Source organism: Musa acuminata, chromosome BXJ3-9 (assembly GCF_036884655.1).
Source record: "Musa acuminata AAA Group cultivar baxijiao chromosome BXJ3-9, Cavendish_Baxijiao_AAA, whole genome shotgun sequence".
In the NCBI taxonomy this organism is placed as follows: domain Eukaryota; kingdom Viridiplantae; phylum Streptophyta; class Magnoliopsida; order Zingiberales; family Musaceae; genus Musa; species Musa acuminata.
Genome location: NC_088357.1, coordinates 13,173,730 through 13,245,112, shown reverse-complemented (window position 1 = coordinate 13,245,112; position 71,383 = coordinate 13,173,730). Strand labels below are relative to the sequence as shown.

Genomic DNA, 71,383 nt, shown 5'->3' with positions numbered 1-71,383 from the left:
TCACCTGTAGTTCATGATAATCATGGGGGAGATGAACAAGAAGATTGTGGTCAGAATGTAAGTGATGATACTCCTACCGTTGATGATGTTGAACCAATTAAACAAGTACCTCCACCACCAGTTGAGATTCTATTGAGAAGATCTACTAGAGAGCGACAACCATCTACCATATATCCTCCACATGAGTATGTTATGCTTATTGATAGAAGAGAGCTAGAAACTTACTAAGAAGCTATTCTACATGAGCATAAGAATGAGTGGGTTAAAGCCATGCAAGAAGAGATGAGATCCTTGCTTGAGAACCACACCTATGACTCAGTAAAGTTGCCTAAAGAGAAGAAAGCTCTCAAGAATAAATGGGTTTACAAATTAAAGACTGAAAATAATAGCTCACAATAAAGATACAAGGCACGACTAGTTGTGAAAGGATTCAGTCAGAAGAAAGGTATCGACTTTGAAGAAATATTTTCTCCTATTGTGAAAATGTCCTATATCCGAGTTGTTCTTGGTTTGGCTGCCCGCTTGAATTTAGAAGTTGAGTAACTTGATGTGAAAATAGCATTTCTTCTTGGTGACTTAGAAGAAGAAATTTACATGGAGCAACCAGAAGGTTTCAAAGTCAAGGGAAAAGAAAATCTAGTGTGTAAGTTTAGGAAAAGCTTATATGGACTCAAACATGCACCTAGACAATGGTACAAGAAGTTTGATTCCTTTATGATGAGCCAAGGGTATGATAGAACCACGTCTGATCATTGTGTGTTTATGAAGAAATTTTCAGATGATGATTTCATTATTCTCTTGTTATATGTTGATGATATACTGATTGTTGGTCATGATGCTGGTAAAATAGAAAAGCTTAAAAGAGAGTTAATTAAGTCTTTTGCCATGAAAGACTTGGGATCGGTGAAACAAATACTTGACATAAAGATTCTTCGTGATAGAAAGAAAATGAAGATTTAGTTAACTTAGGAGACTTACATTGAAAAGGTTATTGAAAGATTCAACATGAGTAAAGCCAAAGCAGTTTGTTCTCCACTTGTAAGTCATTTCAAGCTTAGTTCGAAATAATATCCTATAAGTGAGAAAGAAAAAGAAGAAATGTCCAGAGTGCCTTACTCATCTGTAGTAGGCAGTTTGATGTATGTTATGGTTTGTACTAGGCCAAATATAACTCATGTAGTTGGAGTTGTCGGTTGATTTCTCTCTAATCCTAGAAAGGAACATTAGGCAGTAGTGAAATAAATATTAAGATATCTAATAGATACTTTGTAGGTTGTGTTTATGTTTTGGCAATGATGAACCTATGTTAGAAGGGTACATAAATGCAGACATAGCAGGTAATACTGATTCCAGGAAGTCCACTTCGGGATTCTTAATTACATTTGTAGGGGGAGCAGCCTCTTGGCAATCTAAGTTATAGAATTGTGTTGCTCTATCAACCATAGTAGCAAAATACATAACAATTACTAAAGCCTGTAAGGAAACTTTATGGATGAAAAAGTTTCTATAGGAATTGGGCGTAAAATAAGAAGGATATACTATTTACTGTGACAGTCAAAGTGTCATTCACCTCTCTAAGAATTCAACACACCATTCCAGATCCAAACATATTGATGTGAGATATCACTGGATTCGTGATGTGCTTGAGTTGAAAGAATTACAATTGGAAAAAGTGCATACCAATGAGAATGGATCAGATATGTTAACAAAGTCTTTGCCTAAGGAAAAGCTTGAAGTATGTAGGCGAAGAGTGGGCTTAGTACAGCCCACCATATGAGCTGGAGGGGGAGAATTGTTAGGTCCAGCTCATATGTGGGCTTGGATAATTGGACATTTTAAGCCCAAATCAATTATTAAAAGAAAAAAGAGAATACGTGAGGGCAACCGGTGCAGCAAGAGCGCGCAGCGAACAGTGGTGATGCACGGTGAGAGAAAGGAACACAGAGAGGAGGAGAGAGAAAATTAGGATCTTAAGTTTTCTACTTGACGATCAGTGGCCAAACCTTATCAGTTTTGGCCTAAATTTTATGCAGAGAATCCTTACAACAAGCTCTATAGTCCTACTGGTGTTGATCTACATTTTACCCTCTTTGAGGTAATTTTCTGTTATACCCACTTTATGAGACCTAGAATTCTCTTTTGATGAGATCTATCTATATGATGATGATATGCTATTTTTGAGTCAAGATCTATGTTCTTGATGTTATTGTGATCCTCTAGTTATTTTAGAGAAGATTTACTAAAAATCTGTTATCATTACTATTGACAGTGGAAGTTTAAGGTGGATTACAGTCCCGTGGTTTTCTCACATTGGGTTTTTTACGTTAAAAATTTAGTCTCATTATGTGATTGATTTATTGTTCTATTATTTATGTTGTTCTGGTTGATATTTCTATTTTGATATCAAGTTAGTATTTTGATAAGGAACCCATTTTGATACATAAAGAGGGAAAATAATTATTCTGTTTTGACATGTTTTTCTCGACGTGTGATTATCTAAGCTCAATAATAATAATTTACTCAAAAGAAAATATTCTACCCATACCGTACCATATACCATTGGGCCTAGCCTATTATAATGACATACTAATTTATTATTACGGAGGTTAGTTACTATTCACCATTAACTCTACCTTTCCCGTTTGTCCTAATTTGAGCATTAGCGAAGCCGGACACCCCACCCTGCCCTACATTAGTCTTCATGTAGGTTGGCTCATTAGTGAACACATAGCTTCTTGTAGGTTGCACATACGGTTAAACCAATGAGTCACTGATAATCAGACCAATAGGAATAGGAATAGGAATGTATCATGCTTTCCGTTTCACTTTTTAAGTTTTCTCTTTCCTCCTTAGATCTTATGATTTCAAGAAATTTGATTCAACCCATTAATTTGTGCCCTTTTTTTCTCGATAAATGTTGTCTTTATGCAAAAGATCTTCCAATCTTTCATTTTTGACTTGCATTTTGTCTACTTAAATTAGATAATCATGCCAGCGGATACCTAATTTGGATTGTTAGGATACCAACTCTTCTCAATTGTATCCGAGCGATGGGAATTTGGGAAGTTATTGAAGTCTTTAGGTAAAAAGACACCCTTTTATTACTTTATTTCTTTGCAAGAACCTTGCTTTTGTCTTAGGGATGATGATGATGCAGTTGTTTTGTTGGTGAGTGGATGTTTTGACTAGTCAATATTACAATACACTGTCTATTAATGAACAGTTACTTTTTTTTGGGTGTTATATATATAATTCCCCAATGATCCATAACACAGTCATAGAGTACTTCAAGATTTCATGGAGGAGATGAATTTGCAGTTACACATCATTTTGGAGGTTCATCCAGATCACTTCTATTTTTATTATGCTGTATTTTTAAATTTCATAACTAGTGATATTTGCTTTTTAAGATCCACATTCTTGCAATAGGAAAATAAAGGATCGGAAAGAAAAGATCAACACTAAGACACTTAATACTCCAGTATCATGAACCCTCGAAACCATATCAGCTGCTTGAGCAAATGATTTATGCTGCCTTCGTAGCATCAATTGATATCCTTAATCAAAACATATATGATGGTTTAAACCTTTCAATTGATATCCTTAATCAAAAGATTAGTTTAGCATTAACTTTACATCCTTGTCAAGTATGTCGTTTGATAACCAAGACGAAGAGTTGAGTCCAGCCCGTTTGGTATATTTATAATTGACTATTTATTCTATATCCTTGGATCATGAGACTCAACTAAAAAAAATTATTTCTCTATTTTTTTTTTTTTGTGAAACTCCACAATGTATATCTATTAATGTGTCCTAGTCATAGGTGTTGTGAAAGCCAATCACATGAGTGATAACACGTGTGATATGATACGTATTTTTTTTGTTTATTATATTTTAGTATTTTATCACTTAATATTGCTTGTTATATATATATATATATATATATATATATATATATATATATATATATATATATATATATATATATATATATATATATATATATATATATCTGTGCAATGAGAATCGGATCATGATGGGATCACGATAATGAGACTGGTTCACCTTTAAACACAGACCCCAAATAATCCTAGTCATAGGTTATTCGAAAGGGACATCGAGATAACCGAACAGACTGGTGTGCTGTATACTTGTCTATATGATAGAGGTAGCTTGTCTCATAGTTGCTCGTGTGGGGACACTAGAGCTACGATGTAGGTGTTCATTGGAGAATAAGTTCACTAATTGATATGCTCACGGAATGTTGGATGGTTAATGATACCTCATTATCAGACAATAATTCCATTGTCCCAATAATGTACCTGGTCCTTAGACTTAAGATATTAAGGCTATCCTGTATAAGTATTCCACTCTTTGATACAGGATTTATAGGCTTGAAAGTTTCAAATCTAGCACAACCGGTTATTGGGAGTGGCAGCCAACCTTACAAGGACTATTGAGTGTCGATAGAAGATCATCCACTCTCGGTGTCATGAGAAAAATATCTCATATGTTCTTACTCTAACAAATCCCTGACTAGGATCATTCGGATTGAGAGAGAAAGAATTCCATGAGAAAATTCGATTAAAGTGAGATTCGAATAGAAATCGTATGAGCTTGATAACATCATGCTCGGTATATGGTCTCTAGGATATTAGATGAATGAGAGACTATATGTATACATTAATTAAGAACAGATAGGTCTAAAAGATTAGATTCCCTTGTATCATGTAGGGACTGTGGCGTAGTGGCCTAATACATTCGTAGTCGATATGTTGAGTGAATTATTATAGAGATAATAATTCATTGAGCTATAATGAGTTTTGACAGGTATGACTCATGGCCAGCTCGATATTGGGCCTAGATATGAGATATCCGTCGAAGCCCCTATCTTATTAGATATCCAATAAGCCCTTGAATTATTGAATCCTATGGATGAGATCTAATAAGTATCAATGAGATAGTATTAGATAGAGATCCACTAATATAAGAGGCTTGGGTAGTTAGATGGAGATCCAATACCCAATAGGATATGATCCATTAGGGTTAAGTTGACAAGGGACCTCTATAAGTATGAGGGAACTAAACACCCATAGGTCAGAGGTTTTTGGTGCCACCTCTTATTCTCCTCTCCCCTTCTCCTTCTCGGATAACAGGTATAAAATTTTGGGCAACGAGATATATGATCTCCCTATGTAAAACATAATCTTTCATATATACAATTTTCAGTTTTGTGGATTTTACGTATCAATCTTCGAATGACAACAAACACCTTTTTGGGAAATTTAAGATTTTTATTTTATCCTTTCATTGTATGTGATGTCGCCCCTAGTTTTTCTACAATGTGAACCCTCAAATTTCTAAGGTCCATAGCTAATGGAATCGACAAATCCTTATTCATGGATAAACCTTATTGTTCACTATCCTTTTGTACTCTGGTATTTGTGGGATAAATGTGAACCTTCGTTAGAAATTGTAAAGGGAGTTATACTTAGAGCCCGTGATGCTCTGCTAGCCCCCTATGACTTCACTCAAACGTTGGTGGATGGAGCTCCCAAACATGGGAGACTTATATTTGGTGGTCATTCAGAAATGGATGGACTATATTATGTTATGATCCCACTTCATCTTCTATATGTTTGACATGATATCCAAGGCTTTGGCTATGTTTTTATGTATGCTTTGGATAAGAATGAAATGAATGCAACGTCATGTGACATTTGAGCTTCTATTCATGTTTTGTTCTTTGATATATTTCTAAAATGTTTATGTCTTTGTTATGTCTTGAAATATATCATATGCCATGGATATGCTTCTTATGCCAATGATATGCTCCAATTACCTTTCCTCGATTATATAAACAAATCATGCTTCATACGAAACGACATCGTAATTCTGCATTCAAACAAAACATGCTTTTGTTTCATCTTGTATCTCTACTTTGTATTTTGATACCTTATTTATTTGAAAACTATCCTCTTTACTATGAATATGTTAATCACTTGCTGAGCTTTATATGCTCACCTCGTTGCTATATAAAATTTTCATGATAGCTTATCGCTCGCTAAAATATATAAATTAGGTTGAGGCAGTGGAAAGCTAGAAGATTTTGGGGCAAATATTTCATACTTGATAGATTATTGTTATATAAGTTCCTTTTGAGTGTAATGAAATATCAATGATAAATCTAGATTGATGTATCTTGTAAATATTTGGAAAGTACCTCTCATGTCGAGATTTTGGAAATGTTAAGTTTAAGCTATGTAATGATATAAACTTGTGGTATATATTGGTTCTACGATTATATAGATTGGCACACTTATGGATTTATTATATGGTTATGGTTTAGTTAAGTTAGCTTTGGATTTTATGAATCATTAAGTGATACGATGGTATGATTATAAACTACATAGGTTTTATGAATTGTGGATTATATAAGTGAATTTTGACTTGAGTGTTTCCTTAGTGGCCTCAAATGTGTGATTGGATCCTGGATTGTTTGTTGAATTATAATATTATTAATTTTGAGTTAGGTTCACACCTCTTAGATAAGAATTAAATTCACGGAGTGTGACAGCTGATCTCATAGTTGCTCATGTGGGGACACTAGGGTTACGATGTAGGTGCTTATTGGAGAATAAGTTCACTAATTTATCTACTCACGGAATATTAGATGGTTAATGATACATTATTGTCAGACAATAATTCCATTGTCCCAATAGTGTCCCTGGTCTTTAGACTTAAGATATTAAAGATGTCTGTATGAATACTCCACTCTTTGATATTAGATTTATAAGCTTAAAAGTTTTAAATCTAGCACAGCCGGTTATTGGGAGTGGCAGCCAACCTTACAAGGACTATTGAGTATCAATAGAGGATCATCCACTCTCGGTGTCATGAGAGGAATATCTCATATGTTCTTACTCTAACAAATCCCTAGCCGGGGTCATTCGGATTGAGAGAGAAATAGTTCTCTAGGGAAATTTGATTAAAGCGAGATTCGAGTAGAAACCGTATGAGCTTGACAACATTGTGCTCGGTATACGGTCTTTAGGATATTAGATTAATGAGAAACTATAGGTACACAGTAATTGAGGACAGATAGGTCTAAAGGATTGGATTTCCTTGTATCGTCTAGGGACTATGGCATAGTGGCCTAGTACATTCGTAGTCGATATGTTGAGTGAATTATTATAGAGTTAATAATTCATTAAGCTAAAATGAGTTTTGATAGGTATAACTCATGACCAGCTCGATATTGAGCCTAGAGGGTCACACACATATAGTAGGCGTTGCGACAAGTAGAGATTTAGATATGAGATATCCGTCGAAACCCCTATCTTATTATATATCCAATAAGCCCTTGAATTATTGAATCATATGGATGAGATCCAATAAGTGTCAATGAGATAGTATTGGATAGAGATCCACTAATATAAGAGGCTTGGGTAGTTTGATAGAGATTCAATATCCAATATGGTATGATCCATTATGGTGAAATTGACAAGGGGTCTCTATAAATAGGAGGGAACTAAACACCTATAGGTCAGAGGTTTTTAGTTGCCACCTCCTATTCTCTTCTCGCCTTCTCCTTCTCGGATAACAGATGTGAAATTTTAGGCAACGATTTGAGGAGTATTGTCGCAGTTTTGTTGTGTGGATTACTACTAGATAGGAGAACGCTTGATCTCCTTTATCCTCTCCTACAGATCTGTAGGGGTTCTGAGATATATGATCTCTCTATGTAAAACACAATCTTTCATATATACAATTTTTAATTTTGTGGATTTTGCGCACTAATCTTCGAATGACGATAAACATGTTTTTGGGAAATCTAAGATTTTTATTTTATCCTTCCGCTATGCATGTGATGTCGCCCTTAGATTTCTCTACAATGTTAACCCTCAAATTTCTAAGGTTCATAGCTAATGGAATCGACAAATCCTTATTCATGGATAAACCTATTAGCAAAAGAGAATGGATTGGATTTGCTAAAGTTTATTCTAAAATTTCAGTACGTTAAATGATAAGTATGACTACACTATTAAGGTTGAGTATAACCGGAAGCCTATGCTCTTCATATAATATATTTAGTCATGCAATCAGGAACTGCCCAAAAGTTTTATGAAAATTTGATGAGTTTCAAAACAACATCCTTAAAACATGGCTGACCCTATTGAATCCAATGAAAAAGGCAAGCCTAGGATGAAAAATGAGCAATCAGACATGTGTTAAATTGACCTATCTAGAAACTCTTCTAACTCGATACCTAGAAAAATCACTCTTGCCCCCGCCGCCCTTGAAACCAAAGTTGACCTTTTGTGTCCCCCATTTTTGCTAAAGAAGAGATTAAGGTGGATTTAATACTCAAGAGCTCTTGATGGATTTAATACTCACTTTTCTTTCTCTTGCTATCATTTTGCAAAGCAAGATGCTATAACTGCAATTAACAATTGCTTCATCTCAGGGAAGCTGCTCAAAGAGGTAAATATGTCACCTTTCTCACTCTTGTCCCTAAGAAAAAGAATCCTCGATCCTCAATCATTTATCGTTTCAAATCTAAGATCATTTCTAATAGGCTGGTTCGAGTACTTGAAGATATCATTGATACAAACTAGCATACTTTCTTGAAAAGATGATTAATTTATAAAAACATAGATTTGTGTCACGAGATCATGTATAATTATCACCTCAACAAAGGCTCTCCTAGAATGAGTTTGAAATTTGGTTCATTGGGACTTCCTCTTACACCTTCTAAAGCTTCATGACTTTTCTGTCAATTCAGAAATTTACTATTATGTTAAATGAAGAAATGTAAGATTCTATAAAAGAAGCTGCCCTATGGCCTCGTAATTTTTCTTGATTGTCATGTAGAACTTATCTTAACATTTAAATCATGCTGCTATTCATGAAAGTATTCAACTACACTAGCATTGTCGGAGATCCTTAGTTGCTCATCTTATGTTGGAAGATGATCTCTTTATCTTCTCGATTATAAATTTGATTTCGGCTATCTTCATCAGGGACATCTTACTTCAGTTTAAAGATGATTTGGGTTGGGCCAATGTTGAATAATCTTTTATTTTTTGTTAGGTGCTATGGAGGAACACAACAAGATATTTTAGCGCTTCTAACAGTTTTCTTGGGGATCTCACTTATCAGTAAAAGATTATATTTCTTATGTTGTATTATATATAGCTCATCGTAGAGGGTGACTCATCGACTTTGAACAAATGATAGCTTGATTCTTACAAAAACAGAATGACATTAAAGGCTTCCATAAAGTTGCTTGGCATAATTTTATGTTCTAAACATTACAAGGAGGGGAACTTGTTATTCAAAATCTTTATATTCTAAACTAAATATATTTTATTGAATTTATTTAGACGATAGCCATTCCCTTTAGGTCAAATGAATTATGAAAAGATATCTGATTTGAAACTCAATATGGACTATCCCAACTCCCAGTGTATGCTTGTGGAGCTTTAGGAATATGCTGCAAACAAGGGTACATGCTAAATCCTTGATTTCTTAGATAAATAGGGAAGATACTTTTCTTTAGCTTACCTAAGAGATGTTCTAAAACTTATCGTCAAAGACCATATTAAATATGAGATCTCAATAAGCCCTTTAATTAGAGTATTTAAAATCTGTAAGGATAGAGCATGGGTTGTTGGTCTCCTCTACTCACCAGCTTTAATCCCTATTTAGAATGCCCTTCTTAACATTACTACTTTCCCTCGTTCTCGGAATGACTATGTAGTTTGGGAGCCTTCTACATTTGATACTCTAGAATCAGCGTACACAGCTATGGATAAGCCTTCAAATATGGTTGTGTGGAGCAATATTATTTGGTTTAAGGGCTATATACTATGGTATTCCTTTATCTCTTAGCTTATTTGTTTGAATATGTTAAGCACTTTGGATAGGTCGATAAAGTGGAGAATATGTATCAATTCTTCTTGCTACTTATGCGGTCAAGGAGATAAAATTGTTCTTCATCTTTTCTTTGATTGCACTCATCACGTGTATGGGAAGCCATTTTGTCATTTTGAGTAGATGCAATATATCTCAGTTATTCCCGGGGTGGAACGTAGAATTAGTATAGGTATGCGGCCATTGGAACAACAAGAGTTTCATAAGTCAAATAAAAAAAATTATCTTTCACGACTTCATATATCATATATTGGCTAAAGAGAATCACAAATTTAAGTTAAATACCCAAAAATGTTCATATGTCATTATCTCAATTATTGTACAAGACATGAATAGAAAAATCTAGAATGAATCCACAACTATAATAGACACTACATCAGCTCGAGCCATTATTATTAATTGGAATGTATATCAAAACTTTGTAACTTCTAATTCTACATGGCACCATCGGACCCCTGCTATAGAGGGAATTATTATTTTACATATTGACGTTTTCCTTTTCACTTCCATGATTGGGTTGAGATGTGTTTTTGAGATTATTTTGGAAGTCTCTTTTGTGCTATAGTAGAAGATTGATCGAACGAATGACTCATTCTTCTACATAAATTATAGGCTATCCTCCTCAACCATTTTGAAGAGAAGAAAAAAAAATTACTCCATCCATCTTTGATTTGATTCACAAGTCATGGTAGATATCCTTAACCATCAAGATAGTATCCCATGGAGTTGTTGGATTACTTTAGAGCACATTCATACTATTCGAGAGTGCTTTGAGATTTTAAAATTCTCTTTCGTTCATCAATAAATCAACAAACCGACTGGCTTTCTCACTCACCTGTATAAGTCCAACGAAAAGATATTGTTGTCTTCTTTAGAATTTCCGAAAGACTTATGAAGTTTAATTGAAAATGATGCAAAAACAGAGAATACATGGCATGATTCTCATGAATCTCTTGCATGTTTTAGTTATGTTTTTAAATATAAGAATAGTATCTCTTGAGAGATGTCTGTGATGCTTCGTATACTAAAGTGTGGTGAAGATTGATAATTTGCATATTATAATCATCTTTATTTTTAATATAATTTTTCTTATATTCTGGTAAAAAATGAAGAAAAAAAAAATGTTGACTCTTATGTTAAATAATTGCCTTTGACTTGATTTGTTCATGTTGCCTTACACAATTATATTTTACTTGACTGCTGTAATTTAATCTTTAATTTTAGTTTCCATATGAATCGGTAATCTATTCTTCTCCAGCGCTATTATATATTCTGAACTTCTTCTTACGTGTAAAACGAAGATGTAATATGATAGGACCAACTTAGTCTCATATCGGTTGAGGAGTAGGGGAGCCAATGGCTCATAAGCCAGTCATACCTCTATTATCCTTAGAGACGTCTTTTGGAGCTTTGTGGTTCCGAAAGGGCAAAACCGTGTGAGTTTGATCGCACTCACCTAAAGCGGACAATCCCTCGCACCCCAAGGTGCACCGAGAACTACTAATGTGTTGGATGACCCGTAGAAAGCTTTTCTTGCAATTGCACAGAAACCCACATTTCTGTTGCAGAAGCTCTTATCGAGTAATAGTCACAGGCTTGCAGCTCGTTGATCAGGTGAACTGAATGCATCAATGAGTTCATATAATTATCCTTTCTAATCTAAACTATTTTAAAGACTCATATAGAATACATGATGACAATCTTCATTTTTCCAGCAAATCTTCTGCCCGACGAGGCTGAACTGATAGGTGGGTTACGACCTCTCTTTGTGGTGTATTCTCGAGCACATAGATATAAGCTATTAATTCTTTCAGCTGCAGGACATTAGATGCTCACATTTTTCTTCCTGGAGCTGACTATTTCGACTTTAATCTTCCCAAAATGAGTGCCACTTGAGCGAGCATTTATTATGATCAGGTGCTTTATCATTCACATTTTACATGCTGAAATAACATGTGTAATCTCTCAACTTGCATGGTGACGAGCTTAGCGTATTGCAAGCATTTTCTATTACCTTGGTGTCTTTCTTGGACTAATGCTGCAATGGCTGAGCCTGCTGGGTGGCTGATAAGCTGGCAGAATGCCTGATCTTGAGTTGTCTGCCAAATGATATCCTGTTGGTTGTGTTAAAGCTTTTGAAGAGGATTGGCACGAGTCATTCACTGTGAGGAAGCCATAGCATCAACATCGAATTTGGTGGAAGTATCTGCAAACCATGAACTGTTGCACCAACAGTGTCGTTTTCAGCTTCTCTTGTGCTTCGTTTCAAGCCAAATTTTGTCCCATGAGACAAGCTGACTTCAAGGTCCATTCAATGGTTTATGTTTCAAGGTCATTGACTAAGTGTGTCTACTTCTTGAAATTTTCCTAGGTTTATACTATCTAATAATACAAGATATTGCCATCTTCTCATATCCTTTTTTGATTTGGAGAACAGCATTTTGACTTTTTATACGCTTTTGACTTTCATAATGACGCGACACGATGCTAGATGATATTTAATCTCATATTGATAGAAGACTTTCACGTTAGAATGGATAATTGTTTAATGGCCGATGAGATCTTATTAGCATATAACACCCATAGTAAATTGTATAAATCTTTTCTATAATCGGTGATAGTGTCAAATCATTTGTCCAGTGAACATCTAATAATATTTTATCAAACATAGATCAAGTTTTTTTTATAATCAAACAAACAATTTGGGATCCATAAATATTTTCTCACCAAGGGATCATTTGTGCTATAGTGGGTCAAGCATTAGTTACCCTTAATTCCTCATATTACTTTATTAACTGAAAATTAATAATGATTAGACAAGTCTCGACGTTTTGATATAATTATTCCTTTACGACTTGAGTGATCAATCACTATTTATAGAAATACATTCTTAATTTAAAGAAATGATGTAAATTAATTTTTGTAAGAGTCTCTTCTTCACATTGGAGAATAATGAATTAATTCTTCTGAGAGAAAATATGGAAGCATATTTTGAGATCAAAATCAATTTTGATTTGTCATCTAATAGAGACACAGACAGGAGGGCTACCAATCAAATAAATTTTAGGCTGACCTAAACTCCACCTTTCTCTTCTCTCTCACAAAATAGAATCTAATACTTTATTGGAAATAGAGATCATTAGATAAATTAGCAAACTCTATTGCATCAAACATCAGCTCCCCCCCTATTGTCACTCCCAATAAATTAGAGTTGTGTGTAGGGGAGGTGATGGCAATGCCACTTCTGGGATCTTGAAGGAACTTGTTTCTGCCCATTCTAAAGCTCTATTTGGTACACCATTTCTCATTTGTTTGAGTGCTTAAGAGGGAGGAGAAAGGAAGGTAAACCAACCACAAGCTGCAGCATAAGTTCCCTTCATTTTTGGTGTTGGTGGCGAAGTTTCTTCTCGCATCTCATCGTGCCTAAAACATGTTGCATTTGTCCTTTGCCTCTCTCTCTCTCTCTCTCAGAGGCTGTCGGTGGGTTCGCTTTAACTTACAATCTCAGCTCATATAGAAAAGAGAATGGCCCATTTGGTGCACTTTCTTTCCTCAAGTCCTTGTTTTCGGAGACAAAGAAAAAGTCAAACAATGATGCAGAATGCTTTTGCTTGATTCTCTCTTATTTTTATTATTTGATTCTTCTTGTTTGTTAAAAATAACTTTTGAAATTAATAATAAAAAATTTTATCTTCTATTATTTCATAGAATAAAATTTGGATGGATAAAATAAAGAGAGACGTTTGTTAGTTCAGATGCATTCGACTCTTAAATGGTCAAATTAAAATATATAAAGAGTTTCTATAATTGAAATAAGAATGAATTCGGTGATGTATTAGGTCAATTTATTAAGAAAATACATATAATTACTTAAAAAGATTAAAAATATATATTTTTATTTATAAATAATTAAGTATAGTCTTAATTGACGATAAAAGAAATATCGAAGATGAAACAAACATGCTAAAGAACGTATATATGCTATAAATAAAATGTGTGAGACAATTAGTATCAATGATACAAGAAAAAATAATAATAAAAATGTTTCAGATGACTTCACTAGAGATTATAAATAACGATTAAAATAATTCAAATCATGTTATTTAGTTGAAAATATATTAGCACAATATAACTCTATTAATATTATACAGTGACTCGATTCAAAATATTATTTTAATCTCGTTGGACGTGAAATATTTATTCTCCATTCTTTTCTCCCACCCAAGCTTGATCTAATCTTGTCTTTTAATGTCGTTTATTTTAACCTTTGTAATTTTGATCATAGATTATTGAAATTTTTATGATTTATTCGTATCTAAAATAATTTTTATATTTTTAAAAATATAGTATATAACAAATATTAGAATATGTGACTTGCTGACTTATAATAAATTATTAATATAATAACATATATAATTTAAGTTTTAAAAAATCTATTTTAGCTTATGTGATTTTTTGTTATGAAGCACTTAAACCCTTATTATTTTGTTTATATTTAAAATAACTCTTATATTTTTAAAAATATAACATATAAGTTCCTCTCATCAAGTTTGAGTTAATAGACATTACATTCTGCTTATACGATATCCTGACTCATAATAAATCATTAATATAATGATATATATAATTTAAGTTTAAAAATTAAGTATGTCTTATCGAGGAAGAGGAAGCGACGGAGACTGTAGTGACGAACGAAGGTGAAGAGACAGAAGTATGAGAGACCAGAGCTAAATGTGAGAGAGAGCTGGACCACCACATCATAAGTGCGATAGGTAGAGGCATGGGAGAGGACGAGGTGAGAGGCGATGGAGATAAAAATGCCCAAGAGGAGGAAGAGAGACCAAAAGATCATTGTATATCTAGCATTAGACTAGTTGACGCACGTCCACCTAAGATAGGATCGAAAGCTCCCGAACTTATCATCGGCACAAGAGAGACTTAACTCATCGATTAATCTCCTTTTGAAAGCTGGCACAGTGCTTAAGAATGGAAACAACTTGGATGCTTACGGGCAAAAAGTTTTAGGAGTTGCAATTAACCTCACAAAAACTTGTGTTCCTTGAGAAGGTGCATGAAAGTACGATATTTTTCATGAGTCTACCCAAATAAGCCAATCAGATGCTTTGGGTCGGTTGAGATCTCCCAACCCTAATATAAACTTAAGTTCCATAATATCGAATCGATCAAGTTTCGGTCGAACCCAACCCGTTCACAAGGTTCTTTTATTTTTAAGAATTTTATATATTATATCGATTATATTCTTATTTATAGAAACAATTATAAATAATAATATTTGTCCTCACTAGTTTTTATATATGCATATTATTTTTATAGAAACTAAAAAATTAAAATTTCCTCTTAATTTCATAGGAGGATATATAAACACCATAAAAAAAACACTCATATTTTAGGTATTTTTCAAAAGGTATGCCCTCTATTTTTTTTCCAAAATGATACCTTTAATTTGAGAAATAACCAAAATACCCTTCAAAAGTTTTTTTGTTAATTTTTTCATTCATTTTTGTTTTATCAATTTTCAACTATTACAATATTTTTATTTAACTCGTTTATAGTGTTTTTCAATAGCATTTACAGTATTTTATTGATGTACTAAAAATATTATGAATATTATTAAAAAATACTATAAGTCACATTATATCGTATCTCTTTGGTTGTTATTGCTATTACAATATCATTTTGTTGAGCTTATAGTTAATTTGGTGGAGACTATGAGTCTATTTAGTTTATTTATATTTTTTTCAGATAAGTTTTACAGTATTTTTATTGTGGTGAGCAAAATACTATAACAGACTAAAAATACTGTAATAGGCAAAAACACTATAAAATTTTGAGAGATAGTTTAGGTATTTTTTAAATTAAAAGTTCTATTTGAAAAATAAAATAAAATAGAGGTACCGATTAAAAAAATCTAAAATATAAGTATTTTTTAAAAATATCGTCGCCCCAAAAAAAAATGCATTCATTCCTATCTATCGCCCGAAAAAAATTGAATGAAGCTAGTTATTAAGAATTTTATATATTGTATCGATCATATTTTTATTTATAGAAATAATTCTAAACAACATTATTTGTCATAAAAAAATAAATAGATAAATAAACAGATATGTTGAGTTATGATTGTCACGAGCATATGCATGTAGGAGTTTTTATACATGTAAAATTATTTTCATTCTAAAACTATAAAGTTCAAAATTTATTCTTATCATTGTAGGAGGATATCACAAGGAGAAGATTAATTATTTATTCTTTCATTCGATATTTATTAATAATTTCTCTCTTTAATATGACTGAAATATCATGATATATCCACACATAATGAGCATTTTTTTTTTCCTTATCATAGAAATATTCCATTCACTATTTTCAATGAGTAGAAGTCTTTCCATTAATTATTCTTTTATATCTGAACCATTTCTCTGCTCTTTAACTTGAACATCTCACAGACCTACGTATCGAAGTGGTCTTACCAAACACACCTGCAGTATTAGTTTTACATGTAGCATATATTATACGAAGGAAACAACACATCAACAGATGAGATAATCTTCGGGCAGTGGATTATTTCGTTGTACATTATTAATAACAATTGTATCAGCAATTCAAACATAGAAAGCATGATATTTTAAACATAACTTAATTAAGACATAATGTTTGCTTGATGCTAATTGCTGACCTCAAAGTACTTTTTGCACTTGCTTGACAGGTTGATGAATCGCTCGTGAATAACTCATGAAAGAAGATGAATGAATGAATGATCACAAGATTCTCTTACGTATTCCTCGTCGCATCATCTCAAGAAGCTATAAATCACAAGAGCATGTCTTGGGTTCTCAAAAAAAATAGTTCTATCACATTATGTCCTATATATATCAAGTCCTAATGGCTAAATCTTCCATAATTATTAGCCAAAACTAAGATTTGTAGAGTGTCATATCTTTATTATCATCCTAAGCTAATAATCGAGTGCATGGAGAGAGTTGTGTCCGAGTCGAACATTCGGGAGGACAAAGGAAGAGAGCATAGTACGAAATGCCAAATCCCTTTCTCTTCCACACTCAACCCATCATCACTGGTTCAAAAAAAATACCTCCATGGTGTTTACACACTCGATAGCTTTTCTTTATTTATGGATGGGGACGGTACCCCTACCTCCATTTTCCCTGCACTTGGGGTGGGTCCCCTGAGAAGGAAGGACACATCTCCTCCTCTCATCATTCAGAAGAAGAAAAGTAGGTGAAGTTCTTTTATATTGTAATTTGATCTCTTATTTTTTTTCTAAAATTTAAAAACTTTATATATTAGTTTAATATCGATTTGGATAATTTACGGGACTCATAAGATATTAAGATTCCAATATGTACCATCAAATATAAGACATAATGATTTATGGGTCTAATAAATTTGTATGTATGTATGTTTAATCGTGCTTCAAAATAATACCTCATTTTTCTTCACTAAATTTTGAATACATCATATTCCATTCACTAGATTTTTCTGTCTTTTTTTTCTTTGTTTATAGCACTTTCGTCTCTTTAAAGCACCTATAAAGTTATATAGAGGTCTTTAGAGCCAAAAGTAAAACCCCATTGGCCAAAATGATCTTTATTGTGATTATAAACAATTATCAGTGAGTATTACTACTCTTGTCACAGTATATATAGCCTAACAAAAATCTAATCATAATTTTCATATCCCTCATTATTAGTTAGATAATTTATGGGGAAAAAAATCTTCACTATTGTTTTTTTTTACCAAATAGCGCCTCTATTTATTTTTTACTTGAAGATGTTAATTTTTTTATAAATATTTTAAAATATTTATGAACCAAACACAATTCAACTTGTGATTTTTGAAGGAGGAGGTTTAATTGAATTGGTTCAAAACAATCCAATTTTGAACCCTTGAGATGTCACTAATGTAATTAGATTTAGCTCATAATTTTTTTATCATTTATAAAAAAAAATATTGCCAAGTGAAAACGAATAGGGGACCAAAATGCCCTAATGAGTGTTCACTTTCCTACCATTTAGAGATTATATATATTTTAATAATGTAATTTTTCATTTAGGCTAAAAGTGCAAGTAGGCCAAACTTTATGAGTTTGCCATACTCAAAATTCAGCTAAACTTGGATCTTCTCACCTGTATTTAAGATATAGACTCGATTGCAACCTAAGGAGTCAAGATTGTGAGAAATAGGATTATAGCTAATAAATTAATATATAAAATTATTATAATAAAGTCCCTCTTAATTTTTATGAATAAGTAAGTATATAGGATTGTGTTAAACCATTGATACCGACGTAAAATCTTGTCAAATGTTAATTAAGAATATTATTTTATAAATATTTTAATGATGAAAATAACTATACACTCGATGTCAAATAATTGGATATATATATATATATATATATATATATATATATATATATATATATATATATATATATATATATATATATGAATGATTGACTATAAATTTTAATTCGTATTAATATTCCTTAAAAACTATGCTAAAAATCTTACAGGCACTCTATAATTTTTTCTATTTTTAATCCAAATACTCTAATGTTGATTATGGTTAGAAGTGATTAGCCCAGATTTTATATTGTTAAATTATGTTGATTCAAGTAATCATGCTAATTTCAGTCTTTTAAATCTCACCTATTATATATATATATATATATATATATATATATATATATATATATATATATATATATATATATATATATATATATATATATATATATATATATATATGCTATGAAGTTGCTTACAGAAACTCCGGAAAACAAACACTCGAAGAAAAGTGGATCTCACTTCACGTCCCCACGGTGGGGGCCACCGTCTCTCTCTCTCTCTGTCTCTCTATTTCTCTGCTTGTGTGTGTCGAAACCTTCCCCTTTAGACGTCCCATCCCAACCCACCTTGCGTCTTCGTCCCTCCCTCCCCTCCCGTTCGCTGAATCACACGCCCTCTTTGCTCAACCCATCCCAACCACAGGAGATCACAGGGAGAAATCCAGCAGTAGCAACAAAACCCCCACCTTCCTTCTCTCCAACTCGGTAGCAACAGTATCGATCATTCACAGAGAGCAACCAAGAAGAGAAAGAAGCAGTAGCTCAACCTCGCCCGGCATGGAACCAGCTGCCACGCACACGCCTGGAGGGGCCGACGAAGGCCCTTCCTCCTCTTCTGCCACTGCCGACCCCACTCCTCCCCCTCCTCCTCCCCCTCAATCTCCACAACCACCACCTCCTCCTCTGGAACAGCAGCAACCATTAAGTAGGTACGAGTCGCAGAAGAGGCGAGACTGGAACACCTTCCTCCAGTATCTGAGGAACCACGAGCCCCCGCTGACTCTCCCCATGTGCGGCGGAGCGCACGTGATCGAGTTCCTCAAGTACCTGGACCAGTTCGGGAAGACGAAGGTGCACTCCGCCGGGTGCACCTTCTTCGGCCGGCCGAACCCTCCGGCCTCCTGCGCGTGCCCCCTCAAGCAAGCCTGGGGCTCCCTCGACGCGCTCATCGGCCGCCTCCGGGCAGCCTACGAGGAGAGCGGTGGGCGCCAGGAGTCCAACCCCTTCGCCGCCCGGCCGGTCAGAATCTACCTCCGGGAGGTGAAGGAGAGCCAGGCGAAGGCTCGCGGCATCCCTTATGAGAAGAAGAAGCGAAAGCGAGCCCGTTCCGCTGCCGCCGCCGCTGCGGTGGAGGGGAGTTCGGGTGGCGGAGGGGAATCTTCGGCTTCAGCTCCGGCTGCGAGCGGAAGCAGTAGCGGCGGCGGTGGCGCTATCAGTTCGGTGGTGAGGGAGAGATCAAGCGACACGCCCGGTGGCTCATCATCCCTTTCATGACTATAGATGCCTCTCTCATATCCAACCACTTCATTCGAATGAGATCCAATGCATTAAATGCTGGTATGATCACATCTAACAAGAAGAATTAGGGAAGACAAACAGCACATATTAACAACACCGGGAGTTGCTGCAAGAATCGGAGAACTTGGATCTGCCTTTTAGGTTTCTTTCTCTGAACAGAATTGCCAACCAAGTTCTTCCTCGATTGCTCAATTCCTTGATGACGATCCTTATGATTCTTCCTCATCTTCTTTTGCTTGCTTTCGATTGAAAGCTGCTACAGTTCTTCTTTGTTGGACCTACTCGTGGTTAGAAGTGCATATATTGAGAGTTCAATGTGAACAACTATTTCTTGATGACTCTCATCCAACCCTGACATTACTGACTACTCTCTCTCTCTCTCTCTCTCTCTCTCTCTCTAACTTTTTCTTTAGAAGGGGAAAACATCATCTTCTTCCTCAGGTTTGGAAGAATGCAATGCAGTAGTCACATTCCACCGGATAGAAATCGTCTGTGATGAATCATCGAGCACATTGCGAGGCTTCCTCTTTGAAGAAAAGAGAACTGAGGGCCGGGAAGCACTGACATCAGATTCCCATCTTGTTACTGTTCATGGTACGAAAGCTTTTCTTAGTATACATCCATTGCTCATAGATTAGTCACAGACGACGAGTCACTGACCTCGGTCCCGATTCCCTCTGCCTTACTACTCCCTTTTCCCTCTTGTCTTCATGCTTCTGGTTTAGATTGCTTTAATGAGAGACACCGTTGGTGGCAACGAGACTGAAGCACACAACATGGAAGGATTCCCCGCACGAGCGGCACACTGCTGCTTCCCCTCACTCCATTAGTTCTTGCAGATTTGAGCACTGCTTGTGCTACTCATTCTTCCCAAATACAATTCTGTCAAAGATTTGGGATCTGCGTGCAGTGCTGCTTCAGAACTTGGTAGAGATAGCCATCATCAAGCCATCAGCCAAAAATGCCACTAGCTTCCTTGGTTTTATCTTCCACTGGGCTCTTACAGTTCATGAGAGATTCTTGCATGTATATATGTTCCTCCAAGATAGTATTAGGTGGGGAAGTAAGCTGGATCAATTGAGCAATGGACTAGGGTTTGCCAAGTCATGTTTGATTTATCTGCGCATAGTTGCAGATACATAGTCTTTAACCTAAATGGAGGAGACCAGCGTATAGAGTATCAATTTACTGATGCTACTTCACTTGGGAATTCTTCACTGTTAGTTAACACACTTAGATACAGATTTCTTTGATCTCTCATTCACCAAAGCCATCCTCTTGGCTTTAAAGCAATTGCTGTTATTATTACCACCTAAAATGTTAGCACAGTACATACATGACTCACATATCTTAGGTAAAAAGTTGAAACTTCACCCCATCAATTTTGAGGAGGAGCCTATTAGTTTAAATAGTAAAGATTTTGTCAGTCTTAATGCAAGCAAATCCCACCTTCATCATTTACTTTTTTTTTTTTTTACTTTTTCTTGCACCCAAATTATTTTCTATCCATCTTTTAGGATTGATTGGTTACAAGTGAAGACATGACTAGCACACTTATTTTTCTTGAACTTATATTAAATTTGATTAATATCAATCTCATCTCAACAAGTATATAATCGAATCGAGGAACATCTTAAGATTCAGAGATATAACTAGTAAATATGTTCATCCTCATGTAGACAAGTTATGTGTTTTGCTATAGTGTGTGTATATATATATATATCTATGTTACAGTAATCCTGAAAGGAAAACCAAACAGCTTATGGAAACAAAAGCAGCTGGGCAACATCATCATGGAGGTCATCCATCTCAAAGGAATATTTTAGCTTTAGAAGAGCAATAATCTTGCCTCACACCATCATGCTAAGCTTTGTTTGATATGGTAAAACGCTTTGTTCTCACCATTTCACCATGAGCTGATCCATCGTTTTCATTCCTTTCCCAAGTATTCTTCCTGTCTGTGAAGACCTAATTATTTCCATACCATACCATGGATATATTCTTTATAATCCAACCACATTTGTGAACATTAGTGCTGATTGAATGAAGGGGATTTCAGAATTATTTGCGTGTCACGAGGTCCACCAAGAAATAAATTATTCATAAAGTGGTCATGTCGATGATGTGGTTATGTCTTGACTTGATCTTTGATTGTTTTATTATATACACCAATAAGTCGAGTGCGCTTTGAGTTATTCCAATATCACACTTCACTTTACTTCTCTTCCCCCAATCGAACTAAATGAATTTACAGATGCAAATATGTGAGGCAATTAGAGGTAGTGCCGAATCCACTGATTTGTCTTGCACTAACCTCTCCAATCACCTACCTTAACCTTAGATAATTAAGGGAAAATTATATTAAAAAAAGCAACCAAAATCTTTTTTATCTGACAAAATATCTTTGCTAATATTGAAAAACTATCTCTCTAATTATTATTATTATAAAAAAAAAGTTGAAGTGATTGTTTTTATTTTCTTTCAAATTTGTAGGTACTTGATTAACCTCTTTCTTTATAATTTTAAATTTTATTGCAAATTTTTTTTACTAGAGTCAAAGGCATCATTTATAAGCTTGCTACTTCAACGAGCTTCTAGATTTTATGTGATGTAGACAAGGCTATTATATTCATCTGAAATATTTCAATACTCTTTTAAGAGTGTTTTGACTTTTGTTGAGGTTATTCATCATATTCTTCAGTAGATATTAAACCATCATGCATAGGTTTGGGTAATTCTTTGGACGCTAGAAACCAAGCTTCTTACACATCATAACAACTGTACATTGTTATGATGTCTATCGAGCATCAATATGGCCCATGTCATCTCTATTGATGACCTTGAAGTGTATCCAACCAATATCTTTGTGTACTTGCATTTCATTGTACATCTATTCCACATTCAAAAGCTTCATCATGAAAGGAATTGATTCTTTTGTAAACCTCTTCTCCTCCCTACTTCCATAATTGTTTTCCTGGAAGAGAGCTTCGAGAGTGCTCACCCTTCCATTCTCTTTGGTCATAGTGAGCTGAACTATTGATGACCGTCATAACCCTTGTCCGGCATCAACATTGGAAGCATTAAAAGATTTCTACAACTGTTTCGAGTGTAAACAAACATTGCCTGTGGTGTCTAATACATTAAGCTTTCAAGATTTAAAAGTGATTTAAGGTAAAAAGATCTTTAACTATTTAATTGTTGTGATAAATAGATAGGGCCATGCATAATCCTCCCATGTAATTTATTTCAATGGGTCAAGGATGTATATCTTGTTTAGATAGATAGAGACTCAGAGCATTTTGTTCAACACCTAACCTCGACATCCATAATGTGGCAGATAAGATGGACACCAGTATGATCCAAGCGGTCACTAAGTTTAATGATGCTGTATTCCAACATGTCACCTCAACTCACACTATGATTCTTCCACCATCCAATTGCTTTTGGAGTAAGCATATAGTACAAAGTCGTGTTTATGGTGTGCTGCCAGTTTGTAGAGTGACGCGCCCTGGTTTAGGGGCTTGAGCACAGAAAAGTAAGTCTCTCATTTTTCCTCAAGTCTCTTTCTTACTGTAGGCACAGTCTTGAGTTCCATCCAAATCTATTCATATCTGAAATATTTAAATATCTAAATGAGACACTAGATATTTAAATATCTCATGAAGTAGTGTCTCATTAAGGCACTACTTAATGAGACATCCTACATTCCAAGCTGCAATTGCCTCTAAATGGACCCATAGAAAGAAATATGTACATTCTTCAAGTAACTATTTTCATATATTTTATTATTTTAAATTTAACAATTATTACTAGATGGCTTGGAAATAACAGAGATATGGTTGGCACAATTTACTTTCATTTCAGAAAAAATAGTAAGAGAATCACTGATACACAAGCAGTTCAAAGGTAACTAAAAGAAGAAATTTCTCGGCATAGAACAGTAACAGTTTTATTATGTCAAATAGTCATACAGAAATTTGGGCTGATAAAGTCTTCTATCACCTTCCTTCATAAAATTTTAAGACTTCCAAATGACTTGCAACAAATTCATATGATGAGGATTTAAACCTTCAAATATAAACTCTCAACTCCTAATTGGTATACTTACTGAAATTGATCAAGATATGATAACAACGAAAGCATTTTCTACCATGTTCCATGATGGATTAGAGCATTAGTACAAGAAAAATAAGGGAGTCAATGTTAATGATGTTGATGATGATGAAGAAGATGGTAATTAATTAATCAAGCAGCAAAATAGCATTTTTAATATAAAAGGCAGCTAATACTACTCCCATATGTTTTTACACTCTAACAAGATAAGGTTGGGGGTATTCCACAGCATCATACCCCAACCTTACCAAAAAAAAAAAAAGGGCAGATCTTTTCACATATATACACGAAATTTCTTCCTAATGGAAGGAAAAAAGGATCATTATTGAACCACTTAATAAGACCAACAGATGATTAGAAAGAACAACTCATAGATAGGAAATTTATATTACCATTTTTATCTTCATCTCATCATTTTCTACAACCGTCGAGGGTCTTATCATCTCACCAGCATAACAGGCGTGACCATTTGATTCCTTCACCTGGTTGGTTATGACGGTCAATCCGGAGCAGGCATTTGGAGACTCTCCACTATAAGCTTTGCAAATGTAAGCTTCAAAGTTCTCATAATCCTGTAATGGGAAATGCAGTTGGCACATATGGCTGTCAGAATATACAGGGGCATGGATATATAGGAGTATATTAACTGACATCATATATGTCAAGAACCAAGACATTGACTTGATGCATCAATCACATTTTGCTGAATGAAGAGAAATGGCATAGAACAGAATGAAATGGAATATTGATATACAAACTTGGATATTTTACACCAAAACAAGTTCATGCAAGGAATGACAGTGAACAACCTATTCTTGTAAGCCCCAGATATAAATGTACTCAAAATCAGCATAGGCTTACTCCACTAAGAACATAACTTAATATTAATTCTCTAGTTTTTAACATTCCCAACATTAGAAACCTGTCTTCATGTCCAAAAAACAAAAAGGATGAAAAGATCAAGAATCAGATACTTGCATACCCAAAATAATAGAGGTACCCAATTTGATCACAACCACTTTGTCCCAGATTTTTCGTAGATGGCTTATTCAGGTATATCTCTACTCTTTTCATTTTCTTAAACATACATGTTCCCAGATTACAATTGGATGTACAAATGCCAAGAAGACTTTGAAGCACAAGAAGACTCAATTTTGAAAAGATTTAAAAAGCAAAGTCACAAACTTTATCAATATGACATACTTCACTATTCGATGGTACTTTGTTTCGAGTTAGTTGTCTCCCAAAAAATGATGACATACTTCACTATCAGATGGTATTTTGTTTCGAGTTAGTTGTCTCCCAAAAAATGATGACATTCTTCACTATTAGATGGTAATTTAATCCAGAATGATATCATAATTTTCCTTTCATATTTTCTTTATCAACTCCTAATTTATGTTACGTATTCTTTTTTTTTATAATTTCAACTGAAACATCTCAATAATAGACATGACTGCAAAAACCACAAAATTTCTAAACTCGGATCTTCAAACTGAAATCAAGAAAAAAAATGTGATCTTTAAAGAGTTGCAACATAATTCATAATACTTGGGCACAAAGGATAAAGAAGAATATTATATTATATCAAGGAAGTAGTGAAGCATTTGAGGTGGTTCAACTCTAACCATGGAGGTGACGAGTTAGGGGGCGCAAATAATTAGAACTAAACATATGCACAGCAACAAGTTACATGGTTTACTATGCTTGATCAATTTTAGGGGGCAACTACGGAGGGTCAGTTTTTTCTTCTTCTTTTTTTTTTTTCTACGTGAAGAGTCCAGTAACACAATCTCCAATATCATATGCATCAATTTGAATGCAATGAAGATGAACCTCTTCATTGCAAATCTAAAGTGCACAAAACAACCAGGATAATTGGATCCAGAGTTATTTAAGAAACAGTCAAGACCGCAAATTAAGTCAGCCACGTACATTGCTTGTGTAACTAATTTGGAACCCCAAAAAAGTATTAAATCATATTCCCTCTGAGAATTAAAATAACAATGGATCATGAACAATCTTTTTTTTTGTATTCAGTGTTACACAGATACTTCACCACAGATCAGGAAGGTCAACCTTTGAATGATCTAACCTCATATCAATAAACTAATTGGTAAATTTGACCTGTGCATCTGCAATTCCAGGAGAACACAATATTCTATGTGCTAATGTTTACTTTTCTTTGGAACATTTTGAAAAAGGGTCATGCATGCTTCTTTGAATCAATTCAAAATGATGTAAATCACAGTTAGGGTTATGACCTCAAACACTAAAGATAATGTTTACATAATGTTATAGGAATTCCTATATCATCACACAACACACCTCGTATAGTGGCTGTCCATCCACCACCACCCAAGGAACGTATCTGTGAGGGGGCTCCAAAGAATCTGTTTGTGCTGCATACTTTAATTCAAGCTGCAAAAGTTTAACATGGAAAAGTTCAGTGATTTGAGTAGTCAAAATAAAACCTGTTATGGATGTACCACGGAATTACAAACTTTAAATATGCATGAAAATTAGATAAAGTGCAAGAAGTATCAGGATAATTTGAATCATAAATAAGCTTATAAACAGAAGTATTGCCTATCCCTAAGAAAAGTAGAAATGTATTGATCAGGCTACATCCCCCTTTTTTGTTTCAGCATTGTGGAAAACAAAATCACATTAATATAACTGAGAAAATTGTGAACTTAGTTGAACATCATTAATTGATAATAAAAATGTTACTTTTAAGTGAGAATAGAGAATCAATAGAATCAGAAGATAAATTTGCTAGAAACAGCATTGAAACTCACCTGAATCCAGGCATACAAGAAGTATTCTAAGAGGCATATATTACAAATTATTACAGCATATCCTGCATATGATGTAGTTGGGTCATACCTCTTGCCCATGTCCATTATCATAACATTCCGAGACAGCATGTGAACCAAGCCCGGTTTCTGAAAAGCACGATTCCCACTCAAGGTACTTATGTTTCAAAACCAGGCTCTCAACACAATAAATGAAGCTGAAATGTTGATTCTGCAAAAGTTGAAATGAAATTAGTATATGCAAAGAGATGGAGCAGAAGATCATTATAATGGTGGTTTGCACCGTAAGATGGACACAGAAAAGCCTATACAGTTTAAACCAGAGGTATCCTAATCTTGCATGTCTGAATCCCTCGATTTAGCCATTACCTTAAGCATGCTAAAAGGGTAAATTATGATATGCTCCCACCATTATGGGGCCTGGGAGATCAAGATAAATTGAATTATTCCTTGCTAGTGAGGATCCTTGATGCTGCCACAAAATCTGGCAATCTTACTGCGGCACCAAGGGTGTCATCCACTAAATCATGGCAAAAGCATAACGTTGATACAATAGTAAATACTCGAGGAATGTTCTAAAAGGTGTGTGTATTACGGGGTCAACCAACTACTGCATATGTTGCATGCAAGATATGATTGGATATGAGTTTATAAAAAATATTAGGAATTTAAGCAGGAGTCTCAGAGAAAGCAGAGAATACTCTGCATAGGCAAGTTCACCTCACATGGCAAAGCATATTTCGTGAATGCAGGGACACCTCACATGTGAGCACCAAGGTACTCTCTGACCACATATCACAACCAATCATGTAAAGATAATGTATAGGGCTTATGAGAGATGCTCATATCACCTCCTCATCTCTGCTTTTCCTACCATTGTGGCATGAACATTATAGTGTTTAGTAGCCAAAGGAACCATATAGATAATAGTGTCATAATACTGCAGATAGTATCTCCTGACATGTAAACAATAGCATGCTTTTGCTAAATCTCGTGCAAAATTAAATAACATCACACATAGCATCCATTTGCTAGAGTTCATGCATCACTAAGTTATATCAAGCAACTCATCTATAAGTATAAAACACCCAAATTTATGAACACACGTCTCTAAGTTTTCATTCTCTTATCAATAGATCATATTATACATTATACTCTGTTGTTACAGACTAGAGAATTTTTGGGATACCACCACGCAGATAAAGAGTTGAAAATTTTTTTGTTCAAATGTCATTCCAATAATGCCAAAAATATCAACCTGAGTACACCGATAACTAGAGACACCAAACAGCTAAGCTTGTAAGAGCATAAATAGGTATAATCATAATGAAATAAACGCCGTAGAGAGCGTGTTACCAAATCAGGCCAAGCATCGATGGCGCATGCCTCGACGGTGTTTAGTAGGCATTCATAGGGGCCGTGCTGCAAGAGAATAAGACCCATTAGCTTGAAAGGAGCTCTTCTTTTACATTCTACACCCATCAAAGGCAGATAAGGTCGTATTTCTATGTGCAAGCACAAAATTGAGTATTTCTTTAGGACAAACACTTGGAATCGGTCGGAGAAGAGGGCGTAGGGGACCTGGCAGGAGATGGTGCCGTTGTGGATCCTAGCGTTGCCGTAGGGGACGAGATCGACGTCGACGATGGAGATGAGGCCGTCGTCGAAGATCTTGGCGAGGTAATTGACGATGAAGTTGGCGCTGTAGGGGCACAGGGTTTCGTAGTACAGGGCCAGCGAGACCTTAGGAGAGGAGGAGGAGGAGGCGAAGCGCTGCGAGACGGCGAGGTGGAGGAGGAAGACTAGCAGAAGAAGGCGACTAGAAGCCATCGGAACAAGAGGGATGACGGGATCGCGATCGAGAGAAGGCTCTCCCTCCCTCCCTCTAATGGCGTTCGCACCACCGACGACCAATGAGAGGACGACGTGGACGGACGAGGTTACGCCAAATCATTACTAGCCTGGCAAATGGCGAGCACAGGGAAGTAAGCCATTCATAGGCCTTTCGTTGGGCCTAATACTGGGCCTTAATTTGAGTCTTATGTGTGCTTTGAGCTCAAAACATCGTCCTTTCCCAACCTCAACTGCAATTTTCCGGTTGTCGTGTTGGTTTATTAACTTTTATGACAAAACAAAAAAAAAGGGATAAATTTCTTTAAAAACACTTTGGTTTTTGTTTTTGTTTTTGCCTGGAAAGCATCCCTTTTTCTTTTCAACTTTTCAATTTTATTCTTCTCTTCTTTCTTTTATCTTTTTGTCTTTTCTTGGTTTGACCCATAGATTTGGCTCCAAATTTAGCAATTTATTAATTTTTATAAATAATAAAAATCAATTTTTTAGCATAAAAATTAAAATTTTAAAATAATTTAGAATATATATATATATATATATATATGTAAACTTATTTTTTAAATATTGATATTTTAAAATAATATTCTCGGGTTTCTACAGAAGAGAAAATATATATACAACCTGAGAAATGAATCAGTAAGTCAAAAAAAGACTCTCAAAAAAGAAAGGATAAAACTTGCTCTCACACAACCTGTTTAAGCTTTCCCTATATAAGTATTTTTCATATACATACATGTTAGGCTTTGGCATTGATATAGACATACACCCACAAACCTCAGGAATCAAACATTTAAAATGCTGTGGATGAATTCATCCAAAAGGAATCTCCAAACGAGGACTGCATTAATTGTTGCATTGGTGGTCGCATGATTTCTTCGTCTCTAAGCAAGAGAAAGATGTCTGTTGCTCTCTTTTGCTCAGATTGAGGTCTCTTCTCCCTAGTGCTTAGAGCTGAAATAAAAGAACACAGATTTGGGAGCAAGTCATTTATGCAGCAACACCATGTTCATAATATTTTAGTGCAAGGGTTGATGGCAGGGGGGAGAACATGACAAGGAGCAGATGAGGAAGAAGTGTGTTGTTGAAGGCTGTCATGTGAGAGCATTTATTGCATGGATTGTGGGCATGGGACTTGGGTTACAGTAACTTGTGATTTCAACTTTGAACAGGTGTGTTTGTGTGTAATATAATATGTGCTTTATCTGGATGTTGGATCTCAATATGGTGATCTCATCTGACTCTGTTTAATCCACACGTAGGACATTCACATCAGCATTTTGAGTTGCTTCTCTTCTAATCTATATGTTTATACATAATTTTTATGTACATATATAGGGAAAAAAAAACAAGTTTACAAATGCAAACTCACAATTCATTAGTACTAAAAGATCCAGAAATAAATAGAATATTGATCATCAATATACACTAGTAAAATGATTAGCTTTTGTTTGCGTTGAAAGCATGGAGTTTGAACATGCAAATCCTAACATGATCTGCTGCTCAGCTAACATGAAAGTTTTTGCTTGAAACTTGTGCTTTAATCTTTCGGCTGAGAGATTATAGAAGTTTCATACAGAGAAAAAACTGAAGTTATCTTCATAGTAGCGTAGGTTTTGGCTCAATAGTATCATGAGCTTAGGGTGCACATGCTCATGATCTGCTCAGATCTTAGATCCTTGAGGTCAACTCACCTGCTGCTCATTTGGTGTTTCCTTAATCCAGGTGATCATTCACGAGATGCACAATGGCCTTCTCACAGTACACTAACTCCACTCTCAGTCCTTGAACTGGATCATACGTACTAAAGTAAGAATCACCAGTTGTAGTGGTGAAGATTAAGGCATTGACTTGCAGCGAGAGGAGAAGACTTTGGGCATGTGACTGTCTGCCAACAAACATTCACGTCGAGCCATCTCTCTCCTCTAGGGTTAGGGTTTTTTGGATGCTGTCATTAATGGAGATTCCCATCTCTCAATCTACGTGAGAATAGATAACAGAAAACAATGTGATTGCTGCATGGAGAGGAAAGGTAAATGTTAGGGTTGTCGCCGCCTCGATATAACACCTCTTCTTCTCATGTTTCATGTATTTGTGGGGATAGTTCGCTCTTTTTCTTCTACGTTAAGGTTGCAATAAACCCATGAACTGAAACATGATAATGACTCCAAATTCTTAGATCCAAAAGGACACATATTCTGCACGTCTTCCTTCAATCTTTTACATTTCAAACTAATTATATCAAACTAGATCACTGTTTTCTTCTTCTTCTTCTTCTTCTTCTTCTTCTTCTTCTTCTTCTTCTTAAATATATATATTTTTTATTTATTCCACAGGTTACTGTATTAATGTATATCTATCTAAAGCCATTTATATATATAGCATGTAAAGTCATCACATGCTCACGTGTTTTGAGGACAGGCACAGTCACTGCTGCACAATACTTAAATGTGGTTGATGATCCTTGAATCCATGGTTGAGTCGGAACTAAGATTCCTAATGATGAACTCTATGTTCTTCCCAACAAAAACTGGTTGTTTCCTGTCTCTGTGACTACAAATCCAGCACAGTAACGGTCTCAGCAACAAAGCTTGGTTGCTTCTGCTATATATACCCACACTCACTTCCTTTCGTCCTCATTTCACCTTGCCTAGGGTTCTCGATCTGGTTCCTCGCAGAAAACATAGCCTGGGAGCAGCAGCAAGATGGGTGGCAACTCCCCTTGCGCCTCATGCAAGCTGCTACGGAGACGCTGCACCAAAGACTGCATCTTTGCTCCCTACTTCCCTTCCGACGACCCACACAAATTCGCCATCGTCCACAAGATCTTTGGTGCCAGCAACGTTAGCAAGATGCTGCAGGTCGCTCTCCTCCGCCCCCCAGTTTCAACATGCTCCATGCATTAGCTGATGATTTTGTCCTCTCCCCCTTGCGTTGAATGAGTGCAGGAGCTCCCGGTTCATCAGCGAGCGGACGCCGTCGGCAGCCTGGTCTATGAAGCCACAGCGAGGATGAGAGATCCAGTGTATGGATGTGTTGGGGCGATCTCTTACCTGCAGAACCAAGTGTCTCAGCTCCAGATGCAGCTCGCTGTGGCCCAGACCGAGATCCTTTGCATCCAGATGCAGCAGGAACCCCCCTTGGCCGAGCAGAAGATGGAGGCTGATGACAAGTCCTTTGTGATCAACAACAACCTCACTGCCATGCCTCAGCTGCTGAACTATGCCTCCTCTAGTAATGTAGCTCAGGATCCTCTCAAGAGAGAGTTTCTCTGGACCTGATCCTTGTTTCTGGTTTTGTTTTCTTCCATGTCACTTTTCTTCTTTTTTTTTTTGTTTTGCCATGAAAGAGACTCAGATAGGAACATCTTGACTTGACAGATTAGGTCTAAGATGACTTCTTTTGCATGCCTATAATTTTAGTAGGTTAAACTCGATTCGATGCTACTCATCCTCACAAGTCTTAGCAAATAAAGCATAGGGCAGTAAACTAAGAAGGGAAGCCAATGTTGTTCTTTAGCTTCTTTTAGGATGGCCAATAACTAAAACATCTTGCCATGATCTCCAAATCTTTTATATAGGTAAGATGATAAATGCATTTTCCTTTTTATCAGTATCATTTTTCTTTCTTGCCATTATTTTTCTGGCATAATTAATCATCTTTGCTGCACGGTAGTGAAGATATGTTGGTGCATCACATGCAATGAAGAGATACAACTGGCCCAAAGAAATATTTAATCTTGAGATTAGACAAAAGCATGGCCTGAGAAGATCCATCCTTAAATCAAATATTTTGCAAAGGGGTTAGTGGATGGAAACAAAGCCCATATTTGGATCATGATATCTAAAAGACAAAGACTTGATGAGCATTGAAGATTGATTGAGAAAGAATCCAGATACTTCAAATAAACTTCCATGAACCTCTCCTATGTTGGCCTTTTTCTCCCCTCTCATTCCCAAGATGCTGACAATGAAGATAACTTGTTTTGACTTTTTTTGAGATGAGGTTGTGAAGAGTTATGGCAAACTGTGATGTTCTTATGGTTCATTCCCAAGATGTTGACATGAAGATAACTTGTTTTGACTTTTTTTTTTTGTAAGTAGTGAAATATGTTGATAAAAAGAAAGATTGTTTAGGACCAAAAAAAAAAACCTGAAGTGTTCTTTCTTAGCATTCCACACTCAAAAGCTATCATTGCTGTTCATATACCCAAAACATAATGGAACAAAGAAATGCAACATAATAATAACAAATGGTCTGACATTATGATCACATATACAGCAATCTGTGGGAAAATTAATCCATTGGTTGGTCATTGTAATCCAAGGTGCAAAATTAACCTGTTTGGAGTATCATCATTTGCAGCACATGGTGACTTGTTCTCAGTATCATCCTTTGGAACTTCTCTCTGTAGCTCTTTTTCTGCTTTTTTGGAGTTAAGAAAAGTTTATATGTGAATTGATATATGTTCAAAATGTCAGGAATTCTTGATGGGATAACTGATACATTAAAATGATATACTGTTCCGATGGGATGACTACTCAAGTTACCATAGCCAATCGAGCAAGTAACCTGCATGAAACTACAATTTAAGTTAATTGGAGATAAATATTAAGAGATAATTTGCTAATATACATACATAAGGGAGATTTTATGAATGTATCTATGAGCTAATGATATATACTACTAGTTCTATGTTAAAATTAACGTTGAACTATCTATACGCACGGACTTATATAATTAGACCTTATAGACCTTTCAACAATCGTAACATTATTTAATATTTTTATTACTTCTAAAAAATCATTTTATTTTTTCTTGTATAAGTAAATTAAAAAGATACATAACAATACAAGTGGTTGTCGTTTGAACATATGCTCATATATATTTTTTTATGATTTTTCCCCCTTTTTATTTTACTGCTATGCTTTTAAATTCATTTTTCTACTAATGCACTTGCAGTCATGGCAATCACACCCCTGACAAGTTCCGGGGCTGATGTGTTCGTCCGAGCATGACACGTGGTATTATCCGAGAAATCGGTCACGGGGAAGAAATGCGTAATTTCACAGGTCGCAGGTGTCTTTTCTCATCTCATCCCTCAGACCGTCGGATTTTGGAGTGTGCCACGTGTACACATCTTGGGGTTCTTGCCCTTCCCTTTAAAAGACTGGACCGTGACGTCCGACAGATCGAACCCATCCCCGGACTCTGCTCTCCATCGCGTTTTCTTCGCCATCCTCCGACCTCGACGACGAGCTCCAATCCCTCTCGTCTCCTTCGGATCCAACAAGAGAGGCCGAGAACCACCATGTCGAGATCAAGAGGCAGACGCGGGGAATTGCCCCCGTCGCAAGAGGTTAGACAGATCGTTTTTTTCGTTTTCTTTCCCCTGTTTTTCCTGCCTCGGAAGAGCATCTGAGAAGTTCTCTTTTCTTCACCTTCTGATGCTTTTGGTATTAAAAGATGAAACTTATAATGTGATTGTTTTGGCGCAAGGCTTCTAATTTCTTGACTAAGGATCCTCGGAATTCAGCTGAGCATGATAATGTGAGATCTAAAAAGAAAAAGAACCAAATTTGATTCAAAAGATTGGAAGTTCGAGGTACAGATAGAACATTATAGTTTGACGTAAAAGATTATAGATTTGAGGTACAAGTAGAAAATCTTCTCCTCTTTATGCCCTGAATAACCGACGATTGCAGGAGGTTCTTGATCTTGAACTTCCTTAATGGTTTCATGTTTTAACTTTTCAATCGTCCTCAATTTTTTTGGTTGAGGTGGAGCTCGAACATAATATTCATTATGAGGGTTGGCATCTTTTGTTTGCTTATTTCAAGATTTTGTTTATATAATTTTCTATTGTAGGGAAATGCTGATTTGGTTTGAGTTGTGGGTGTTGTACTTGCAGACCATAGAAAAGCTGGAGAATATGGTAGATGCGTGTAATTTCTATGAAGCTCAGCAGATGTACAAGTCCTTAAGTGCAAGGTGTGGATATGTCTCGAATATGTATGACTTTTTGGTCTATCCTCATAAGTCATCGATGAAGTTGCTTTGAAGGTTGCCTTTTTGAAGTTTAGAAGTTCTTCATATGTGACACATTCATAAAATTCGTTCATATGCTAGTGGCTCTTAAATTAATAGTTGTAGTGATCAATTATTTTAAGAAATAATCTGTGGCATCTATCCATTTCTTTTTTTAATTTACTGACTAAGGTCACAAAAGCAATTTTTTTGTAACACAGGGACCAAATAGAATAATATCTTGTGGAAGAAAATAGGAAAATCCAACAACTAGATAAAAGATTGTGAAATGAACCAGACTCATTTTCTCAACTTGATCTTGCTTCTTGTCAAGACCAAGGTTTATTAGTTTCTTGCCAAGTTTTAAGATGGAGATACAGTGTGATGGTGTGCCACTGTTTGCGCTAAATGAATACTTTTCGTTCTTTGCCTATGCTATATCTAGCAATGCTGCTTCAGTTTGCTGCATGCCTGCGTAAAATGCCTAGCATTCAGTGTCGCACTGCAATGCCCAGTGGCACACATAACAGGGATATACACATCTTGACCTTGCATATATTGCTTTGTCACATACGAACAGCTCAGTACAGGCATCATGGCAGCAGGAACTTAGTCTTTGTGTCTGGTTCTATAATGTTTTATGCAATCTTTTTAATGATTGTCTTCTCTTGACCACTGGCTCTGCTGATCATTTGCCACTAATGCTTGTCAATTTGTAACAGATATGCGGCTTCTGAGAAATATGCTGAAGCCCTCGATATTCTTCAGTCAGGTGCTCTAATACAACTGAAGCATGGGCAGGTTATTTTCTTCACATGTTATGATTTAGATCTCTGGCAAAGGAAGAAACTCCATCTTACAATTGACAACATAAATGAGTTGTTCTACATTCCTGATCTGCTGTCATGGTTAATTTTTTTGTTATTAAACAATGAATGAAGTATGTCGTCAAGTTTAAATATAATATATAAAGAGTTGTGAAGAAACATGACCAAAAAGTTTAGAAGCCATAAGAATAGGATTAATTTGAACCAACAACAACTAAATTTGTCTAAGTTACACATGAATTTTCAATTTCTTTTTGTCATATTGGAAGGTCACAGTTGAAGCAATTCATCCAGGCATAGCATTCCAATTCATTGACCACTTTGTTTATAGTTGTTTTTTCTTGATGCAGAAAACCCAAAATTGTGACATACATTTCCACCATTACATTCTGATATTATTTACTGAGTATTTGTTTTTGACAATTGGGCCAACCTTTTGTGTAAAAGATCAAATTATATGTTGTGCATTTAGTAGATCTACTTTGGCTACTGTGGAGCCTAAAGAAAAAAATGCATCCACACTCCACTTCCAGATAGGGTGAAAATGAAGGCTGAGAGGGGAGAAAACTCTTCTCAGGTTGTCTAATTTTTGTAAGGAGATGCATACTCGTTTTAACTTCTGACCGTGATGTCAGCTCCTCAAAGCTTCAAAACTCTGGTCGCAAGAATTGTAGTTGCTTTTAACATGCATTTTTTTTTCATATTTTGTACCTTGATTAATTGCACACTGAAATAAATTCAGCACAATTTTTTTCACTTTCAACAAGGTCTCATCATCAGGAATAAGTTTATCTGCTATGCATATTAATTGCTTAAGTCCAATGCACTAACCAAATAGAGGAGAAAATAATTTTGTTTATTTCACTGAGTAGATTCTCTTTCTTCTTTTCTCATCACAAAAATAGCCCTCATGTGTCTGGATGTGAAGGATTGTTGTAGTTGCCTTTAAAATGCATTTTTTTCATATTTTGTACCTTGAATAATTGCACTCTGAAATAAGTTCAGCACAATTTTTTTCACTTTCAAGTTTCAACGAGGCCTCATCATCAGGAATAAGCTTATCTGCCATGCATATTAATTGCTTAAGTCTAATGCACTAATCGAATAGAGGAGAAAAGAATTTTGTTTATTTCACTGAGTAGCTTCTCTTTCTTCTTTTCTCATCACAAAAATATCCCTCATGTGTCTGGATGTGAAGGATTATTGAATTAACAAAAAACATGTATATGGAAAATCCTTGTAGTCTGTGGCTATTGTAAGGGGAAAAAGAAACTAAAGAATGTCTCCTACGAACTCAAACATTTTTTCTTGAGTACATTTTTTGGAATCAACACTATGTTTTTAAATCATTCTAAACTAATGCAGATTACTTGTGGAGCTGAGCTGGCGGTTTTGTTTGTGGAAACATTAGTCAAGGGGAAATACTCTTACAGCGAAGAAACTCTTGGTTCGGTCTTGTTTTATTAATCATAGGACATAATTATTTTTTCTTATTAGTATCGGTCAAAGTTTTTACTTGTATTTATCAATCATTTATATTTTCTGGAACAAAAACTGTTATGTTCTTTTAAACACGCATAAATATCCCACTACTCGTGTGTTATGTGGCTTAACTTAGCTTTATGTTTATAAGTCATTGTAAGCAATCAACAGAAGGTAAAATATTAACAATCATTTGAGGATAGTGTCCTTGCAATCTTTGATATTCACTGTTGTCAATGACTGCTGGGCACAGTTTGGGTGGCTGATGAGAGAATTACAGTCTGGGGGCTTTATGTACATTATGTCTTTTGTTTCAACTAATTCTCCTTCTATGGGCGTTTCTCCATCTGTTTAGCTTAAATGCTACTAAATACTTTTCCAGGAGAAGTGCACAGAAAGGAGGTCTTGCCCTCTGAAAAGTAAATGACTTGCTTTTGTTTTACTTAAATATTGCATCTTGTCAAAATTAACATGAGGAAAGCTTTTCTTTATGTTTAATTTTAGGAAACTTTGGTGGAGCCTTGTAAAGGGCTAAAGGCTATAGCAAGCAACTACCTGTTAGGGTTGTAAAAGTAACTTATATTGTATTCTCAAATAGAACATCAATAATCTGGTGCAGCCACATAAGAGTAACAAATTATACTTGTTTGGGTTACTCATAGTCTCAAATAGCTTTAGCACTTTATTGTAGAAGAGCAATTATTCTGGTGCAACAGGATTCAGGAGCCTTTAGAATCCTTCTTTTGATGCTTTGGTTAGGTACTTCCACTATAGGTTCATTGCTTATTTCTTATTTAAGGGTTGTAGATCTTTTCCAGCAATATGGTTTCAGCCATAACCTTCAGTGGCCTGATATTGATCATTAGACATTTTGCTTCCTGGTCCCAATAATTTTCTTTATCCTTCTATAGTCCTTGGTACTTGGCAATTGCCATCTGTTTTCACTTTAACCACCCTTTGAAGGGATTTATTTTCCGGGTATATCATGTCAAACTGGTGTCAAGACCTGATGTTTCTCTCTGGTTGCACCTTATTAACATAACTACAAACTATGTTCTATGTCCTTTTTCATCATAAGCTTACAGCTCTGTTTTATTTTCTTTAGTTTTAACTCATAGTTTATCCTTGAAGTCTGGTATCTTTTCCTATCATTCCACTGTCAACATTCAGTCATTTTTTTAGAATCATACTTATTATTCTTGTAAATATACAAGTTGTCTCCAAATATCCCTATCAGAATATGAATCAGGGTCTTTCATTTGGTGGTATTGATTCTGATGGTGGCCTGCCTTCACTTTCCAACATGAAAATAAAATCCTTTTAAATGTTTGCTCAAGCCTCACCATATTTCCTGGACTCTCTATATTGCCATTTCATGTGTGGTGTTGCAATTTCACAGATACCATGTTGCTTCTGTTATGTGCATCAGTGTGTGTGACATGTCTCAAGTATTCCTGCAGGGTGTTACTTTTCATGGTATATGATGCCCATGAACCAGTAAAAAAATAGAAAATAAAGGAATTTTGTGACTAGAAATATAAAGAAAAATCAAAAGGAAGATAAACTTCATTCGGCAGCTCAAACAAGCATGGAGCACTTAGTTCTTTGCTTTGTCATTTTGAAGGATAAAAGTTTTTTTTTCTTTCCTTTGGTAATATTTAGCTCTACATGGTGTTGACTTTGTTTAATCTAGATCGTGTTAGGAAAATGTACGAAGGTTTTCCAAATATTCCCATTCCAGAGCATTTAGAAGACGATGATGACATGCAGAAACTTTCAGAAGCTTTGGTGGCCGCTAAAGTACGTGTAGAGGGTTGCTTATCATTTTTGAGATCTGCAATCAAGTAAGTTTTCTTTGAGTAATTCTGGTATGCTTGCTTCTGTTCAATAGTTTCTTTTGTGATTTCTAACCTTTAAATTATTTTGTCCTCCATCTTGTACCTTGTTAAGATCAAAGCTAACTTTTTTCTTGTATGTTAAAGAAAACAAACTATTATGTTTTATGGGCATCATGAAAGCAAATATTGTGGAAACATTCTGCTTCTCTCAGCTGGATCAGACTTTTACCAATTTACTTGATTGATAAAAAAGGTTTGCTACTTGCAGAGTGGAAATTTAGCATTTCAGGAGCAGCACATGCATATAGAGTAATTATTCATATCGAAAAGTTATCTATATGTTATGGGTTTCTCCTTTTCTTGAGAAATCACTAATGACCTGTATGTAAACTTGTATAAGTCTACATATTATGATCTATATCATCTTATTGCAGTATCATTCTAAGGACACTTTGGAAAAAGATTTTAAGTTGAATTTGCTTTCTTCCATAGAGGAATACCGATTTTAATTAAAAAAATTGAACAGAGCTTGATTCACCTTTCTATAAGACAATGCTTGAAATATGTTTTAACTGCCTATATGAAATATCCTACTCAAATAATGCAACTTATCTGCTTATGAATTCTTATTATACGTTTATTTCTTTACCCATTAACTTGGTATTATTTTCTTTGACATGAATTCCAAGTTTGTTTTAGTTTATCTTTTTGCATTTTAATGTCATTAATATAACCCATTATCTTCCTTTAGGTGGTCATCTGAGTTTGGGGCTCCCAAAAAAGGATCTCCCCAATTGCACAATATGCTAGCAGAATACCTATATTCTGAATCTCCTGAGGTGGTATGTTGAATTGATGATTTTTTTTCATTGGGAAAATTTTGAAGAAGGGACCTTCAGCTCTCTTGACTTTCGAATTTTTTGAATGAACAGTATGTTTTTCACTAGCTTAGGTTAAGAAAATCAAAATGATAGAGGATCTACTGTGCACTCCCTATGCCTAGGTCAGATCCATTAGATTGAAACATGAGAAAATTTGAATATGTATCATTTTGCTTATATCTGTTTTTGAAAAAAGTACATAATGAAAAATGCTTAATTAGATCTACTGTGCACTTTCTGTAGCCTAAATGAGTCATTTATCACATAGTGTTTGGTTGGACAAGTTTAAAATGTTGGTACATTCTTTAAAGTTTAAAGTGAACAAGACAATATAAGAGAGTTTCACTTTTCTATATCGTTGCTTGTATACAGGATGAAATACATACAGTTGAACCAGAGAAATGAAAAAAAAAGGAAAGAACTACCTAAATAGATCTAGGTGCTACTCTAGGAAATATATACCAAATAAATTAGGAATGAGTCAACAATCATATCCTAGTCTATCACATCAAATAATGTAGTATGTCAATAATCAAATCACTACAGATCTTGACAAATCTCAACAAATCAAATCACAGTAGATTTGACAGATCTCAACACTCCCCCTCAAGCTGGCTCGAAGATATTCAACATCCCCAGCTTACTAATCAAGTGATCAAATTGTTGTTTTTGAAGTCCCTTTGTGACAATATTTGCTACTTGTTGCTTGGTAAGAATAAATGGAATACATAACAGTCCCTCATCCAACTTCTCTTTAATTAAATGTCGATCAACCTCAATGTGTTTTGTTCTATCATGATGCATCAGGTTGTGAGAGATACTAAATTGCTGCCTTGTTATCTGAATATAACTTCATTGGTTGGTTTCAAGAAACTCTTTAACTCATCTAGTAGTCTTTTTATGCAAAGGAGTTCACATATTCCGTGTGATAGCTCGAAATTCAACTTCAGCACTATTTCTAGCCACTACATTCTATTTATTACTCCTCCAAGTCACCAAATTTTCCCCTACAAAGGTTTAATATCTAGATGTAGATCTTCTATCATCTATACTGTTAGCCCAATCAGCATCTGTGTATGCTTCCACATATAGATCGTCTCTCTTCTTAAACACCAACCTTTTGCCTGGTGTTCATTTGAGATATTGAAGAATCCTAATGACAGCCCTCATATGTTCTTCATTAGATGACTGCATAAACTGACTTACAACACTAACAACGAAGGCAATGTCTGATCTAGTATATGACAAATAAATTAATTTTTCAACCAAACGTTGATATTGTCCCACCTCACTACTTGTGTTTGCACTTAGCTTGCGGTTGGGGTCAATAGGTGTTTCAGACAGTTTGCAACCCAACATTCAAGTTTCCATGAGTAAATCCAGTGTATAACATTGAGATCCCCTCTTTAGTTCTAGCTACCTCCATACCCAAGAAGTACCATAATAATCCAAGATCTATGATTTCAAACTCCTTGGCCAAGAAGGTTTTTAGTTTCTCTTGTTTAACAAGATCGTCACTTGTCAAGATAATGTCATTCACATACATGATGAGTACTAAGACTTGTCCACTGCTAGCATGCTTATAAAACATGGTGTGATCTACCTGACTTTGCAAATATCCATAGCTCTTGACAGCCTTTGTAAATCTATTGAACCATGCTCTAGAAGATTGTTTTAATCCATAAAGTGACCTCTTTAGCTTATAGACTTTGTCAAGCTCTAATGTTCCTTCAAAACCTGAAGGTAGATTCATGTAGATTTCCTCTTCTAGTTCGCCATTAAGGAAGGCATTCTTCGTATCTAACTACTGTAAAGGCCAGTCAAAAATTGGTGCAAGAGACAACAGGATTCGAATGTTGTTCATCTTTGCCACAAGTGCAAAAGTCTCTTGATATTCTATCCCAAATGTTTGAGTGTATCCCTTAGCCACTAGTCTTGCTTTGTATCTCTCAATTGACTCGTTAGCTTTATATTTTACTATGAACACCCATTTGTAACCAAAAGTCTTTTTCCTTTAGATAAATTTACAAGTTCCCAAGTGTTATTATTCCCCATTGCCCTTATCTCCTCAAACACAGCTTTTTTCCACTCAGGTACAGCTAGAGCTTTCTAATATAGACTTAGGAATATTTGTGTTTGTCAGGTTGGAAAGGATCTGAAAGAGGAGGATAATCTATGATATGACACAAAATTAAAAATAGGATGAATAGTACTTGACCTCATTCCTTGTTTAACAGCAATAGGAACATTAAGATCTTGAAACTCATAGGGTTCTAGGCATAAAGAATGGTCTGGATTACCTAAAGTTTCATGATCAGTTGTACTCAGAGTTGACTCTTGGCAGACATTGTGTGGTTGTTGCCCCAAACCTTGTCGATTATGCCTCCTTGTAAAAACACGTAGCTCTAATTGCTACTTATCAGCCACTAATTCTCCCCCTGCATTAGATTTTTCATGTTCTAGCACAATAGATTGAGGTTGCAGCATTGAATTGGCGGTACAAGGGATAGGTTGTGACTAAAAAGTTAGAACTGTGAGAGGAATGGATTTAGATTTGAAAGGTGATTTTTGAGGAGATATACTTGTGATAGGAATGAATTTAGAAAGAGAATTCACAAGTAGGGTTATAATAGTTTCCCAAAACTTCTCTCGTATTACCGTTTTGAAAAGGCGCCCAAGCACTTGCCTAAGTGCTCAGGCAAGGTGAGGCAAGGCCCGAGTGCCTTTCACAGTGGTTGAGCGACATGCTACAGTGAAGTGCCGCTTGGGCGCTTGCTTTAGCCTAAGCATCGGGACCTCAAGCGAGCACCCGGTTGAATGTGAACCAGATTGTCAATTGGTTCAATTGAACTGTGTTAGTTGGTTTAATCGAACCAACTAAGCACAATAAGCAAACCCCTTCCCCCACACGCACAGTAAAACCCACAACACAATAAAACTTGAACTACTATTGCCGCCCTCGATGCACCTCTGCTCCATCACCATGGCCTCCGTCCATAGCTCTCTACGTCGCCAATAGATTGGTCTGACGCTTCCTCTATCGTCGATGGACAAGTCCGAAGCTCTCATCATTGTAGCTCTTATGCGTTGTAGCTTCGTCTGCCATCGACGGACACATATGAAGCTTCCTCCACCCTTGATATCATCGTCCACAGCTTTCTCCGTCGCTGCTGCCGTCGTCCGTAGCTTTCTCCATCGTTGCTATTGTCGTTTGTAGCTTTCTCTGTCATTTCCGTCACTACCTCTATTGTCGTTCATAGGTTCCTCCATCATTGTCACCCTCTTCTTCCCCACCTTCCACTGTTAGTAACTCTTCTTCTCACTACTACACGCTGTTAGAACTATTAACCTTCTTTAGATCTACCAATCCCTATTTAGCACTATTAATCATTATTTAGAAATGTTATTAATCCCTATTAGCACTATTAATCTTTATTTATTTGGAACTATTATTATAAATGTTATTAATCTTAATTTAATGTCATATCTTTATTTTTATAATTATATTATATATTTTTTATGTTTTAATATTCGAGAGCACCTTGCTTCGTTTGGGTGGGCACCTAAGGGCATTTTGGGATCTTAGCGCCTAGCGCTTTAAAAACATTATTTCATATGATTCTCCCCCAAAGAGAAGTTTGGGAGAAATGAGGTTGATTTTCAAAAAAGGTGATATCCATACTTATATAGAACTGTTTTATAAAAGGATCAACGCATCCATATCCCTTCTGAGTTAGTGAGAAGCCTAGAAAACATATTTTTTCGCTCGCAGATCAAGTTTGGTGCAGTTGTATGTAAACAAATGCTATACAACCAAACACCTTTAGAGGCAAATTACTCGAGTTGGCTTCTTATTGATTAAATAAGATGTGGTTAAGATAGCCTCTCCCCAAAAATATATAGAGAACTCCTGTTGTAAACATAATGGCCCAAGTTACCTCTAGTAGTTGACAGTTTTTCCTTTCAGCAATTCTCTTTTCCATATCAGAAAGGGAAGAGAAACTGCCTGCAGCTTGAGAAGCTTGAGCTTATCCATCCAAGGAAGCATCACCTTCAAAGTAATAGAGTTGATTAACCTCTCTAGCTGCCAATCATCCTCCTCGAGCTCATATCCTGAAACTCACAATGAGATGGAAAGAATTTAGCCATGCATTTTGAATCTTTAGTGAGTTTTCTTATGGATAAGAGATTACAAGATAGGCTAGGAACACGCAGAACAGATTTTAAAATTAGATTCTTTGAGAGAACAACAGAACCTTTTCCTGCAACTGGAGAACAAAGATCCATCACCAAATACAAACTTTTAAGGTTACTAGGACATGGAGTATAGGAGGTAAATATGTGAGAAAGGCTAGTCATATGGTCACTAGCACCCGAATCAACTATCCAAAGTGCTTGGTTAGAGGAAATGTGGAGGGGAGTAGGAATATTACCTTGTTTTGCAAGAGAACATGTAGGAGATGGATAGGTTGTTTGAGATCGGCTAAGAAGTCCATACAGATGTACTAGTTCTTCCTTACTGAATAAAGGTGTCTTGAAGCCACCTTGATTTCCTCCAACTTGAATCTCATTGGCTACCGACATTCCTTTTAATTCGTTTGCTCTTATTGTTTTTTCAGTTTTGAGGTTTACCATGCTGTTTCTAGCATGTCTCCTTGGTGTGTTTTGGTTTCTCCCATGTTTCTTGTTGTCTTTGGAGTTGGGAAGTATCTTTGAGCCTGCCAAGACAGTTTTCTACTATGTGCTTGTCATAATTTGCCTCTTTACTACTTAGCAATTCCTGTTGGCTTTCAGACTTCGAACTAGGGTAAATGCTTCATTAAGATCAGGAAAATGTTCTCTACTAAGAACACGATTGCATACCTGATCAAATTCAGACTTCCCAATAAGAATTGAAATCCCTCTCCATCTTGTACAAGTTTCTCATCCTTTTATTGTCGGTAGCATATTCCATCTCTGGATTTTTTATACAGGTCTAATTCAGCCAATAAACCTCGCATATTATTGTAGGAATCTCTTATGCTTGATGTTGCTTGCTTCATCTTTTGAATTTGCCTTTTGATTTGGAAAATCTAAGAAGTTAAACCTACTTTGGAGTAGGTTTTATTGACAGCATCCCAAATATCTCTAGCCGTAGGAAGAAGAAGGTACGTCTTGCTGATTTCTAGTTGCATGGAGTGAAGCAGCCATGACATCACCGTCGTGTTCTCGATCTCCCAAGTTTCATATGAATCATCTTCCAAGGCTGGTGCCTTTGCAGCCTCATTCACATATTTGAACTTTCCTTTACTCATTAAAGAGATCTTCATGGATTGAGACCACTCCCTAAAATTTCTTCCGCTTAGTTTAATGGTAGAGATTTGGAGGGTATGACTATCAAATTGAAGAGAAGATTGAGTGTGGACAGGTTTAGAAAGATTAGAAACATACCTAGGAGTTTCAGGCATGGTTAGAAACAAAAAGAGTCACTAGAGAGAACTTTCGGCAATAAAGGCCGAGAGAAAGAAACAAAGCTGTCATATATAACAAATGGCAGAGAAAAAAAAACAACCTAACCTTGCTCTGATACCATCAACAGGACATTAGAAGAAGAGAGTTTCACTTTTCTATATGGCTGCTTGTATATAGGATGAAGTACATATTGTGGAACCAAAGATAAAGAAAAAAAAAGAAAGAACTACCTCAATAGATCTAAGTAATAATCCAGGAAATGTAATAATCCAGGAAATCTACAACAAATAAATTAAGTATGAGTAAACAATCATATCCTAGTCTATCACATCAAATAAGGTAGTATGTCAATAATCAAATCACCACAAATCTTGATAGATCTCAACATATCAAATCACAATAGATTTGACAGATCTCAACATGAAGTGCTCCTCGGCTTATTCTGGGACTAGAGAAGAGGCTAAAACATTGGGTTTTGGCAAAAATCTCTTGACCAGAAGGAATTTATATCTTTTCGAGTGTACCTGATGGATCACTCCTAATTACAAGGGGGTTTTTATTCAACAGAATACCTAATCCAGGGTAGACGTAGGATAAAGCTCTGGTAATTGTTAAAATTTTCTGGATATGAATGGAGCATTAGCAACCAGCTTCTTGGGATAAAAAAAAATTATTAAAGGATTTTTTGCACATAGCCTTCCACATGGACTGATTATACTCCAAGGAGAATTTATATAGAAAGCAGTCCCTGCGAAGCCAATGTGCTAATATCAACAAAAGCATGAAATATATCCCAAGACAAGCCAATAATGTGCCAACTATTTAAGGTCAACTGTTAGTTACTTTCCCAGCGTTGAGGTTCATGTAGGGTTATTCCCATAGTTAAATTAAAAGTAATCATATCGTTTTTATTGTTCCAAACTTCCAATAAAGTTTATTTCTCTTTCATATTTTCAAATAAGAAAAAATTCCATGGATTATTTCCTATAGTACTATGCAAAAGGGTCAAGCCCCTTAATTATTATTAGTATATTACTTGGAAGGTGGGGGTTGATGAGTTTCTTCATCATTTGATCTTGTCAAGACTACATATTCAATAACGCTGATGGAAATAATTCTTATTTTATCTTTTCCAATATCCCTATATATCAACATCAACATCCTCATGTCGGCTATATTTACTTGTATACATTTTTCCTAACTATCGAACACTTTGATCAATTAAGCATGACTAACCTTACGATTATATAATTTTTTATTGAATTTAAAAGATACATTATGAACATACAAAACTATCATTTCTCTTCTCTACTTTAACCATCCTGTTTTTATTTTATAAGAAATATCTTTGTCAATCTCTTTTTTTAAATAGTAAATCCAAGGTGCCTAAATATTCCCTTGAAGATGTTCCAAAAATATCCCTACTCCATCTACAAGAGAAGATCAGGATTCCAAGTCTTGATCAAAGAGGCCAAACATTGTACAGTGCTGTGGAGAAAACCAACATATATGGTATAAGCCAGCTGGGCTATTAGAGTAAGTAGTCTGACACTCCGACTACTGTTGTTGCAATTGGGTGGATGAGATGCAGTAGAGGTAAGTGGTAGAAACTTTGGAATAAAGTACTGATAAGGTGCAAGAGATGCAATAGAGTTAGGTAGAAGAATATTAGGAATAATGTAGTGATAAGGTGATGCAGTAGTGGTAAGTAGACTAAGATTATAAAATACTGATAGTTGAAACAGAGAAAGGCAAGAAGAAAGCCCAATGCCAGTGTTCAAGAAATAAAGGTAATTCACTAAAATTATATGCATTGATGCTATTGACATATGACATGTTTCCCATATATTTCTTAACAGTTAACAACTGGCCTATTTTTTCTTATCAGACTGCACAACTAGCCTCTTTTTAGTGGACTACTCTTTTCCTCACTAGATATGGACTAAATCCTGATTGATAGATGAAGTACCCTGGAGGAACCCTTATCTAAGTAACATATCTAGCTGATAGTTTTGACGTTTTCAGTAATTGCATTGTCTTATATTCATTCATATGCTTAGACAATCTTTCAAAGCCTGACCAAGAGTTTTTTATAACAACTTCACTTTCTCTTATTTTTTTATGCAATGAATTTAATCCTTTTTATAGTTCTTTGAATGGATTTTTTCATGTAATAAATGTCATTCTCTTAATATGTCAAATTCTAAGCTATTTTCTTCTTGCTTTATTTTTTTCTGCTACTATGAATCTTAACATGCATAATTCTCTACAGGACATGACTAAGGTGTCAAGTCACTTTGTTCGTGGAAATGATCCTGAGAAGTTTGCTTCTGTTCTAGTAAATTTTATGGGTAAGGTAAGGCTTCGGTAAATATAATGAAAAGGAGTTTGTCTTAAAGTGTAACAAGTGAGTCATGTACTTGCTTAGTGCATGATATATGTACCATGCCTGTAATGTAACGGGATTCAATTTTGTTGTCATACTACAATGACAACAAGTTCCAACCATATGTGCCTGGCTAACAGATCATTTCCATTGAGCTCTGAATTTTCTGAATGTCATACTCCTGATTCCAAATGTTATACCATTTTTTAATAAAAACTCCAATCCTATTCTCGTTTTTCAAGATTACTTGGCATTCATGATAATGCAGCGAGTAAATCTTTTATTATACAAGATAGATATTGCGCAATACTTGTTGGTAAAATTAAAGCTAAGTTTGTCAATGCTTTTGAATTTCGATAGGATGAGGTTGGCATAAATTTGGAATAAATTTTCTTTAGGTATTTGACATCAGATTTTTAGATTTTTTGATGTATTTGTTACATGGATTGATCTGTCAGGTTTTTGACTGCCTGGGCTTCCTGGGTTTCTTGTTTGTCTCTCTGGATGCCTTTTATTGATGGGTTGTCATCAATTGTTTCATCTAAATATGGCTGTGTCCATGAAAAAGGCACAGTCATCTTTTTAGCTCTTTATCTAAGTTTTAACATTTTCTTTATCTCTTTGTGCACAGTGCTACCCTGGGGAAGATGATATGGCAATTGCACGGGCAGTCATGCTGTAAGTTTGTTTAACATCAAATACTTTCCTATTATTATTTTAAAAAATTGGTGTGGCAGTTTTCAACATTGAGTAAACAATTTTTTGTTTGCTTCTAGTTATCATGTTTCCTTGGTTTTGTTGTTGCATTTACAGCATAAGGGAAGAAATTGAAATTTTATTGATAAGCAAATAATTGGAATGTGCTCTAGATGTTATAATGGCCGTTGCTAGTTTGGTGGAGTGGGGTGATTTACTCCACCTAAACAGCTTTTCTTGTGGCATAAATGTTGATGTTATATGGGCCTGCACAGCTAATTTATTCTTCACTTCTTGTAGTATTCTATCATTACAGATTTTTTTTGTTTTATAGGTATCTATCACAAGGAAACCTTAGGGATGCAAATAACCTTATGGATGAGCTTAACAAGCAACTAGAACACAAGCAACTTGAGTTACCAGACTCGGACTTGATCCTGTTTATCAAGTATCTGTTGCAGGCGTAAGTCTTCTCCATTTCATTTTTCCCTTTGATCAAAATAAAGGATGTTTGAAGCCAAATAACGTCGCCATTGCCTAGTTGATTTTAGCCCGCCATTGCAGAATAAAATGCTCGAGCTATGTAAAAGGCAATATCCTTCTGATTCTTTAATTTTGATGCAACTAGAAAACCTACCCATGATATATTGTTTGATGTTCATGTTTTGTTCAATCAAAAAGTATCATGTCTATGATTATTCTAGATGGTATCTTTCCAGTAAGATGCTCGTACATTCACTAGATGAACTATTTTCTATGATGATTATTATTGTAAAAAGCTTAACATTTGGAAGCCTGGATTTAATATTGTAACAGTTAACAATATAGAGAGGAACAACTATTTATGTAAGGTTGCAAACCAGAAATGCTGATGTTTTAACTTTTAATAACATTTTGTAAAATTTGATGTGTATACATAATGTCACGTTTCTTCAATGATATATTTACCTTCACATACTTCTGTAACTTTTGGTAATTATGTGAACCAGGTTAGAAAGAGATTCTTTTCCACTATTCAAGATATTAAGGCAGAAGTACAAGACAAGCATAGATCGGGAATCTTTGTTTGATGGGGTAACATCCTCTCCCTGAATTGTGAAAATGTTTTTTTATGTAAATCCAAGGTTTACAATTTCGAATAATACCACTCGTACCGGGTAGTATGTACCGATCCGTCAGTAGACTGGTACACGAACTGGCCACTACCGAGCGGTATTATATATATAATATATTATATTATATATAATATATATATTATAATACAAGGTTCGCAATACCGTACTGTACTAGTATTTCGACTTGGGCTCGGTACCGGTACGGTACGGTATACCGAGCGGTACACCCAGGTGTACTGAGTACTGTAGCACTGCTACAGTGCTATAGTGCACTACTACGGTAACAGTCGGTCTGCGTACCGACAACCTGTCGGACCGGTACGTACCGCCCGTACCGGACGGTATGGCAGACCCTGTTATAATATATATATATATATATATATATATATATATTATATATAAATATGCGACATCGTCGAAAAAGGCAATGTCGCATCGTCTCGGCATCGAAAAATTTTTTTTATATATATAAATATATATATAATATTTTTTTACTATATATATATATATATATATATATATATATATATATATATATATATATATATATATATATATATATATATATATATATATATATACCGAGCGGTATACCGCTCGATATACAGTACCGTACCATACCAAACGAATATCGAAACTCTGGTACGGTACAATATTTCAATCCTTGTGTAAAACATGCTAATTCTGATTCCAAATACATGAAAAATACAGCAAATTTATAGGATGATAGCAACATCTCTTACAGTATCCTCACTCGCCGCTCTCATCCCCTATCTGATGAGAGTTGGCAAGGAGATGGCTGTAAGTTCTGGGCTACTAAAAAGTAAAAGTGTGTGTGATAAACCGTTTACTTAAATGTCAATTTCTTTGACTGACAGACCAAATATTCAGTTTAATGTTCTGATCCGTACTTATCAAAGCTGGTTTGGCTGAAAGAAATAGTCTAGGCCAGTTACTGCAACATAATGTCAAGATCCCTTGTGGTGCTCTGAAAAATGTGTTGGCACCTAGCAGACTAAATCTAAAAACCAATGATGTTAGGCATTCTATGGACTAATTTCATTGAATGGCTCCACAGAAGATGAACATAAATTTTAACAAAAATAAAGCATTCCTTTGATGCTTTCTTGTTCCAATCACAATATTGTCAAGTTTAGATTTAGATAATATTCAACAAAAAGCTGTCTTGTGCACTGATGATTATTTGGTTTACCTCTGATTATGTAGTTATTAGATGAAATTGCGGAGAAGTTTTATGGTATTCGCAGAAGTGGCCTACCAGACATTTTTGGTGATCTCCTTAAGGTAAGTATTGCTATATCTGGATAGTGACAATAGTGGTCAATGTTGATCTGTGGATGTGTATTTAAAGCATTTTATAAATTCTTTACCTTAGTAAATAAGATTGAATTTTCAATTTATAGTTCCAGCAGTATGACAACAATATCAATGTTTACCAGAAACAACTGAACAAGAAATCTCACATGCAAAGTTCTGCTCCTTGTTTTCCTTTTGCGTAACCAAAGAATTCTTCGATGATCTGACTTTTTTCTTCTATGAAATTTAAATAAAAAACAAAACAATATCTTATGAAGTTGATACATCCAAATAACGAAGATGGCTATTGTAAGTAGTGAAGTTTTATGTTTCTCTAGAAAGATGGCTTGCAGTTTCGTTACATGTGAAAGTTTGCATTGTAAAAGTTGCTCTAGAAAGAAGGTTCACCTGCCTCGGTAGCTTATATGAGATATATATAAACATTATATATGAGGCGTTGAAGCTGGCATGGTCATAAGTTTATTATATGAGAAGGCTATGCATAATAATTTGTTCAGTTTCAGTCATACGAAAGCTAGTAACTAATTTCAAATTTTGCTGCAGATGATGTGAGTGCCGGCTTCATTGTGAAGGTTATGTTCCACACAAGTGCGACGAATCAATTGGCATTGAGCTTTCCTTTCTTTCTTTTCTCCAAATCAGTGCAGAGGATATTCAGATGTCGTGCAGGTGCATTTTCAAATGGGTTGTTTAATCTAGATGAGAAAATGCCCAAAGGTGTATTAAACTTTTTTGTAAGGCAGCTTAAATGAACCTACTTTGACTGTGGTGCTTTCTTATGGCAGTGAAAGGGTTTCTCCACTGCTGGCTTGCGATAAAGATGAACCCAAATTGCTGAGCTCAGTCGCAAAATAACCAAAGACTTCAAGATGCCAAATGATACTTCTTCCCAGCTGCCTTATGATGCATGTCAAAGTATTATGAATTATTTAAGTTCCCTTTTTTGGATTTTTTTTTTTTTAATACAAACCTGCCTGATTCTTGTGGCTATTTTTTGACTTCCCAATCAATGAAAATACAAGTGTGATATGTTCACCAACAAACAGATTTATGTATGTTCAAATTTAAATTAACAGATGCTTTATAGATATATATCCATTAAGTTAGATATTTCTAACAAATTAATTGTCACAATCTTATCGGTGTTGATATTTATTTCTGATAAATTAATTGTTACATAAGCCAAATGAAATCAAAGCATATTAAAAAAAATTTTGATATATCATACTAGGATTCAAATAAGTAGTTATAATGGTTTAGGAATAACATCACCCAAATAAAGATAAAAAAATTGACATGTTGCAGTATTTTAGTCACCACAAAAAATATTGTAATTTACTTAAAAACACTATAAATGATTTAAATAGAGTAGTAACATCAACCAAATCAACTACAAGCCTAAAAATATAATATTATAATGATCTACAAATAATAATAATAATAATAATAAATAAATAAATAAATAAATAAATATAAGATAATATTACTTATAGTAGTTTTCAATAATTATATAATGTTTTCAGCACATTAATAAAAATACTGTAATTATCCAGAATTAATAAAAAAATGATGAAAAATAAAAGAGAAAACTACCATTGGGATTAGCGAGGGATATTTTGGATATTATTTGAAATAGAGACACCATTTGAACAAAAAAAAAACATGTGAAATTTTTTAAGGAAAAAATAAATAAGATGAATTTTTTTTTGGTGGAAATCACCCGATAATGATTATTCGAACGATTTTAAAGAACATTACCATCAAATTAGTTATTTAGATATATTTTATTATTCAATAATGTTTACAAATATAATATTTTAAATTTATTTTTGTTAATTTCAGATCTCATCCAAGGAGAACATCAAATCCTCAAGAATATGTTTTTAAGGTCTTGGTTTTCCTATCCAACCAAGCAGACCAAATAATAATAGTAGATCATGTGATCAACACGATAATGCTAATCACAACGTCTACCTTTTCGACTTTTCATGTTCTAATAACTTATGACGACTCTATTATAATCTTTCTATTCAATATAATATCAAATCGATATCGTTCAAATGAGCCTTAGCTAAGTGATATTCGAATCTACGATCACATCAAATAATACTAAGTCAGTTTTAATACTATATTACGATCGAATTCAATAAAATTAATTAATTAATTTATTAAATCTGAACCATTGACTCTGGATATTTAATTAGTCTTTATAAATTTATTTTATGCAGACTAATTAATTCATTTTGAACTTTCTAGTGTTTCATTCATGTGACCTATCAACAGTAATAAACCTTATGTTATAAAAAGCCAGCAGGTTTCACTTTAGTACTTTTTCCTGAAATGACATGATTTGTTCTCTCTCTCTAATCTTATTCCTGCAAGCCTATCATCCAACCGGCACAAGGTACTGAGCTACAGCATTTTTGTTCTCGCTCACTGTGTGTGGTCAATTCTCAGAAATGGCTTCGGAAGTGATTCAAGAGAAGGTTGAACCCACAGAATAGATTAGGGCCGATAGGGATCGCCGAACACAAGTTGCAGGCCATGCCAATCCCTCTTTCCGAGTAGTAACAGGAGACGGTGAAGAAGATGGCAAAGGAGGAACAGTCGAAGGACAGTGGCCTGATGCATAAAGACCAGACAAGGAAACACCAACTTGCCTCCTTGTCCGTGACCAAGCTGAGGCTGTCAGCAGCAGGGCTGACAATGCATAGTTCAACGCAGCCACTTCACTTTTTTTTTAGTCTAAAACCTTAGAGAGATTGATTCATGTTCACAAAAACCCTAATTAATGATTTCCATCCTTTCTCGTATAAACGTAGCTCAAAGATGACTTTGTCGAATCATTGATTAGAGATAGACATGATGAAGGTGAGATTGGTTGGTTTCGTCCAAATAGAACACTTGAACCTCTCAAGTTGCATGTAGCAACAAATTAGATCAGTCCAAATAGAACACTTGAACCTCTCAAGTTGCATGTAGTTGCAGTCAAGTGGGAAGGCTACGTGGTATATATATAGCTTGGTTCTGGTCATAAATAATTACTACAATTTTTTTTAGGGAATTATTGTACAATTTTCTTTGAATGTTTCTGATAAAAAAAGAATGCACAAATTATCAATTTTTATTTTTATTTTGTTTTTGGAAGGAATTATGGTTTATTTTTAAACATCAACCAAATAATCTTTTAATTTATTTTGATCAAAAAAGGAAAAAAAAAAAAAAGTACATAAAATGACAAGATTTACAGGGATTTCATTAGACTCCTACAACTTTTTTCCTACATTAAAAAAACAAAAACAAGAAACGAGTAAATAATGACCACAGAGACGAAACACTCCATGGGCTTATGACGTAATTACGGGTTCCCCCCCCTCAGGGCGGTGCCGTTAGAGGGCTTCGGCGGTGCGCGCCAGGGACTGGAGGTTGCACCTGACGATGGTGTCGACGAAGACCCGGGTGTCATCCTTGGTGTTCCCCGGCGGCACGTCCACCACGTACGACTCCACGACCATGGCGTGGCCGACGGGTTCCGGCGCGGGGTGGATGGTGGTGACGGACCGGTAGTTGGCGAGACGGTGCTCGCCGCCGACCACCCGGAAGCTTAGCACGTGGTGCTCATCGTCCAGGATCTCGAGCCGCTCGGTGCTGGTTGTCGCCGGCAGTCCCGACACGACACGCACCTCACGGAGCGTGCCCACCCCGCCGTCGCCGACCACGACGCGGCAGCTCTTCACGAAGCGCTTGTAGGCCTGTGGCTTGTCGAAGCGGCGCACCACCGACCACACCACCGCCACCGGGGCAGCCACCTCCTGCACCACCGCCGAGCAGCACTGCTTCCGCCCCGCCGCGTGCTCGTGGTACTTCGCCACCGCCTCCGGCAGCGCGTGCGCCGTGCACCGCTGCTTGGCGCCACCGCCTCCGGCAGCGCGTGCGCCGTGCACCGCTGCTTGGCGCTTCCGCCTCCGGTGACCCTTTTGGGTTGGGTGGAAGGCTTGGGAGGAGGTAAAAAAGGCATCTTCTTTTTCCCCTCCTCTTCTAGTCTTTGATATAGCAAAGTAAATAAAAGAAATAATAGGAGAGGGTCAGAGCGGGGAAGGAATGAAGAAGAGTCTCCGAAAGATGTTGGCTTGAAGCAGGGGATGAACCAATATATATATATATATATATATATATATATTGGTAAGAAAGGTGTGGGTTTGAAGATTTGGTTTGGGACTTTCAAAAGGGCATTCTATTATTTAATATTTTTCAAAAAATAATTATAAATTTAAAGGACTAGTTATAATAAGGATTTGAGATGAATGAAGGAGAGGATGTACACATATGAAGGACTAACAGTTGGAGTCTAATTAAATAATAAAATAAAATAAAATTATAGTAGGAAAGGTGTGGGTTTGAAGATTTGGGATGGGGCTAAAATAGTATATTTAAAGGGCTAGTAGTGGAATTCCATGTTTGGTTTGTAATGTAATTGGGACAAATGGAATGTATCAATGTGATTTTAGTAGGGACATATGGGGATGATTGGGTGTATTGATTAAAATGTAGATTTGGTGAGTGTTGTGGGATGAGGGCACTCATCATATGTGACTTGTTATTATATTTCATTTCTTGTTTGATTAAAAAAAGGGTTGGTGTCTCTAAATTGACTTGAAAAAGTTGATTAGTTTAAGAATTTGACATGTAGATGATCAGGCATTCTGATTGACCAACAACTGGTGTTCATCTTAAGTTCTTGATTACAATGCTTAATGTTGCTCATCTTAGTCATATGTTTAGGAGCTCTAATTGTAAATCTCATACATAATATAGCTAATTTCGTTAGAACGATTAGGTTTCTTCTTTTCTTATGACTGATATGATAAGCTCTCTGCCTAATCCTCTTAGCAGTTTCATCAATAAATAAAAAGTTTTTATTTTTCAAAAAAAAAAAAAAGGACTCATGTTGGAGTGCTACTAAATTTGAGCAATCACTTGTCATTCCATTTGACCAATTAGAGTATCTCTTTTTGGATCGAGTCTGAGATATATTAGAATATGATATTGGTGGATACATGTCTTGTATTTTTTTAGAAAAATCTATAGATCAACAATTAAACATAAATCAGAAAAATCAATGTAAGATAAAACTCATATCCTTGATTATATAAAAATAATCAAATAAAATTTTAATTTTTTTTAAAAAATAAATTTTCTTTATGTCCTCTACAAATTCTTAAGATACAAAATAATATACTTATCGAAAAATTAGATCCTAATACCCTACAGCTTCTTTTCATAGTTAATCCCTTGTCCTTCGAATAATTTCTATCCTTCAAGTAATTGTACATGGTCTTGGCAGTAATATCCATAGATTAAAATGGAGAAATCTAAAAGAAAATGAATTATTGGATGAAACCAGGAGGAGCAAAATTAAGGTGCTAAGATGGGCACTTTCAAAATGATTGTCACATAAAGACCACCAGAATTCGAATCGGAGAAGATGAGATGGGAACCAAATAAAAGATCGAGTGTTTGTCTACACATTCATTCAGTTTAGTTCTTCTTTTCACTTTTCATTAATCTAATTTTTTTTTCCTTCAATTATTCAAACCAAAGTTTTGTTTTACCTCTTAAAAAGGAGTGTCTGCAGTTTAGCGGTTCGGGTCGACTCGGGGAAGGAGGATAAGGATGACGAGTATCGGGTTTGCAGTGGGAGTTTGGATGGGGAGGTCAAAATCTGGCGGGTCCGGATTTCGGCTACTAAAGAATCCGACCCGATGTAAAGAATATAAAAACAAATTGGAACAAAATCCTCACCCCATTAGGCTTTGGAATCCGAATCCAACTAGGAAAAGTCCGAATCTGATTCGGACTATGTAGTAAATCTTCTGTATATGTTACCTCCCTCGTCGATCATGCAAACGACTTCTCGCTCGTTCTTCTTGCTTCTCCCGACGAGTCTTTGCTGAAGCCACAGCTCAGATCAAAGCCTTCGCCGTAAGATCCTTAGCCTTCTTCTTCCCATGTTCTTGATGTGCATGCATGTTCTTCTCTCGCGTTTCTTATGCCTTGCGTTGCTTCCAAGCAGCAGAGACTTGGGTTTTCTGTCGCCATGGATTCCGGAGAGCACCGCGAGAACCCGCCCCCCTGCGCCAGAGGCTGCGGCTTCGTCGGCAGCCCCGCGACGCGGGGCCTGTGCTCTTGGTGCTACCGAGACATCTGCCTCATGGAGCAGCTCGAGAAGATGCGGCCGCCTTTGGCCGCTGCGGAGTCCGACGCCGTGAGTCGGAAGGTCGCGGCCGCGCAGTCCTCCTCCTACCGGGACGAGGAGCCCCCGAAGGCGGCGGACCGGTGCGGGCGGTGCAAGAAGAAGGTGAGGCTGTGCGCGAGGTTCGAGTGCCGGTGCGGGAGCACGTTCTGCGCGGCGCACCGCCTCCCGGAGACGCACGAGTGCGCGTTCGACTACAAGGCGCACGGCCGCGCGGCGATCGCCAAGGCCAACCCCGTCGTCGTGAAAGACAAGCTGCGGAGGATCTGAAGAAGACGCAAGAATATTAATGGCGTCAATTAGATTAATCGAAGCAATGGATGATGATGATTTGGTACATGGCAGTTCAATTTGTATTGCTTGGTATTGGGAAGGATTGCTGGGCATGGATTAATTTCCACTGGTTAATAAATGTGCTTTTCTTTAGAACCCAAATTGATTCCTGAATTAGTATTAATGAAATTGAAATGGAAAGATTAACTTCCTTCTTATGATTTTTGTTCCAAGGTAGCATAAAAGGTACAATTATTTGCATTATGATAGAATACAACGAGGACCATTATATTACTAGGAATTTTCATTCGGCTTCTTCATACACTGGCTTGAAATTTCTATACGCAATCACTGCATAGAAGGGATCCGTCCTATATAACCCAATCAGTCTCATCATTCCACTAAGAAGTGAAGCATCAGCCTTTGGTGGTACATTCTTGACTATCTCAGGCTGTGTAAATCCATCCACAGATTGGAAGTACTGCACAACCAATTGGACTCGGCTGTAATCACTCCCATCCCTCCATGCACTGATTGCTTTCTCATAAAATAGACGATTGCTGAAGCTTACGATGAACACCCCACCTGGTTTGAGAACCCTAAAAACCTCGACAAATACCTGCAACAAGTGAGTCACATGCAGATGATCACAGTTCTGCTTCATGGGTGTGGATGCTAGTACAGATTAGGAATGAAAGTTCTAATTGGTAGTTTGAAGTTGACTTCAAACCAGCATCGACAAGAAACTGCATAGCTCAATGTTAGAACTCATCCATCATAAATATGATTGTGTTCTTCTCATACATCAGTGTGAAGTGCCATGGAATCATCATGCAGTCTCTCCTGATCTATAAGATTTGTCAGAGATTAAATGGATTAAGATGAATAAATTACTATTCCAAATGTTAGGAGGTGCTGTAACTCCCAACTATTAAGAACTGTGATTCCTACAAAGCTTTTGAAATGGGACTCCAAATATTAGGTTCGGAAGCGAGCTTGTTTTAATTGCAAACCGTATGCGGAAGTGCTATTGTTCGTTCTACTTAGAGACCTAGTTTGACGTCAACTCCGGTGGGGCATTTTGCCGAGCAGCACCCGTGCATGAAACTCTACATTCAAACTCATCATGTACTCGAATCGTCGAACCGTACCTTCTCCGGCCACTGCAGGTACTGAACGCTGACGGCGCACACCACCGCATGGAAACTGCAATCCTCGAACTGGAGCTCCTGGTCACGGTTGAGGTCCTTGACGAAGAAATAGTCAAGCCTGGGGTTCCTGGCCAGCTCCTGGGCGTTGAGCCCATGGCCGACAACTCGCTCGTACGCTACCTCCTGCGGCAGGTGGCTCACCCAGGAGCTCATGAGGTCCAGCACCGCCCACTCCGGCGCCAGGCGCTCCCGGTAGAGCCCCGTCAGAGCGGAGATGAAGGCGGCGTCGACGTGGGTCACGAAGCGGGGGAAGGCGTAGAAGTCCCGGTCGGGGGCGGTGTTGAGCTTGGTCCGGCCCTCGCTGGTGAGGACGAGGCGCTTGATCTTGCCCGCGGCCCTGGAAGGGTCGGAGTGCGAAGAGGACACGGCAGCGATTCTAGGAAGGTGGGGAGGCGGGCGCAAGGTGACCATGGCTTTATCCCCTCATCTGCTCCCCAAGAGTTTGCGGCCTTACGAGAGGCGCCGGTCGGGCCTCTCGAATGCTCTCGACCGAGGGGTTGAATAGTAGTCGAGACGTAACCCCATTGACACCACATATGCCTAAGTAGTGGATAATAAGCTAACACATGTAAGGAACGACTTCTTATCATTGGCTCTGTACGCTGCATGCTTACTTCCTCCCTTACAAGTAGATGGATGATTGAATAGCAGTGGCGACGTAACCCCATTGACCACTAATTACATGTCAAGTAGTAGACAACCAGGTAACAACCAGGTAACACGTGTCAGGAGCTACTTCTTTTTCTTAGCTCTTGCGCTGCGAGCGTACTTCCTCGCGAGCTCTGCCGGCTAGCTTTTGCTTCCTCGTCTTTGAAACTTGGGAATCAGCCCTTCATCTCACACCAGAATTTGCTGCAACAAGGACTAGAATGGTGGCCGTAATCTTATGCCTTCTTCTCTCCCTTCCTCTCCTATTCTTCCTCATAAAGCAAGGAAGGAGGAAGAGATCGAGGCTGCCGCCGGGGCCGTGGAGGCTTCCCGTCGTCGGCAACCTCCACCAGGTCGGGGCAAATCCTCACCTCACCCTCCGCGCGCTTGCCGAGCGCCACGGCCCGCTCATGTTCCTCCAGCTCGCCTCCATCCCCACCGTGGTCATCTCCTCCGCCCACGTCGCCCGGGAGGCCTTCAGGGCCCACGACCTCGCCTTCGCCGGCAGGCCGGCGCTGTACGCGGCGGAAAGGCTGTCCTACGGCCTCCGGGACGTGGCGTTCGCGCCGCACGGGGAGTACTGGCGGCAGGCGCGCAAGGTGTGCATGGTGGAGCTGCTTAGCGCCAAGCGGGTACGATCCTTCCGCGGCGTCAGGGAGCGGGAGGTGGCATCTCTGGTTGCCTCGATCCGGCGGCTCGCTCCCTCTTCGTCGTCGTCCCCTATCGATCTGAGCAAGATGGTGCTGTCGGTAACGAACGCCGTCACGTGACGAGCGGCGTTCGGCGACAGGTTCGAAGCCGCCGGGAGCGGGAGGCTGCATCGGGTGCTGGAGGAGATGCAGAGCGTGCTGGGGGGTTTCTGCGCCGGGGACATCTTCCCGTGGTTGCGGTGGATTCATGGGTTGGACGGGCTTCGGGCAAGGGTGGAGAGGGTGTTCGGGGAGTTGGATGATATCTACAGCCAAGTGATCGAGGAGCACCTCAGAGGAGACTGCACATCGGAGAACTGAGACTTGGTGCAGGTACTGCTTCGGCTGCGAGAGGATCCAACGCAGAGGAACACCTTCGGCCGTATGGATCACATCAAGGGTCTTCTCACGGTACCGTTTCTTTCCTCTCCATTCATGAACGCGATCTCTCTCTCTCTCTCTCTCTCTCTCTCTCACACACACACACACACACACACATCGAGAATGACGGAGAAAACAAAATTTTCGTTTGGTAGGACATATTTACCGCCGGCACCGAAACGTCTGCGGCGACCATCATATGGACGATGACGGAGCTGCTGAGGAACCCGAGAGTGATGGCTCGAGCGCAGAAAGAAGTGCGAGATGCGGTGGGGAAGAAGGGTACGGTGGACGAAACCGACCTCCACGACCTCCCCTTCTTGAAGCGGGTCATCAACGAGTCCCTGAGACTGCACCCCCCGGCTCCGCTTCTGCTGCGTCGCGAGACCACCGAGGCCTGCGCCGTAGGCGGCTACGAGATCCCCGCGGGTACGAGAGTCTTCGTCAATGCCAAGGCCATCGGCACGGATCCCGCCAGCTGGAGCAACCCGCAGGAGTTTCGGCCGGAGAGGTTCTCGAGCGGTGGCGATGTCGGAGACGGCGACGTCAGATGGGGAGAGTGCTTCGGGTTCGTCCCCTGTCGGCCGGAGGAGCTGCCCGGGCATCAACTTCGGGTTGGCGGTGGTGGAGCTGGTCTTGGCCAATCTGTTGTACTGCTTCGATGGGGAGGCGCGGCTGGGAAAGGGAGAGGAGTTGGATGTGGAGGAGGCGTTTGGAATGGCAGTGCATAGGAAAAGGCCTCTCTGTGTGGTGGCCAAATCTTATGATTATGGTAATTGGTAAGGCCATCTTTTAAATTGCAAAAGGATGTTATGTGGATGGATATGTTTTGCGTACTGTTGTGAGCTTTCTTTTCATTGGTAGAGAGCGGATCCTTATCTTTAATATATGTTTCTTTATGATTTGGGTTATCAAGGATTGAGCATAATGGTCTCAGCCTATCTGTGGATTTATCCCTTTTTTTTATTTTGATGAAAATTTTGTTATATCACAAAAAATCCCATTTATTTGATTTTGATCCCACATCAATTTCATTCTTCTAGATAGATCAAATTTAGGCTACTGCACATAAATCCTCGATTATGCGATATTCAATTATAATTACAGTTAATACGAGAGAACAAATCGGTACTTAACGTAAATTAAACAGAAGTTACTACAGTAACTTATCAAAACAAACAGTTCAAAAATGAGAAGAAAACAGACATCACATTTCAACATTATCTCTCATGCAGAAAATATGATATTTTTAAACAAAAGGAGCCCAGATTTAGCTTAAACTACTCGCGTAATCCCTAACAAATTCCAGAACTCAGATTCCTAACGTATTGACATACTACTAAAACATATACATAAATGAAATTGATCTGGGCAACAAAGATCATAAAATACTAAGATTTGGAAGATTTGAGATTAGTAACATACTTGGCAGGAGCCTGATTGCCCCATTTTCCTCCAAAAGATCCATCAGCAGTCGCTACTGCACCTCTCCCACTCACTGCCCATGGCCAGGGAGTTGCACTAATCTTATTTGCTATCCAGCAATCCCATCTATTCTCTTGAAGCTGAGTCTTCATTCTCTCACCCAAACCCGGCTGCATTTGCCCCCAGTCAGAATTTGGCATGGGCTCTACAAGACAAGAAATTTTGTATTTGTCACAACGCCAACTCAGCTACATTCTAAAACTGAATCGGATGCCAAAATGATATTTCATACTGAAGACAGTTTGTTGATACCTGTGACATGAGTACTCGACTCCTTAGCACTTGCGACTGATACTGCTACTTCCCAGTTGCTTACCAATGTTGCTATCTTACTTCCATCACCTTGCATGTCACTTGTAGAAATTGTTTTCAGCAAACTGACATCCACAAGCAAAGGGTATTCACTCTGTTGTTGAAGAAAAATCATGTAAGCAAATTAAGTCTAAAACCATACAACAACAACAACAACAAAGCTATAAATTCGAACTATTTGGGGTTGACTATATGGATCTTTTATCGTTATTGAGATACATTAAGATATACAAAAAAAATCATATGTTTAATCTAATTTATTGTTCCTAAATATTTATTTATAATTTTTATTAAAAAATTTTTAGATCTCCATCTACATCTCCTTGTGCTACTCCTCCACATAGTACCACTAACATTGGGGGATAGAGAAAGACCTAAAAAATTATAAATAAAGATTTAAATATTCTAAACTTAACTAAGCTATAAAACCAAACATAGTGACCAAGGGAAACAAGTGCAAGCTAAAACAGACTAACATGGGTGCCCTGCTCAAGAAATTAGATCTATCATTGTTAGAACACACAAAGGCAACTTCACCACCTGGTAGCCCAAAGGCTAGCCACCAAGAAACTCTTCATACTTTTCAGATATATATAATATTACAGAGGTAAGTCCAGATAAAAAAATGCTCCAAAACTATGACAAATATCTGTCAAGAAATCTCTTCTGGCTGAATTATCTTCCAATTTACTCCATTAAATTTATAGTTTTTGCAATATATCAGACTCCAAGCAGCTACTTAAGGAGGGAAAGAGCAACAAATATAACAGATAGGAGAAAATAAAGTAATCTACACAATGTTTGCTTCTGGTCATTTGACTGCAGAATTGAAAATCATGCCAAGGATTTCTTTTAACACCAAAATAATGGAAATTATAAACTTTTAAGCCTAAAACGTTAATTTATACATTATCTATGATCAAAAGTTTACAAGATAACTATCTCATAAAAATTATAAAAGCTTAAGAGCAATGTAAGTATAACAAACCCGTTCTGCCTTGCAATTAGCATGAGATTCAGGCTGATTTCTACAATAGTTTGAATGCGCCTGATGAAGCCTGTTTGAAATGAGTGAATCACATCTGCCATCTCCATCAGATGTCCCATCTTTCCTATTTAAAATTCTCCTTAAGCTGCTTCTCTTCTGAACAAAGTGTTCATTCTTTTCGAATAGGACATTCTCATCTGGCTCAGCAGTTATGATAGGCTTTTCAGTGTTGCTTCGATTTAATTTCTTCCTCCTTCATCAAAGAATAAGAAGCGACTTAATTAAAAGAAATATTTACAACAAGACAAGAGTATATTTCTCCTAGTGGAGCAATTTATCAGTTCTCATACTAGGAAAAAGATCAAGTTGCCCCTGGTCCTTCTCCTAGTACTTAGAGGTTCCTCCACTATGGTCAATTATATAAATCTTCCCCTGCAACTATCATGTAAGATAAAATGAAATGAATCAAGAACTAAGTAGGACGATAAAATTTGTTATATATATATATATATATATATATATATATATGAGTAAGTGTGTGTGTACATGTACATATACATGTATCTGTATACATGTATACACATACATATGTATATATATATATATATATGACCTTAATGCCTAATGCATGTCCAAGAGTTTGTTAAGATCCCGATTTTCAAGTAATTAAAGTCTTAGGTTGTTCAATCAGATTGCTATGATATTTCTTTCAGGAAATTCTTTCAGAAATGCCTGTGAATTATCCATCCATCAAAAACAGCATCTCTGCCAGTACTGAAACAAGTTAATCAAACTAAGAAAAATAATGTGCCATCTAGTTTACATGTTAAAAATGTTTATGGATTACATGTAGAACAAGAATCCTGGAACTAACACCAGGATTACAATATTTTATTCCTTCAGCATGTAGGCAATTAGACAGAAACATTTGGAGAAACTTATGTTACAATGTTCAGTGTACTGTTGAATAAGATTAACAATATATGAAGTTAAAGTTAGAAGGTCAACTGAGCAAAAATAAGATGCAATGCAGATACAAACTCATAGACAACTATGGAAAACAGAGAATCATAACTCTAAAAGATAAAAGATAAAGGCATAAAAAAATTACTTCAACATCTGAGTCTTGTTCATATGCTCCTTTTTTTTCAAATTTGTCTCTTCACTCAAAATTGCATGGATGTTTGTTGTGTTCTGTTGAAAATCACAGCTACCCCCTCTTTTTTTTCTTTTCTTAGTCCATGAGTTCACGGGGAGATCTGGATGAACGAGAAGGTTATTATCAATATGCATGCTTTCTTCCACAACATTCTCAGAATCTTGCATGCAATATGCACTGTTACATGTCCCAAGAAGCTGCCTCTGTTTAACAGCCTTCTTGCTCACCCTAGAATAAAAGAAGCACAGTGTCATTATGGGAGGCCATGATGCCATGGAAACTAACTATGACAAATACATGAAAAAAATGCATTTCCAAGAATACAGGATAACAATGTATAAATTCCTTCTCCTCACTTATGTCATTGTGCCTTCATTGGGTATCAATTTACTAGATATCATGAGAAGAAACCAACAACATATAATGTATAAAGTCAAATCCCTTGTTAGAAAAAAAATATGAAAAAAAAAGAGAAAGTAAGAGTAAAAGCGCTAAGGTTGCCAAACAGAGGAACTCTAAAGACAAGATGACGAGCGACAATTGATGATAAATATACACCGATGCTACTAACTGATGAGTTCATTAGAAAACAAATTAGAACAGTCTCATGATTGCTTTACCATATTGTACATAGGCATTTTAAGGGAAGTAATTCACTACTGAAGCAGCACATTTCTGAGCAGGGAAAAAAGAACACCACTCCAAAAGAATTAACGTATATAGTTAAAACGACATAATTAAACTGTAACCAAAGCCTGTGTGTCATTGAAATTGGAAACTAAAACATACATCAAGGATTCAACCTTTTCTCATGAGCCAGCTTATAAATGGTTTATACAAGAGAAGATGTAAGAGTAACATAATGATCTGTCAGGATTGAAACCATCAGGAGTTCTACTGATTCAAAGCAAGTGAAAGAAAAAGTTGCACCAAAGGAATTGGTTAAACTAGAATGTACAAAATGATCATTTAATAACTGTAAATAATTCAGCTTAACCAAGATTGGATCTCAGGCTAAATTATTGAATATGCTCTAGCAAGCTACAGAAATAACATAGTTGATAGCTTCACCTTCAACAGCTGATTTTGTGAGGAATGAAGACCAATACTAGAATCCTCTGAAGTCAGATTTAATATAGTCTACACATCATGAGGGACCAATATGCAGAAATAGATGAGAATACTACCCTCGACCTATAGTTTCGTCCTTGCGATACTTGTGCCAGTGAATCTCATAATTCCTGAAAAGTGAAATAGTCAAAACAATGCATACCTGATGATATCCTTGTCCCTGAAGATACTGGTTGATTCAAATGGAGGTAAGACAAATTCATCCATCTGTAGTAGGAGAAAAAATAGATTAAGAAAATATACATATACTGTGGATACCTACCCAAATTGAAACTCGATTACTGCTTCGTCCATTTGAAACACAATTATAATGATGGCCATAATAATAATCAGAAGCATCGACGACGAAGTTCATAGAATTAGAAACACATCAAGAAACAAAAAGATACACAAAAGTCAGAAAAGATTAGACAATAGATCAAAAGGAAGAGAGAAGAAGGAATGCACCAAGAAAATTTCGCCATTATGAGCCGATATTAAGGATTTAAAGCTCAAGATCATTACAATGTTTCTTGATGGGGAGGAGGGAGATGCGCGAGGGAAGGCGTACGTAGAGGCGGATGCCGCGCGGGCAGGAGCGGTTGAGGGCAAAGGTGCGGGCGAGGTGGGCGGCGAGGTCAGCGACGGTGGGCAGGTGGGGGCCGAGGAGGATCCAGCAGCGGCGGAGGCCGTCCTTCCGCTGGGACTTGGTGAGCAGGCGGCGGTCCTCGAACTCCACGCGAACCCTCATCGGCTCCGCCATGAGGGAGGCCAAAGCGCTGGAGTTGCTCGCGGTATTTCCTTCACCTCCTCGGGAAGGGCGAGAAGCGCACCTGTCCGAGTTCACGTCTTTTTCCTATCCCGGAACGTGAGACCGACGGCGTCAGCGTCGGTTTGACGTCCGTTTGTTTTCATGCGCGATCGAGGCCAGACGAAATGACGGGGGTTGAGCCAAAAGACACGAATTGGCTGAATCACCTTGGAAACTTCCATCGGGTGATGTGGTATCTCGTGGAACTCGAACTTCCCTGATTGTTTGGTGAGCATCCGGTTGAAGCACCCCGGAAGCTTTCACTGGGCGATGTGGAATCTCGCAAAACCCCAATCAATGGTAAGCTGGTAAGTTTTCTGGGTCCCATGTCACGATCGATTGCGACTAAGATAGGCAAGGGTTCGCTCGTACGCACTTGCGAAGAAAATGAATGGTATCGGATCGGATCAAAATAATCCAGATGGAAACTGATTACGTGCTCAACACCTCATGAAGAGGCTTCTTGATTCTTTTCCAAATATTATTTCAAGAATACAATGTCTTAACCCTATCCATATACATAATACACAGTATATAGGGTTTGGTTTTTGTTAGGAAAAAATATCATTGATATCTTGATCAATCCGATGTGCTCTAGACTCATATATGCAAGATTATCCAAAGTGTCTTCGAGGTGAAAATATCATGCTCCCAATGTGTCATCCTGTATGAAGACTGAGATCGAAAGAGGTTTCTCGATCCGATACTTTCGATATTTAAGTCAGTAATACGAGGTATATGCATATGGACACGAGTAATTAAGAGAAGTTCTCTTCTTTTTTTTTCTTTGTGTTAAAGATAAGCTTCTATACTTATTCGTAAAGAACATAAAAAAAACTTATTATTTTTCTTCTCATAAATGATGAGAAGAAAGTTTCGTCTTATCCTCCCTCATTGGGCATCATTGCCAAAGCAATTGAAGGAATTATCGATGAAGGACACGAACCTCACAGGTACCTCAGCGTCGAACACGCACCTCCCATCGAAAAGATCGCATGTCACCAACTCTATACTACTCTCGAAGACCCTCTGTCCCTTCTCCAGACTTCCACCCTTCCCTTTCTTGGCCTCAACAGAGTGGTTTGCTAAAACGGGTGCAAGATCGGAAGTGTTCTCTGGGCTACCATTTCTCCATATGCTAAGGGAGGTGTTCACGTGTAGTGGAGCGAGGAAGGGAAGGCTGCCAGCATTAGTGTGGTTGACATGAACCAATCATAGGTCGGCTATGGTGATGACTTAGGGGTTGAACACGAAGGTGGTGGGCTAAGGGTTGCGGCCAAGGAAGATGACGAAAGCGAAGAAGACAAGGAGAGAGAAGATTGTGGTGTAGAATGCCAGGAAGACGAACAAGAGGAGTTGGACCATGGGCTTGAAGAAGTTCGTGAAGACATACTTAAAGATGGAGGAGGCCATTAGAGGAAGAGAGGGAGAAGGTTGTAGTGGGCAGTTAGCACTTCAGTTGCACCCCTATTTGCAAAAGGAAGAAAGCCTTATGTTCTCAATCTCGATCTGGTCGGGTATGACTCGAAGTCCCTATTCAAATATTTCTTTATGGAAGCTCTCAATCCAAAGTGTTGGGAAGACTATCTCAAGCAATAGAAAAATCTCGGTGCCGAATGCCAGGTTGAATGACAATTCTCCCGTGTCAGTCTTAGGTGTTGTCCGAGAGGCCCACAAGATGCTTGATAGCTCATCCACCCATATGTCATTCACTTTAACAACCCTCTTCTTCAATCCTTCAAAGATGGCTCGATTGGTGACCTCGGTGAGATCGTTGATTTGAAGATAAGCTATCGAGTTAAACCTCAACTGAATCTTGTAGAACTGGCAAAACTCTTTGAATTTCACATTATTAAATTGAGTCTCGTTACCGGTGATAAGGGCTCTTGAGATTCCAAAGCATGTAATGGTATTTTATTATATGAAACCCTCGACTTATTTCTTGGTGATTGAGGCTAGTGGCTTGTCTCCACCCACTTCGTGAAGTAGTTTACTCCTACGATGAGGAACCTTTTCCGATCATAAGTTGATGGAAAGGGTCCTACGATGTTCATTCCCTATTAGGCAAAGGGTCATGTACAATTAATCGGGCTCAAAGGGATCATTAGTTGGTGTAGTACCCGAGCAAACTTTTAGCATTGGTGACACCTCTAAATATAGGTGATTGTGTCCTTGCACAATGTTGGCCAGTACAACCTCTATCAAAGCACCTTGAATATAAGGGTTCATACACTTATGTGCTTCCCGTAAATACATTTATACACCTCGATGAGCACCCTCTTTTTATTATAGTGTTAGGCAAGAAAATTCTCATTCGAGTTTTTCAATATGTGTAGTCCGTCCCATTGAATATAGGAGGATGAATGATAGAGTGACCCTCTTGAAAGCCGAAAAAAGTCATCTCTCTTAGGTGTTAAACCAAATAGAGAGAAATGAGGCTTGATACCAATTGTTAGGATCAAATACTTCATACGATAAAATCATTTCGACAATGTTTAATTTTGAAAACGTTCATAAGAGTATGCAGCTAAAGTAATAAGGAAATAATACAATTTGCAATGAAAGTAAAGAGTTTAAAGTAAATGCAAACCGTGTTTTATAGTGGCTCGATCATCGTGACCTACATCCACTCTCGATTCCTCTTCACTCGAGGCCATCGACTTCCACTACTGATCTTCCTTCAATTGGCAAAGATCAACTACCCTTTTACACTCTTTCTCCTTTTGATAGGCTCAGGAGAGAACCTTTATAACCTCTCTTTCTTAGACTTCACTTTTCCTTTTAGAAGAACTTTCTAAATACCAGGAAGAAGGGACTCTAAAATTCTAAGAGAGATTACGTAATTTTTCTCAAGTATTTTTCCCCCCCTTTCAACTCAATTTTATGCATTTTTATGCAAGAATAGCTGGGATATTTATAGACCCAAAAAGACTTCAAAATTGGAGTCAAAAGAGGTCTCATCCCGGGTTTTCTGGGTTCTGGCGGTACCACCGCTTGTAGCACTAACACTGGGTGGTACCACCGTCCAGTCTGGCAATACTATCGCCTGACATAATCTCAAAAATTATCTTGGAGACTGAGCCTCTAGCGGTGCCACCGTCTGGATCGGTGGTGCCACCACTTGACCCAGCATTTAGGTCACTGAATGAGCCTTTCTCTTGGCCAAAACAACCCAAATTCGGGCCAAGTTGGCTCATAATTGAGTTGGCCTAATTACATTCTAAACTAACCCAATTACAACTAAAACTACTTCGATCTAAACAAATTATTACAAGTAAGAATATTAAGTTGTCCGGCATGTCATTGGTTCATCCGGTGCTTCGTCCAACCCTTCGGTGTATCATCCTCTCATTCGGCGTATTGGCCAATCGACATGTTGCTTTCTCGCAACATCTGATCTCCTTAGCACAATGTCTGATCTTTTTAGCCTGATGCCCAAACATGGCACGAAGCCTTCTGCCGACACGTTGACCATTCCTCTGGTCTGATGTCCAATCTTCTAACATATTCAATTCCGGCCTAACTTCTTATTCTTCCTGCTTTAATCAATTTGTCACTCTTGATCGAAGTTACTCCTGCATCACTTAAAGCACAGATTAGATCATAATATTATCAATTGGTTTTATCATCAAAATCCGAGATTCAACACAAGTCACTAGTGGCATCTCTATGTCGTAGGCAAGATATCGAATCGCGATATAGGTGATGCTAATCATAGGTGCCCAGCAAGCCAATCACGTGAGTGATGGCACGTGTGACTTGATACAGAATCTTTTTGCTTATTATATTTTGGTATATATCACTTTATAACTATTGCATATATGTACATATATATTGTGATATCATTGGATTTGTGCAATGGGAATCGGATCGTGATGAGATCACGAAAATGAGATCGATTCACCTTTAAACACATATTCTAAATAATCCCGGTCATAGGTTACTCGAGAGGGACATCGTGATAACTGGACAAACTGGTGTGCTGTATACCCGTCCATATGATGGATGCAGCTGGTCTCATAGCTGCTCGTGTAGGGACACTAGGGATACAGTACAGGTGCTCATTGGAGAATGAGTTCACTGATTGATCCGCTTACGGAATGCTAGATGGTTGATGATGCCTTATTGTCAGATAGTGATTTCGTAGTCCTAGTGGTATATCTGGTCCTTAGACTTGAGACATTAAGGATGTCCTGTATGAGTGCTCCACTCTTTGATACCGGACTTATAGGTTTGGATGTCTCAGATCTAGTACATCTGGTCATTGGGAGTACTAGTCAACCTTACAAGGGCTATTGAGTGTCGATAGAGGATCATCCACTCTCGGCATCATGAGAGGAATATCCCATGTGTTCTTGCTCAGACAAATCTCTGGTTAGGGTCATTCGGGTTGAGAGAGAAAGAGTTCTCCAAGAGAATCCGATTAGAACGAGACTTGAATATAAACCGTATGGGTATAACAGCACCATGCTCGATATACGGTCTTTGGGATATTAGATGGATGAGGGACTATAGGTACACGGTAACTGAGGACAGACAGGTTCAATGGATTGGATTCCCTTGTATCGTCTGGGGACTACGGCGTAGTGGCATAGTACGTCCGTAGCCGATAAGTCAAGTGAATTATTACAGAGATAATAATTCATTGAGTTAGAAGGAGTTCTGACAGGTATGACTCATGGCCAGTTCAATATTGGGCCTAGAGGGTCACACACATATGGTAGACATTGCGATGAGTAGAGGTTTGGATATGAGATATCCGATGGAGCCCTTGTCTTATTGAATATCCAATAAGCCCTTGAATTATTGGATCCCATGGATAAGATCCAATAAGAGCCCATGAGAGATTATTGGATAGAGATCCACTAATCTAAAAGGCTTGGGTTATTAGATGTAGATCCAATACCCACTAGGGGATGATCCATTAGGTTTTTGACAGGGGACCTCTATAAATAGGAGGGATTCAGAGCCTTTGTTTGCCTCTCATATTCTCCTTCCCCTCTCCACCTCAAAGCAGGCTTGGAGTTTTGAGGAGCATCATCGTAGCCCTGCTATGTGGATCACCGCTGGAGAGGAGGACGCTTGACCTCCTTCACCCTCTAATAAAGATCTGCAAGGAAACATGGATATACGATCTCCCTAGGTAACACAATCTACTCTATACGCAGTTTTTCAGTTTCGTGGATTTTGCGCATCAATCTTCGCACGACGACGAACATCTCTTTGGGAATTGGGGATTTTGTTTTCTTGTTCTTTCGTTGCGCATCTGATGTCACCCCCAAGATTTCCCAACAGGTGAGTCTCGAGAGACTCGACCAACTCAACCTATATTAGGAATTGATTTCTCCTTATAATGATGAAAGGTCACGTGGGTCAATCTAATTATCTTACGTTTACCGACTTAA

At 37.1% G+C, this 71,383-nt stretch overlaps 8 protein-coding genes and 1 pseudogene across 9 annotated transcripts; 5 read left to right on the top strand and 4 right to left on the bottom strand.

Moving 5' to 3' along the window:
• Positions 1-18,879: 18,879 nt before the first annotated feature.
• Positions 18,880-20,172, top strand: LOC103998282 (protein G1-like7). Its single transcript, XM_009419712.3, has one exon. It carries the CDS (start codon positions 19,097-19,099, stop codon positions 19,811-19,813), a length of 717 nt encoding a protein of 238 aa, XP_009417987.2. The 5' UTR covers positions 18,880-19,096; the 3' UTR covers positions 19,814-20,172.
• Positions 20,173-24,074: 3,902 nt separating this feature from the next.
• Positions 24,075-28,731, bottom strand: LOC135649709 (gamma-interferon-responsive lysosomal thiol protein-like). Its single transcript, XM_065168387.1, has 5 exons — positions 28,351-28,731; positions 28,126-28,191; positions 26,840-26,980; positions 26,279-26,371; positions 24,075-24,522 (listed from the first exon to the last, which is right to left on the bottom strand). Exons 1-5 carry the CDS (start codon positions 28,597-28,599, stop codon positions 24,334-24,336), a joined length of 738 nt encoding a protein of 245 aa, XP_065024459.1. The 5' UTR covers positions 28,600-28,731; the 3' UTR covers positions 24,075-24,333.
• A 2,447-nt stretch (positions 28,732-31,178) lies between these two features.
• Positions 31,179-31,996, top strand: LOC135648805 (LOB domain-containing protein 12-like). Its single transcript, XM_065166764.1, has 2 exons — positions 31,179-31,478; positions 31,566-31,996. The coding sequence occupies exons 1-2, from the start codon at positions 31,323-31,325 to the stop codon at positions 31,896-31,898; spliced, it is 489 nt and encodes a 162-aa protein (XP_065022836.1). The 5' UTR covers positions 31,179-31,322; the 3' UTR covers positions 31,899-31,996.
• Positions 31,997-33,797: 1,801 nt separating this feature from the next.
• LOC135649708 (protein GET4-like) lies at positions 33,798-51,701 on the top strand. Its single transcript, XM_065168386.1, has 13 exons — positions 33,798-33,976; positions 34,529-34,608; positions 35,367-35,445; positions 36,837-36,918; positions 38,647-38,797; positions 39,543-39,633; positions 47,396-47,479; positions 48,141-48,187; positions 48,540-48,668; positions 49,195-49,279; positions 50,548-50,625; positions 51,202-51,327; positions 51,444-51,701. The coding sequence occupies exons 1-12, from the start codon at positions 33,929-33,931 to the stop codon at positions 51,208-51,210; spliced, it is 963 nt and encodes a 320-aa protein (XP_065024458.1). The 5' UTR covers positions 33,798-33,928; the 3' UTR covers positions 51,211-51,327; positions 51,444-51,701.
• A 2,210-nt stretch (positions 51,702-53,911) lies between these two features.
• Positions 53,912-54,722, bottom strand: LOC135649029 (abscisic acid receptor PYL4-like; the record flags this gene model as incomplete). The annotated part of the gene is made up of 1 exon (XM_065167124.1): positions 53,912-54,722. A coding segment is annotated over one exon (675 nt), but the record flags the coding sequence as incomplete, so codon positions are not given.
• Positions 54,723-56,301: 1,579 nt separating this feature from the next.
• Positions 56,302-57,246, top strand: LOC103998321 (zinc finger A20 and AN1 domain-containing stress-associated protein 1-like). The gene is made up of 2 exons (XM_009419765.3): positions 56,302-56,640; positions 56,732-57,246. The coding sequence occupies exon 2, from the start codon at positions 56,756-56,758 to the stop codon at positions 57,179-57,181; it is 426 nt and encodes a 141-aa protein (XP_009418040.2). The 5' UTR covers positions 56,302-56,640; positions 56,732-56,755; the 3' UTR covers positions 57,182-57,246.
• A 127-nt stretch (positions 57,247-57,373) lies between these two features.
• On the bottom strand, positions 57,374-58,953 carry LOC135649834 (uncharacterized). Its single transcript, XM_065168704.1, has 2 exons — positions 58,336-58,953; positions 57,374-57,803 (listed from the first exon to the last, which is right to left on the bottom strand). Exons 1-2 carry the CDS (start codon positions 58,804-58,806, stop codon positions 57,489-57,491), a joined length of 786 nt encoding a protein of 261 aa, XP_065024776.1. The 5' UTR covers positions 58,807-58,953; the 3' UTR covers positions 57,374-57,488.
• Positions 58,954-58,964: 11 nt separating this feature from the next.
• Positions 58,965-66,055, bottom strand: LOC135649833 (coilin-like). 2 transcript variants are annotated; one of them, XM_065168703.1, is made up of 7 exons: positions 65,739-66,055; positions 65,331-65,395; positions 64,242-64,285; positions 64,010-64,157; positions 62,899-63,151; positions 61,851-62,004; positions 58,965-61,743 (listed from the first exon to the last, which is right to left on the bottom strand). In XM_065168703.1, exons 1-7 carry the CDS (start codon positions 65,928-65,930, stop codon positions 61,505-61,507), a joined length of 1,095 nt encoding a protein of 364 aa, XP_065024775.1. In that variant the 5' UTR covers positions 65,931-66,055; the 3' UTR covers positions 58,965-61,504. The 2 variants fall into 2 exon arrangements, with proteins under 2 accessions (XP_065024775.1, XP_065024774.1); XM_065168702.1 differs by having other exon boundaries at positions 64,010-64,285; positions 65,739-66,054.
• Positions 59,265-61,024, top strand: LOC103998320 (cytochrome P450 71A9-like; annotated as a pseudogene).
• Positions 66,056-71,383: the final 5,328 nt, after the last annotated feature.

Bases quoted from the DNA above. Each gene is read 5' to 3' on its own strand.
- LOC135649708 (XM_065168386.1), top strand. From the start codon at position 33,929: ATGTCGAGATCAAGAGGCAGACGCGGGGAATTGCCCCCGTCGCAAGAG. The intron at 38,798-39,542 runs GTAAGTTTTCTT...ATCTTCCTTTAG, and splicing joins TTTTTGAGATCTGCAATCAA to GTGGTCATCTGAGTTTGGGG. The intron at 48,188-48,539 runs GTAAGTTTGTTT...TTTGTTTTATAG, and splicing joins ATTGCACGGGCAGTCATGCT to GTATCTATCACAAGGAAACC.
- LOC135649833 (XM_065168702.1), bottom strand. From the start codon at position 65,930: ATGGCGGAGCCGATGAGGGTTCGCGTGGAGTTCGAGGACCGCCGCCTG. The intron at 64,286-65,330 runs GTATGCATTGTT...CTTTTATTCTAG, and splicing joins AGGGACAAGGATATCATCAG to GGTGAGCAAGAAGGCTGTTA. The intron at 61,744-61,850 runs GTATCAACAAAC...CTTGTCTTGTAG, and splicing joins GTCGAGTACTCATGTCACAG to AGCCCATGCCAAATTCTGAC.
- LOC135648805 (XM_065166764.1), top strand. From the start codon at position 31,323: ATGGGTGGCAACTCCCCTTGCGCCTCATGCAAGCTGCTACGGAGACGC. The intron at 31,479-31,565 runs GTCGCTCTCCTC...GAATGAGTGCAG, and splicing joins ACGTTAGCAAGATGCTGCAG to GAGCTCCCGGTTCATCAGCG.
- LOC135649709 (XM_065168387.1), bottom strand. From the start codon at position 28,599: ATGGCTTCTAGTCGCCTTCTTCTGCTAGTCTTCCTCCTCCACCTCGCC. The intron at 28,192-28,350 runs GTCCCCTACGCC...ATTCTCTTGCAG, and splicing joins ACGGCACCATCTCCTGCCAG to CACGGCCCCTATGAATGCCT. The intron at 26,372-26,839 runs GTATGACCCAAC...AAACTTTTGCAG, and splicing joins ATAATGGACATGGGCAAGAG to CTTGAATTAAAGTATGCAGC.
- LOC103998321 (XM_009419765.3), top strand. From the start codon at position 56,756: ATGGATTCCGGAGAGCACCGCGAGAACCCGCCCCCCTGCGCCAGAGGC.
- LOC135649834 (XM_065168704.1), bottom strand. From the start codon at position 58,806: ATGGTCACCTTGCGCCCGCCTCCCCACCTTCCTAGAATCGCTGCCGTG. The intron at 57,804-58,335 runs GTACGGTTCGAC...CACTTGTTGCAG, and splicing joins ACCTGCAGTGGCCGGAGAAG to GTATTTGTCGAGGTTTTTAG.
- LOC103998282 (XM_009419712.3), top strand. From the start codon at position 19,097: ATGGAACCAGCTGCCACGCACACGCCTGGAGGGGCCGACGAAGGCCCT.